This window comes from Bos indicus, chromosome 19 (genome assembly GCF_029378745.1).
Source record: "Bos indicus isolate NIAB-ARS_2022 breed Sahiwal x Tharparkar chromosome 19, NIAB-ARS_B.indTharparkar_mat_pri_1.0, whole genome shotgun sequence".
NCBI lineage: Eukaryota > Metazoa > Chordata > Mammalia > Artiodactyla > Bovidae > Bos > Bos indicus.
In genome coordinates, this window is record NC_091778.1 from 56,035,998 (window position 1) to 56,107,662 (window position 71,665).

General features: G+C 48.0%; 1 long non-coding RNA gene and 1 other non-coding gene across 3 annotated transcripts; both read left to right on the top strand.

Annotated features, from left to right (window-relative positions):
- The first annotated feature begins 38,190 nt into the window (after positions 1-38,190).
- On the top strand, positions 38,191-40,839 carry LOC109574445 (uncharacterized). 2 transcript variants are annotated; one of them, XR_002183090.2, is made up of 4 exons: positions 38,191-38,491; positions 38,627-38,749; positions 40,055-40,312; positions 40,739-40,839. It is a non-coding gene; the product is annotated as an uncharacterized lncRNA (long non-coding RNA). The 2 variants fall into 2 exon arrangements; XR_011562167.1 differs by having other exon boundaries at positions 38,194-38,491; positions 40,055-40,216.
- Positions 38,786-38,973, top strand: LOC139177857 (small Cajal body-specific RNA 16). The gene has a single exon (XR_011562323.1). It is a non-coding gene; the product is annotated as a small Cajal body-specific RNA 16 (non-coding RNA).
- Positions 40,840-71,665: the final 30,826 nt, after the last annotated feature.

Genomic DNA, 71,665 nt, shown 5'->3' on the forward strand with positions numbered 1-71,665 from the left:
CCGTAATTTATTCAGGCACCATATTTAGCACAGGAGTGTGGGAAGATCCTCTCTATAAAAACAGATTTTCCTTCAAGGGGCTCAGCCTACTGCATGGGACTGACAAGTAAACAGTGACAACACAGCCTGTTAAGTAAGCTCTGTTGAGTTCAGTTCAGTCACTCAGTCGTGTCCAACTCTTTGCGACCCTATGGACTGCAGTACACCAGGCTTCCCTGTCCATCACCAACCCCTGGAGCTTATGCAAACTCATGTCCATCGAGTAAGCTCTGTAACCCCTCCCTAAAGCCTTTCCTTTTGCCTCTTCTCCTCTGTGTCTGTGCACCCGGCACTTCCATTATAAGGCACTGATGGAGCTTCCCTGGTGGTCCAGTGGTTAAGACTCTACACCTCCAATGCAGAGGTCTCAGATTTCATCCTTGGTTGGGAAACTAAGATCCCACATGCCCTGCGTGGCAGCGCAGGGGGCAGGAGGTAGGAAAAGGGCACTTGTAAAAGAACTGGGTCTTTCTCTACCCTCCATTTATAAGTTGCTTGGTTCTTGGGATCACATCTACTCATGTTCTTCTGCCTCTGCACTTGGCATTTTCCAGAACCCTGTTAAACACTGGTTGGGTTGAAGTGATGAGTCTTAAATTAAGCCTTTATTCTGAGAGCGTTAAATGTGTCTCTCCAGCCACTACACTGAGCTGATGCGTCCTTGGGAGCGATGCTCTCGACCCCTCCCCCTGTTATGCTGTCCCCTGTGTCACCAAGTGAGGACATGGAGCTCAGAGAAGCAGCCCAGCTTAAGAAAATTGCTTAGCCGTGTGCCCTGGAAAACCTAGCGCTCATCCGATGAGATTTAGGACGAGAAAGGATGACCTGAGGCCTTTTAGCTTCCAGCTCAGAGGAATAAAAATAGGCACCCCAATCAGGCGTCTTTTGGGTTTGTTTCTTTCAAAAAATATTGTCCTTGCTTCTCCTACCCGGGTGCAGCTGTGTGGTGCTTTCATAGGCCAGATGGGAACTTAGATTAGCAAGTCAGCAACTTGCCCCCGGCTACTCCACCTTGGGTCAGCTGGGGTGGAGTGGGGTCACCTTGCAGAAAGGAGCACTAACAAGGGACAGAACAAAGGCCACAGGACAAGGTGGGACCTGGTGAGGATAAGATGCAGAGCACCCCAAATCCGATTAGTAAATCATTTTCCCCAGGGCTAAATAGGGAAGAGAGTATTTCCACCTTCAGTTCTGTGGGTGGAGACTGGACCGCACAGGGAAGAGACAGACAGGGGCTGTCAGGACCCAGAACTCCCCACTTACTCCTTGACGTGGATGATAGACAGGGCCACTTCAGACCCCCAAATCTCCTGTCTCCTGACGGCTTTTTGTCTGTGGTGTGTGCTTGACTGCTAAGTCACTTCAGTCATGTCCAACTCTTTGCAACCCTATGGACTATGGCCCACCAGGCTCCTCTGTCCATGGGATTTTCCAGCAAGAATACTGGAGTGGATTACCATGCCTTCCTCCAGGGAATCTTCCCCGCCCAGGAGTGGAATCCGGGTCTTTTTTGTCTCCTGCATTGGCAGGCAGATTCTTTACCACTAGCGCCACCTATCTGCGGGCGGAGTATTTATTCGGGGGTGTATTCCACAGCCAAGTATCTTAGAGCTCTGCCTCCAGGGTATTCTGTGACCTCCTGCTGAGAATCACCCTTCTGCTCAATTCACACCTGCGGAAAATCCATCTCCAATCACTTCCCACCATGGCAGATCCTGTGTGCCATCTCAGTAGCCCAAAACAACTTTTCTAAAGGGGAAAAAGAAGCACTTTTTTTTTTTTTTTTAATGGGAAGTTGATGCAGTTTGGTGTCAGAAAACTATCTCACAGGGTTGCTAAGCCTGGATAAGAAAATGTTTGTGAAAACATTTTGGAAATGATTAGGCTGTTTGCAAACACTGCCCACAGCCAGGCATCCTTCACAGCTCTGCCTCTGGAATATTCTCTGCTGCTGCTGCAGCTGCTAAGTCGCTTCAGTCGTGTCCGACTCTGTGCGACCCCATAGACAGCAGCCCAACAGGCTCCCCCATCCCTGGGATTCTCCAGGCAAGAACACTGGAGTGGGTCGCCATTTCCTTCTCCAACACATGAAAGTGAAAAGTGAAAGTGAAGTCGCTCAGTCATGTCCGACTCTTAGCCACCCCATGGACTGCAGCCCACCAGGCTCCTCCGTCCATGGGATTTTCCAGGCAAGAACACTGGAGTGGGGTGCCATCGCCTTCACTAGGCACAGATTATTATTCTCCTACCTACCACTGTGATTGCTTACCAGCATCGTCCTCTACTATTTAGAGAAGTCCCTCCCCATCTTTGGGCTTCCCTGGTGGCTTAGACAGTGAAGAATCTGCCTGCAATGCAGGAGACCTGGGTTTGATCCCTGGGTCAGGAAGATCCCTTGGAGAAGGGAATGGTTACCCATTCCAGTATTCCTGCTTGGAAAATTCCATGGAGAGGAGCCTGGTGAGCTACAGTCCATGGGGTCACAAAGAATCGGACTTGACTAAGTGACTAACACTTTTTAACACACTTCCCCATCTTCAGTTTCCCCAAATAGAAAAATAATAAGAGTATTGTTCAAAAGAACAGTCCTCTCTTGAATGGCTGTAAACACAATGCTGAACAACACAGGGGTCTTTCTTGGGAAACCACTTGCTAAAATTACCTCGGACTTGAAGAGATCGGGGGATGCATGCAGAGGTGATCATCTTGCTTGGCTGGATGCAACAGTCCCTGCCACCCTCCAGACTCACAGAGCTCACTGGACCAAATGCCAAAGTGTGAACGCATCACTGATGCTAACAGGGATGTGCCTGCCAGCCCTGCTCCCGCTGTTACCTCTGACAGGCACCGTGCTCCTGCCAAGGCCTGACCCTTGGCTGCCTCCGGGACACCAGCTGGCCTTCTGCTGCTCCCCAGAAAGGTGCAACCACTCCGATGCAGAAACAGGAGCCTGCTTGCCCTCATTCCAAACCCCGGAGGGACACAAGCGACACCTCTGAACTTCACACAGCAGGTTCACCACATGGACTCAGGAAGCACCTGGCACTGGAGTGATGGTTTTCTGGGGCTGTCATAATGAACTGCCACAGAGTGGGGGGCTTAAAACAATAGAAGTGTATTTTCTCCCAGATCTGGAGGCCAGAAGTTCTGGAGGAAAGTCAGGGTCCAGCTAGAGTTGTGTCCCTCCTGGGGCTCCAGGGCAGCTGTGTCCTGCCTCTTCTGGCTTCCCAGGGCCCCGGGCATCCTGTGCCTTAGGGCTGCATCTATGTCTTCCCGTCTCTACATCTGCCTTCTCCCTGCATTTCTCCGAGTGTCAAGCCTGTCTCTCCTTTCTCCCTGAGGACTCTAGTCATTGGATTCAAGTGTTAAAAGTGTTAGCTGCTCAATCATGTCTGACTCTCTGCGACCCCATGGACTGTAGCCCTCCAGGCTCCTCTGTCCATAGAATTCTCCAGGCAAGAATTCTGGAGTGGGTTGCCATACCCTCCTCCAGGGGATCTTCTCAACCCAGGGATAGAACCTGGGTCTCCCACATTGCAGGCAGATTTTTTATCGTCTGAGCTACTAGGGCCCCCCGAAATCCACGATGATTGCCTCTCCCCTCCAGACCCTCAACTGCATCTGCCAAGACCCTATTTCCAAATCAGGGCATCTCCCAGCTACCTGGGGTTGGGACTTGGACACATCTTTTGGGAGCACCCCCATTCCACCCTCTGCAGTTGGCTAGAATGGAAGTCTACTTGGAGGGATGGGGGCACTTACTGCTCGCTCCCCTTCCACCATCATTTCAGCCCAAAGGTGAGAAGAAGGTGTTTGCAACCCACAGAGTCGGGGGCACCAGGACCCCAAGGGCATGTGCTCTTGCCTGATCCCAACAGCTGTGGCTTCTAAGGAAAGTGAGGCCAAAGGAAGGACAAGGCAGAATTACTGTCCAGTTTAGGGCCCAGGCCCTGATGGAGTCAAAGAACAAAGACCCTGCTGTCCTTGGCCCTCAGGGGCAGCCTCTTTGTCAGCCAGGCCTTGCTCTGAGGCTCACCATGTTCATCTGCAAAGGAGCTCGCTTCCTGGGACCTGTTTGGCAACACAAAGGACTTTTCTGCAGATCAGCCTCTCGACAGTTCAGGGGAGCCTCCTAGGAACCCCTGTGATGCTGGCGACCTAGGTTTATTCCACACCCAGGGGAACTGAGGTACTAGAAGTGTTGCTTGCTTAATCTCTACCAAGAATTCTGATCTTTGGAGCCAGGGGGTGGTACCTCTCACCTGCTCTGGTGACTGAATATGGTGCCCTATTTAATTTATCCTGCATTGGGTTTCCTTGAGGGTTCATGCAGCAAGAATCTACTTGCAATGCAGGAGACCAAAGTTTGATCCCTGGATCGGGAAGATTCCCCAGAGAAGGGAATGGTTACCCACTCCAGCATTCTTGCCTGGAGAATTCCATGGAAAGAGGAGCTTGGTGGGCTACAGTCCAGCAACTGAATATGGTGCTCTATTTAATTTAGTTACTGTTTAATAACAGCTTCCTTTGCTGTGCTGGGCACTTTACATGTGACATCACAGGTCCTCATAAGAGCCCATTTTGCAGGTGGGAACACCAAGGCACACACATGGTAAGTAACTTCTAGAGCAGACTGTGACCCTAACACTGACTCCAAAACTCACAGGAGGATTTCCCTTGCATTAACCTCTCTCTGCTTCACCCCCAGTTCTTGTGTTTTTGCTCTTTCTTCCAGCTCACCAGGATCAAAATCTGAATGCCCAGGTGTCTTGGTGAAAAGCCCATCACCCCTAAGCACGTAGGCATGTGGACGCCCAGGTGTAGTCTGGGCCATGCAGGAGCACATGATGGACAGAGGCACCTGTGTATCCCAGGACATTCTACTGCGCCCATGAACCAGGAATGTATCTGGCCTTAAGGTATTTGCATATGGCCTCTGTAGCAGTCAAATAGGCTTGACTCATAAATTCTTTAAATAGCCAGTGGCAATAACCTGTATGACTTTTTAATGTTCCATTTGTTCTTCCATCCGCTCATTGTTCTGAGATTTATAATCATCGAACTCCCGAGTTCCTAAAACATGACGTAATGGAGGCAAAAAAAAAAAAAAAAACCTTGATAAAGTTCAATGCTGAATGAAATTAAAGGTACCCTTAACTTAGTGAAAAAAATGGAAAGTTTTTTCCCTGTGTTTTTCTTCAAATCTACTTATTTTCATGCATCGAGCAGCAAAGACTTTGAGGTCAATTTGGGTCTCAATACAAAGCAAAGCTTATTCTCTGATAGAAGACATTGAGCCCTCTGTCTTAATTTCTGTGTCGCTTGCATTAAACAGTTTAGCTACTGTACAACCGCCTGAAAGGAACCGATGACTTCTCTGCAGCTGGTTCAGACTTGCTGCAAGCAATGCTGAGAAAGTTATGGACGCAGGAAAACCCGAGGTTACCACAAGTGGCTCCTCATATCCCTGCCCTCAGATTTTCGGTGCTGGAATCCAAGTCATCTTCAGGACCATTTCATTCATCTTGGCCACGCCCTTAAATGTTTAAGAAGTCTGACATGAATGGATTAAGAAGATCACATCTTCTTAATCCATTTATTGTGTGTGTATATATATATAATATTACTCAATAAAATAAAATATTACTCAACATATAAAAGAATGAGATAATGCCATTTGCAGCCACGTGGATGGACCTAGAGATTATCATATTAAATGAAGTACGTCAGACAGAGAAAGACAAATATCATATGATATCACTTATATGTAAATTCTAAAATAATGGCACAAATGACCTTATCTACAAAATAGAAGCAGACTCATAGACATAGAGAACAGGCTCGTGGTCACCAAGGGGGTGGGAAAGGGACAGACTGGAAGTTTGGGGTCAGATACAAGCTATTGTGTATAGAAAGGATAAACAATAAAGCCCTCCTATACAGCACAGGGAACTACATTCAGCACCCTGGGATTAAATCGTAATGGAAAATAATATGAAAAAGAATATACATACATACATATATAACTGAATCGCTTTGCTACTTTGCTGTACAGCAGAGATTATACAACATTGTAAATCACCTGTACTTCAATAAAATAAATTTTTAAAATTTTAGATGTTTAAGAAGTCTACTTCAAATACCTTCTGATAAAATCTTAGGTCTTTTCATGGTTAAGGACAAAACTTAATTTTGAGCCATGACACCTTAAGAAAAAAACTTTATTAGCCAAGTAAGGAGCCCCAGTCAGTGGTCTGGCTGGTGTGACCTAAATGATAGACACACCTGAGGAAATCCCGGCCCTATAATGACTGGCTGGGACCTGTTCAGTTCTTGATGTCCCCAGAAAAAAACAATATTCTGAAGCAGAAAGAGAAGAAGGCTTTTGTTCCTGCTTAGGCCATGATTGCTCTCCATGAAGGAGCAGAAAGCTTTCATAAACAGAGGAGACCCATCAACATAGCTCCTGCCAAATTCCTCAACTGTGGTTCTAACCACAAGGAGGGTAATTTATTTCATTTATTTATTTAATACTTGGCTGTGCTGGGTCTTCTTTGCTGCTCGAGGGCTTTCGCTAGTGGCAGAGAGTGGGGTTGTGGTATCGGGCTCCTCACTGCATGGCTCCTCTTGCTGTAGGCACAGGCTCTAGGGCTCAGACTCCGCAGTTGTGGTATATGGGTTTTGTTGCCCTGCAACACATGGGATCCTTCTGGACTAAGAATCGAACCTGTGTCCCCTGATTGTCAGGCAGATTCTTAACCACTGGACCACTAGGGAAGTCCAAGTGTAATTCAAACATTTTAAATATCAATGTGATTTTTAAAAAATTATAAAATAGTATATGCTACAGCAGACTGTCTACACAGCATCCGCTAACCATGTCTTCCTTCCCAAAGCCAGGTTCTGTTCAGGCACCCACTGTCCTCCATGTGCAGGGGGCTTCAGGGGAAGCTGGCTTTTGCCCCAGCTCCAGCAGATAGACCAGGCGAGTCTAAGGCAGTCCTTCTCCCAGGGACTGGGTTAGGAGTGGGCTTGTAACCCAGTTCTGACCCATGAGCCCCCAAGGAAGTCTGTCAGGGGTTTGGGGAAGGGCTTCTGCATTCTAAAAAGGAGACACTGAAACAAAATGGGCCCGTTTCTGTGTCTGGACACTGCTGTGTCCACTCTGATTCTTGGGACTGTGACAGCTGCGCTGTGCCCACAAGGGGAAGCAGCCTTTGATGAGGCGGAGGTGGGTTGGGGGGCAGGCCACAGAGAGGAGAGATGGAGGGGCAGAGCAGGTCATTGGTGAACGTAGCTCTTGCCTGGGGCTCCCTTCCTGCTAGATTTCCCATCACCATGCACTTGTCAATGTCTGCACTGTGCAATCCAGCTTGAGGAAGGGTTTTCTGTTCCTTGCAGCTAAAAGTAACTTGAGCCCATGCTTATTTTAGAGATATGTTTAAATGCAGAAACGCATAAAGAAGAAAATAAAAATCCCCAATCATCCCATCATCCGGTAAGAACCTCAATTTATGTTTTGTTGCTTTCCCATCATCTGTTGGGGGTGCTAATTGTGATGTATAGCTACAAAAGGCACACAACTTGCTTTTTGTAAAAAATTCAGATTGCACAGTTGTTGAATACAGCAATAGCTGCTGTAACCCCAGCCCCTCAGTGATGGACTCGTGGCAGTTTGTCGTCTATTATGGAAATGTCCCCACTATGTCAGTGTTTTCTAATGTAAGTGCTGTTCCAGAAGAATGAATTGCCCACCCAACCTTTTGAGCACAGACGCAGGTAAACTGCAGAGTGACTCAGACTTGCAGAACATCTGGGCTCTGAGAGTGGGAAGCAAAGCGGAGTAAAAGGGAAGGAAAAGAAAAGGACCTCCCTCCTCCTCCTTTCTGCAAGCAGAGCTGGTCTGGGCAAAGGGAAAAAGTGGAGAGATTTTGAGCCTTGAGCACAAAGGATCTGGATTCAAATTCCTGATTCACTGTTGAAGGCTTTGTGACCTTATGCAAGTTGCTTAACCATTCTGAGCCTAGTTCCTCAGCTGTAAAATGGGGATAATAATGCCTATCAGGTGGGCTTCCCTGGTGGCTCAGTGGTAAAGAATCCACCTGCAATGTAGGAGATGTGGGTTTGATCCCCAGGTCAGGAAGATCCCTTGAGAAGGAAATGGCAACCTGCTCCAGGATTCTTGCCTGGGAAATGCCATGGACAGAGAAGCCTGGTGGGCCACAGTCCATGGGGTCACAAAATAGCTGGACATGGCCAAGCGACTAAACAACAAGGCCTGACACAGTTGTAAGGGTTGGAAGTAAGGCACTTGGTACAGACACAGTAAATGGTAGCCACTATTCGAAATATTTGCCAACTTTCCATATCTCTTTCTAGACCCTTCTACTACATGAGAACGTTTCTTCCCACCCCCTACCACTCTGCCCACCCCCATCTCACCATCCCCTCAGCCCCCTACCCTCGCATCCCATCTTAGCTCCATCTGTATTAGCCAGGGAGTTAACTGGGGACAACAGTGTCCACTCGAATTAGTTCAAGCCAGAGAGGGTTTCTGAAGGGCTGGAGTGTGCACGGAATTGTTGGGGGGACCAGAGCTGCAGGTACCAGGCAGGCTTCCAGGAACAACAGACTCCCCGAGTCACCCTGGCTCAGCGAGAGAGCTGCCACCTCTCCAGGATCAGGAAGCTGCCGACTTGGCTGGGTCTCCAGAACCAGGCTCTCTCTGCCACAATCCACGCCAGCAAAATGAGGCACTGCTTCCCGTCTCCGTCTCCACGCGTCAGTTCTGAGTCAATCTCTCCTGCGGGAGCATGTGATTAGTTGAATCTAAATCGTCCATTTGAACCCCAGAAGGTTTTACATTTCTGCGTTGGAAAGGAGATACCTGCAGTCTGGCGATCTGATTACGATCAGAAAGGGGAGAGAAGGCTCAAAACCGGGGCACAGCTGAGATTCTGGGCGGGGAGCAGGCCAAGGACGCATGCTCTGAAGTCCTGTGCTTCTGTCCTTGTCCATCAGAGATAGCACTGGGAGATGCTCCGGTTATTAATACATCCCCCTGCCTGAGCTCAAATGTGAGCGGCAAAGCCGCGTGATTCAACAGTCCCTAGGGGCACAAGTTTAATGGGTACTTCACATTGCCCTTTTAAGAAGATGCTTAGGATGTGGGGTTCAGAACAGGTTCCCCCATAAAACGGCCTCTTGGTATAGTAAATATTTTAATTTGAAGGCATTTGAGAAAATGGCAGAAGCAGGAAGTTCACGCTGATCTTCCCCTACTTCTCCCCAAGACAGGTCATAACACCCTTATGGAAGTGGTACCCTCTCTATATACCCAGAAGAAAGGAGCATCCTTCTCTACAAAGACAAAGGGATACCAGGAAGAACCCAAGCAGGACTTGCCAAGTTTCCACCACTCAGTTTATACTCTGACCTGTCATATTGCTTCATAGGAGCTTCCCAGATGGCTCAGATAGTAAAGAATCCTCCTGCCAATCCAGAAGACATGGGTTCAATCCCTGGGTCAGGAAGATCCCCTACAGAAGGAAAAGGCAACTCACCCCAGTATTCTTCCCTGGGAAATCCCATGGACAGAGGAGCCTGGCAGGATACACATGGGGTTGCAGAGAGTTGGACACAACTTAGTAACTAAACAATAATGACAAATTCTTACACAGATGTCCACCCCATCAAACATAGCAAAAAAATACTCAGGTTTAACTGTTTCTTTTGGGTCTTCATTTCCATAGGAAGTCTCTCATGTTACATAAAACTTGCATTACATATATCTGTATGCTTTTCTTTTCTTTTTTTTTTGTATGCTTTTCTATGTGTTCATCCATCTTTGTCAGTTTAATTTTCAGGGCAAGCAAGGAACTCAAAGAGACTCAAAGAAAACATTTTCTTTCCCTACGTATGTCACCTTTAATCTCCGATTCATGAAATCTCAGACAGTATAACAAATGAGCTGAAATTGTATCCAGTGCAATAAAGGAAAACATTATGAGTAAGGGCAAATGCAGCCTGAGGGTCAGAGCAGTACATAAGAGTCCCCACAATTACAGTCCTGAAATTTTTCCTGCTTTTTTTTGGCTGCATGGCTATGTCATGTCCAACTGTTTTTGACCCCGTGAGTGAACTGTAGCCCACCAGGCTCCTCCACCCATGGAATTTCCAGGCAAGAATACTGGAGTGGGTTGCCATTTCCTACTCCAGGGGATCTTCTTGACCCAGGAATTGAACCCGAGTCTCTGTTGCATCTCCTGCATTGGAGGCGGATTCTTTACTACTGAGCCACCAGGGAAGCTGTGGCATATGGGATCGAGCCCTGACCAACAGGACCAGGAATCAGATCCTTGGCACCTGCACTGGGAGTGCGGAGTCTTAACCACTGGACTGCCATGGAAGTCCTGTTCCTGCTGTTTTGAGCTACTGCCTTCTCTGTGGAAAACCAGATCAAAACATATCTGTATTGGCTCTGATTTTTCTAATAATCCCAGCCTTTGCTCCTGGAGCAAGGGGAGCTGGTGGGTGTGAGCACAGGCTGGCTTACGTAATTCAGGGATTACACACATGATCGGAGTATGAACTGCTGGAAAGTAAGAACCCTTGAAGGGAAGCCAGACCATAGCCCTCATCTTATAAATGAAGACATCATTCATTGTCTGAGACTGTAGATGCTGTTTTGCATTCACTCATCATAAACAATTTCAGCAAATATTGACTCTTTGTCTGACAGGCAGATAAAAGCCATGCTGCCTGTTGTCCTACCAGAGAGCTGTCATCCTCGACGACAACACAGTCTGCTTTTCCAGGGGATTGTTGTTATTTAATTGCTAAGTTGTGTCCAATTCTTTTGTGACCCCATGGACTGTAGCCCATGAGGAGCCTCTCTCCATGGGATTTCCCAGGCAAGAATACTGGAGTGGGTTGCCATTTCCTCCTCCAGGGGATCTTCTGGACCTAGGGATGGAAACTGCGTCTCCTGCATTGGCAGTCAGATTCGCCGAGCTACCAAGGAAGCCCCTCCAAGGGAATACCAGCTCCTTTATGAAGTTTTCCTCCAGCTAATGACATGATTTGAAACTCGTTAGTTTTAGCTCCTGAAAGAAGCAGGTATTTGTTCCAATGTAGGACAGAAGCCTTGAAATCACTTACAACCTCTAAGGAAAGGCAACTTACGATCTTCTGGACTGTTTGTCTTCCCCATCACTACATTCAGAGGTAGTTCTTGGGACTCTGTCTATAAAGCCAGCAAAGCCAGAGCTGCCGTCCTCTTGTTGAAGATGGTGGGATGGTTACTGGAAGGTACTAGTTATTTCTTTCTTGTTCTAACCCCCCCTGGGATTACACTGCCAGTCAAAGCCTGTGCTCCCTGCATAATAAGATAGGAATGCTGTGCAGAGGCGATGCTAATGGCAGCTAAATATAGACGGCAGCTTCTAGGTGCTTGAGTGCCTGCACGCACATTAGAACAATTACGGGAAGGAGGCTTCGGGGCTGCCTAATTATAACCTTGACTTTAGGAAAGCGTGAACTTCTTCTCTGGCTGAGGCCAGGGCTCTCCTGCTGTTCAGTGGCATTCATTCCTGGACCTTGGCTGAAAATGCTCCGTCCTTTGTTATGTTTGGACTTGGTGGTGCCGGGGGTGGTATTACATAACAGGAAAGTGTCCATTGTCACTCGGAATGTGTGAGGCTCAAAGGACAGTCCTATATGGGTGGAGATTAATAGGCCTCATTAATGAGTCACATTCCTTGTCTTCTCCATCCCTTATAATTAGGGCATCAGACATCCATGATGGCCTGAGACAGTCTCAGATGATGCCTAGGGACTCAAGGGAATTATCAGTAACATCCCTTTTCATTCTCAGAAGTGACCTGGTTGGGTGATACATTTTTAGTTTAATTTAATTTTTTAATTGGAGTATAGTTGATGTACAATGCTGTGTTAATTTCAGGTGTACAGTAAAGTGATTCAGTTACATACATACATATATATTCTTTCTCAGATTCTTCTCCATTCTAGGTTATTAGAAGGTATGCTGCTGCTGCTGCTAAGTCGCTTCAGTCGTGTCCGACTCTGTGTGACCCCACAGGCATAACCTGTGCTATACAGTAGGTCCTTGTTCGTCTATGGCTGATAGGTTTTGAGGTCACTGATTTGTAAAATCTCAAGGAGAAGAGAGAGACTACACCTCTTTGTAGGTGTGGATTCCCCCTCACCACTCCCCCCCACCCCCCACCACCGAGAGCCAGCCTGGGTAAGGGGGCTTTATTTTATTTTATTTTTTTAGTGTTTGTTTATTTGGCTGCACCAGGTCCTAGCTGAGGCATGCGGGATCTTCAGTTGTGATGAGCAAGCTCTTCGGTATAGCATGTAGGATCTAGTTCCCTGATCAGGGATCGAACCCAGGTTCCCTTGCACTGGGAGCATGTAGTCTTAGCCACTGTACCACCAGGGAAGTCCCTAAGAAGACTGTAGACTGAAGAATGAATAGGGAAAAGCAGCACTTCCAAACCCTTCTAAAGAACTGTCTACTGTTCCCATCCTCAATGGCCCTAAGCAGCCACACCCCCCTCCCCCGCTTCTGGGGCGATCAAAATAAGCCAGGGGGAACTGTTGACCAAGGCAGTATGGTCACACTGGGGAAATCAAATGGTGTCTGCCATCCAGCTGACCTTGGAACTGATCAAGATGAAACAGTCACCTTGTGTTGGCCTCCGAGCCTTAGGCCTTTAGGTCATAGCTCAAGAGAATGTCAGAACCAGGCTTATGCAGGGGAGTTGGCCGTCTCTGGGGATGGTTTTGTTTGCAGGGTCTTCTTCCCATGCTGGGTCATTTTAAGGCCCATTGTAAAAAGCCAGACCATTCTCTTTAAAAAAATTAATTAATTAATTTGCCCTTGCAAGGTCTTTGTTGCAGCACTTGGGATCTTTGATCTTCATCGTGGCCTGTGGGATCCAGTTCCCTAACTAGGGATTGAACCCAGGCCCTCTGCAATGGGACCATGGAGTCGTGGCCACTGGACCACCAGGGAAGTCCCTCGTTCCCTTTTCTACATAGATTCTCACCCAGAGTGATGAGAAGGAAGGGGGAAGGACTGGATGATAGCCTTAAAGGATTCTCAAAGATCTGACACCCCAAATTAAACCCTTTCCCCCCCAACTCCACGGGTATGAAGGACTTTCTTGCCCTCAGCCCTTCTGCATGTTTCTTCCTGCTGGAGTTGGCCAGGGCCAACAGGGGACTGCATTTTCTTGGGCAATCTGTTGGTGACAGGCCAACTCCATGGGGAAAATTCTCATCCAGGGCTTGATTCTGAAGTTGCTCTCTAATTCATCATCTCTGTCTAAAAGCTGTAGAGCACATCGATCACTATTAGGCTGTCAAAACATTCATTCAGCCGATGAGAATAGCTTATTAGGGCTTTTAAAATTACCAATCTTTTACAAAGATGTTGGTTGGGTTGCTGTATACACCCAAAAAGTGCCTTTGCATACAGATTATTTCAGTAGCATTTACTGCAGAGAATGAAGACTGGAGATATCCAGTAGGTGGTACTCAACAGACCCAGAGATAAACAATTATGGCACATGAAAGGATGCTCAAGATCTAATTTTTTAAAGATGGGGTGTTGGGGGCTTCTCTTGTAGCTCAGCTGGTACAGAATCCACCTGCAATGCAGGAGACCCTGGTTCGAATCCCTGGGTTGGGAAGATCCCCTGGAGGAGGTCATGGCAACGCACTCCAGTATTCTTGCCTGGAGAATCCCCATGGACAAAGGATCTTGGCAGGCTACAGTCCATGGGGTCTCAAAGAGTCAGACATGACTGAGCGAGCCTGGAATCACGGTCCAAAATCTCCTCCTACCTGCCAATCACAATGGTGTGATCACTTACCTACAGCCAGACATCCTGGAATGTGAAGTCAAGTGGGCCTTAGGAAGTATCACTACGAACAAAGCTAGTGGAGGGGATGGAATTCCAGTGGAGCTATTTCAAATCCTGAAAGATGATGCTGTGAAAGTGATGCACTCAATATGCCAGCAAATTTGGAAAACTCAGCAGTGGCCACAGGATTGGAAAAGTCAGTTTTCATTCCAATCCCAGAGAAAGGCAATGCCAAAGAATGCTCAAACTACTGCACAATTGCACTCATTTCACACGCTAGTAAAGTAATGCTCAAAATTCTCCCAGCCAGGCTTCAACAGTACGTGAACCGTGAACTTCCAGATGTTCAAGCTGATTTGAGAAAAGGCAGAAGAACCAGAGATCAAATTGCCAACATCCGCTGGATCATCAAAAAAACAAGAGAGTTCCAGAAAAACATCTATTTCTGCTTTATTGACTATGCCAAAGCCTTTAACTGTGTGGATCACAATAAACTGTGGAAAATTCTTCAAGAGATGGGAATACCAGACTACCTGACCTGCCACTTGAGAAATCTGTATGCAGGTCTGGAAGCAACAGTTAGAACTGGACGTGGAACAACAGACTGGTTCCAAATAGGAAAAGGAGTACATCAAGACTGTATATTGTCACTGTGCTTATTTAACTCATATGCAGAGTGTATCATGAGAAATGCTGGGCTGGATGAAGCACAAGCTGGAATCAAGATTGCTGGGAGAAATATCAATAACCTCAGATATGCAGATGATACCACCCTTCTGACAGAAAGCAAAGAAGAACTTAAGAGCTTCTTGATGAAAGTGAAAGAGGAGAGTGAAAAAGTTGGCTTAAAGCTCAACATTCAGAAAACTAAGATCATGGCATCTAGTCCCATCACTTCATGGGAAATAGATGGGGAAACAGTGGAAACGGTGGCAGACTTTATTTTTGGGGGTCTCCAAAATCACTGCAGATGGTGACTGCAGCCATGAACTTAAAAGACGCTTACTCCTTGGAAGAAAAGTTATGACCAACCTAAACAGTATATTCAAAAGCAGAGACATTACTTTGCCAACAAAGTCCATCTAGTCAAGCCTATGGTTTTTCCAGTAGTCATATATGGATGTGAGTTGGACTATAAAGAAAGCTGAGTGCCGAAGAATTAACACTTTTGAACTGTGGTGTTGAAAACTCTTGAGAGTCCCTTGGACTACAAGGAGATCCAACAAATCCATCCTAAAGGAAATCAGTCCTGACTATTCATTGGAAGGACTGATGCTGAAGCTGAAACTCCAATACTTTGGCCACCTGATGCGAAGAACTGACTCATTTGAAAAGACCCTGATGCTGGGAAAGATTGAAGGCAGGAGGAGAAGGGGACGACAGAGGATGAGATGGCTAGATGGCATCACCAACTCAATGGACATGAGTTTGGGTGAACTCTGGGAGTTAGTGATGGACAGGGCGGCCTGGCATGCTGCAGTCCATGGGGTGGCAAAAAGTCAGACATGACTGAGCCACTGAACTGAACTGAACCTGCCAACCAGCCCCCATCACACCCACAGCGTTCAATGAAATGAACGCTGCATTCAGTGAAATGAGGAATTCTTCAGTCGGCTACTGGGTATCCTGCCAGGCAGCTCCTCAGAGGAATGGAAGGAGTTTGCAGAAAAGTCTGTGAAATTGTTCAAACATGCTGTTACTGATAAAAACGTGCTTTCAAATCCCAAGTCAAACTCCCTGACTTTTAAACAAATTTATGCCTATGTTGGGCTTCCCAGGTAGCACTAGTGTTGAAGAACCCACTTGCCTGTGCAGGAGACATAAGAAACTTGGATTCGATCCCTGGGTCAGGAAGATCCTCAGGAGGAGGGCATGGCAACCCACTCCAGTGTTCTTACCTGGAGAATCTCAAGGACAAAGGATGCTGGGGGGCTACAGTCCATAGGGTCACGAAGAGTCGAACACAACTGAAGTAACTTGGCACGCACAGCATGCCTGCCTTTGCTAGTTCTCAGATTCTTAAAACACAATATGGAATCGATGATAAAAATATGATATTTTAGTTTTGCTGTGTCCCAAGAGCCCAGGGATGAAAACATGGCCCATGGTGCTGCCTGAGGGCTCGTTGTCCCAGGAGCACATGCCTCTCTAGGATTTTGATTCTCTCCCATCTGAAAGGTCTCTCCCCGTCTCTGCTCTCTGAAATCCCAGCTCATCCCTCAGATGCAAAGGTCAGAATTCATTCCTCCTTCCTCTGGGTTCTGATCTGGTTTTGCTCACACTATTATTGATGCTCTCATAAGATTTCGCTTGCACATGGATCCCTCACACAAACTTCCTCCAGCAGCCAGAGCCCAAAACAGCCATGCGAATTTCTGTAGCATTTCAGAATGTGTACAAGTGCAAACTTTTCAGTCCTTTCTTTTCATTTTCTTTGCCGCGCAATGAACTGACTTCAAAACCAGCCTCGACAAAGAGGATTTTCAATATAAGTGTCCTTGCTTGATTGGGCCAAGTACTCTTAAGAGTCTTGGAAAACATCTCCTACAATCACTTCAGGTGCTGATTTTGTTCCTTTCCATTTAGCAGACAGTGGGTTATAAAAGCAAGAGAACATGCAGCTTTGGCTGCAGTAACTCATCAGGGTAAGACTTCCCTGGTGGTCCAGTGGTTCAGAATCAGCCTGCCAATTTAGGGGACACAGGTTCGATCCCTGGTCCGGGGAGATCCCACATGCTGCAGAGCAACTAAGCCTATGTGCCGCAACTACTGAGCCTGTGCTGTAGAGCCTGGGAGCCGCAGCTACTGAAGCCCGAGTGCCTAGAGCCCGTGCTCTGCAACAAGAGAAGCCACTAATGAGAAGCCCATGCACCATAACTAGAAAGTAACCCTTGCTGTCTGCAGCTAGAAAAAGCCTGAGCAGCAATGAAGATCCAGCCCAGCCAAATATAAATAAAGAAATAATTTTTTAAAAGAAAAAACAACTCAGGGTAGTCAGAGCAAAATGTCTCTTTTCTTGGAGGTGGGTAACATCAGGAAAGGGCTTTAGCTGCCCGAAGCAAAGGTCCCAAGATCCTCTTCTCCCCCAGTGCCCACCCCCTGGCCAAGAGCAAGGATCTGTCCGATCCCAAAAGGGCCTGAAACAAGTGGAGTCGTTGGTGAAAACACCTGAACCCAACCAAGCTGCCACCAGCAAACCCAAAGGACAAACAGAAGCTGCAGATGTGCTCAGACTGATTGCTCCCAGCGTAAAAACCCCACATCTGTGTTTACCAGTTGAAACTGGTGGAGGGTCAGAGCCAGACAGGAGCTGCCAGGGGGCAGTTTTCTGGAGTGAATGATTAAAATAAGTGGCTGAAAGTCTGCTCAATATTTTGTAATAAATGGGAAGAGATTTTTTAAAGAATAGATACATATATACATATAATTGAATCTCCTTGCTGTACTCCTGAAACTAACGCAACGTAGTACATCAACCCTACCCCAAAATAAAGTGAAAATCATTTTAATTTAAAATAGCAAAATAAAATAAATGGCTAAAGATAAAACAAGAGCCCAGCTCTGCACCTGGGGACTGAGAGGACCCACATTCCCATGGTTCACAGCCAGAAGATGTTCTGGGTTCATCGTCTCTTGTTTCAAGTTTGTGCCTGACCCCTGAATCATGGGGGGGGGTTGGGAGGAGGGACTCCTAGGATCCCTAGGATACTGTCTTTTATCACAGATATCCAGGTGGTCACACAAATTGTTGTTGCTGTTCATTTGCTAAGTCGTGTCTGACTCTTTGCAACCCCATGGACTGCAGCACACCAGGCTGCTCTTTCATTGTCTTCCAGAGTTTGCTCAAACTCATGTCCATGAAGTCAGTGATGCCATCCAACTACATCATCCTCTGTCGCCCCCTTCTCCTCTTGCCCTCAATCTTTCCCAGCATCAGGGTCTTTTCCAATGAATCAGCTCTTCGCATCAGGTGTCCAAAGTATTGGAGTTTCAGCTTCAGCATCAGTCCTTTCAATGAATATAAATATTCAGGGTTGATTTCCTCTAGGATTGACTGGTTTGATCTCCTTGAAGTCCAAGGGACTCTCACAAGTCTTCTCCAGCACCACAGTTCAAAAGCATCAATTCTTCAGCACTCAGCCTGCTTTATGGTCCAGTTCTCACATCCATACATGACCACTAGAAAGACCATAGTACAAATAATGTTGTAAAAAAAAAAGGTGTCACTTGGGTAGAGGTGGTATGCTGACCTTTGCATCTCCTTTCCACCTGGGGCGACCTTTGCTGATCTTGTTTGCACCTACATTCAGCAACTGGAATCTCTCTCCTAAGACCAGAAGGCATGTGCCTGGGAGGATGTTAGGCCTCTGAGTAGGGTAAGAGGTTTGTTTATTAGACCAGAGTTGGGAGGAACTATGGCAGAAGGTGGGAACACTAAGAACTTGTGTCTCATTTGTTAACTCCTTGGGAAGAACTAGACCTTAAGGATCCTCATTTGTGAATTGTTGTTTGCCCCAAAGGCAGTAATAACCTCAAACTGGCAGTATTTCATGGGTGGGTGAGCAGAGAGACAAACTTATCTGGGTTGGCATGTCTTAACTTGTTCTTTATCGAGTTTGTGACTGCAGGTGCGTTTTGGGGTTCACTCATCCTATAACCTAGAAAGTACACAAGAGAGGAGAGCTGGCAAGGAGGGCAAAGGGGTGACTTGGAAGAAACCTGAGTTGACTTCACACGCTCTGTTGTCCTGTGGGCAGAGGTGGCGCTGCCCCTCACAGACCCCAGAAAGTGACCAGGCACCCCCCCCCCAGGGAAAGGAATGTTAAGGTACCATGGATAAGTTACCAATACTCCATCCCCAAAACATAATTCGCTTGTTTCACATGTTTTCAAAATTCTATAATAAAGCATCCTTTTGCTTCAAATTTTCAACCTTAAAGTTCAATCAAAACTTTAAGCAGAAAAGCTGTTTTTCTGGATACGAAGATTGCTCAGCACGCCTGGAAGCAAGGGCGGTGATCTGCTCAAGGCTTAACTGCTTTTTGCTTTTTCCTTCTAATTTTATAATTTTTTCTTCTGTTTTTAAATTGAAGTGGGCATCCCTGGTGGCTCAGATGGTAAAGAGTCTGCCTGCAATACAGGAGACTAGGGTTTGATCCCTGGGTTGGGAAGTTCCCATGAAGAAGGGAATGGCAACCCACTCTAGTATTCTTGCCCGGAGATCTCCATGGACACAGGAGCTTGACAGGGTTACAGTCCACGGGGTCGCAAAAAGTCAGACACACGATTGAGCAACTAACACTTTAGCTTTATAGTTGATTTACAATGTTTCAGGTGTACAGCAAGGTGATCCAGTTACACACACACACACACACACACACACACACACACACCCCCTCTTGTGCTTTTTGACTCATCCTTTCAAACGTTGAAGGCTCAGGTACACTATTACCAGCCAAGACTGTCCTGGCAGGTAGACTGACCACACCTGGGAAAGACACCATCCATACAGACAACTGAGATTTAATTCTTCCCATCTCAGAATCAGTATTTGTATTCCCAGGAAAACTTATGAAGATAATAGGTAAGGAAACTAACATTCTTAACTTTGTATTGTATGCCTGTGGATGGCAGAAGGAGGGCCCCCAAAGACATCTACCTCTAAAACCAGAACCCGTGAATTTGTTAGGTCATATGGCAAAGGGGAATAAAAGTTGCAGATGAAATTAAGAGTGCGAATCAGATGACCTTAAAAAAAGGAGATTAGCCTGGATTATCCAGATGACCCAGTGTAATCACAAGGGGTCTGCCTTCAGCTCGATTTCAGCTCAGGGATACCCCAGTCACTTTTCTGACCTCCAGGACTGCAAACAATACATTCGTGTTACTTCAGGCAGCTATAAGTTTGTGGTAACTTGTCATAGCAGCCACAGGAAATGAACACAGCGCCCCTCCTCTTAAGTTTTTTCTTTGAGTGTGTATTTTCAACCCCCTCACAATACAGACCCTACTGTACATAACATTTTGAATGAATATTTTCAGATAATCTTTTATTGAACCACAGCATCCAAACGGAGAATCAGATACGCAGCTGACGATCACAAAGAGAAGACACCTGTGTGACCACAGCTCCAGTCAAGAACTCTAACACGACGGCCCCCCAGAAGCCCCCTTGCCCTGTTCCCTCCACAAACGCGGCACTTCTGGACTTCTGCACATGGCCCGGTTTTCCTGTTCATGAACTTTCTAAATGAAACCACACAATATGTACATTATGTTCTCTTTTCTATTGTGGTCAGACTTACACATGGGTGTCCCAGGTGGCTTAGTGATAAAGCATCCACCTGCCAAGCAGCAGACACAGGTTTGATCTCTGGGTCGGAAAGACCTCCTAGAGAAGGAAATGGCAACCCTTTCCAGTTTTTTTTGCCTGGGAAATCCCATGGGCGGAACAGCCTGGCGGGCTACAGTCCATGGGGTCACAGAAGAGTCGGACACGACTTAGTGACTAAGTGAACGACAAACTTACACACAGTGAAAAGCACAAATTTTAGGTCTGTTTTCACATGTGTAGACACTCAACAGCCCTGTGAGTTTGCGTTCCCCAAACTCCCTTTCCTCTGGCCAGGGCGTTTGCTCGTGTGCATGCTCAGTTGCTCAGTTGTGTCCAACTGTTTTTGACTCCATAGACTGTAGCCCAGCAGGCTCCTCTGTCCATGGCATTTCCTAGACAAGAACACTGGAGTGAGGTGCCACTTCCTATTCCAGGGGCCCCGTGCGTGTACCCCCTCCCCCAAAAACCACTTTCCTGACCTCTATCACCATAGAATTATTAATACTTTTGCCTGATTTAGGGCTCTGTGGCTGTAAATGGGGGCTTCCCTGATAGCTCAGTTGGTACAGAATCCGCCTGCCGTGCAGGAGACCTCAGTTCGATTCCTGGGTCGGGAAGATCTACTGGACAAGGGATAGGCTACCCACTCTAGAGCTGTAAATGGCACCATGCAGTATGCTAAAACCTGTTTTCTTCCTCGCTCATCAAAATATCATAAGTAACTTTCTGCCATACAGTTGGACCATAATTAGTTCAGTCCATTTGCCCCTTCTGTCAACAGTTGCTTCCAGTTTGGGGATAATTTTAAGAATTAATTATCAAACATGCATCAGGTTTCTTTTACTCAAGGAAGTAGGCGGACCAAGGATGAAAATTCACACACACACTGCGTTCTAGCTGGATCTTCACAAATTGTGATCACTGGACCCACTTCTCTAACAGATCCTGGCAAGACCCAGGCTTTCTGGAGGACACTGAAGACTGTCCCTGCTGAAACAATTGTTTTCTTTTCTTTTTCTCTTGCTACTCCATGAGACATGCAGGATCCTAGTTCCCTGACCAGGGTTTGAACCTGTGTCCCCTGCAGTGAAAGCACTGGACGCCAGGGACGTCCCTGAAACAATTGGTGTTTTTTTTCAGTTCCCCAATACGGCCACTTCCTCTCCCTGCAACCCAGCAACCAAGAAGGTATTTCCTCTCGGAGTTCAGTCAACTGTCTAATTCCTCCAGCTGACAAGCCACTGTTCAGAACCTCATGTTCTAGACAGGAACACTTCCCTGTATTCCTTGGAAGATAAAGAACGTTCCTCAGCAAAAACTGAGTAAACAAGTCCACACCTTGATTCTGGGTAACATGGCAAAAGCTAAAACCGAAGTAGTTGGCCTGAAGTTGCTTCCAGCTTTTATACTGTTTGCACAGACACCACGGAATCGAGAAACACAGGAGAGCCCAGAGTATTCCAAGGAAAATGTTTGCAGGCTGACAAATTATGACGCCACTTTCCAAAAATGTGCATATTAAGATATTGGCATTTTCTGCACTTAGCTAATGTAGTGGATAAAAGCCTGCTCAACTAGAGTGCAGTTGGGGACTCTGATGCCTGGAAATGAGTACGTACTAAGCACTTGTGGATTATTTCGGTTCTTATTAGAATATATGGAACAGTATAGGCTTCCGATGCCAGGCACGAAAAGCAAATGGTACAGAAGGGAGACAGAACGTAGACTTGCAGGGATTTTCCTGGTAATCCTGCATTTAAGACTCCACACATCCACTGAAGGGAGCACAGGTTCCATCCCTGGTCGAGGAACTAAGATCCCACATGCCATGTGGCGAAATAAATAAGTAAATTAATAGATTTAAAATAAAATACTTTTATTATCTTTACATTTGATTGGCTTAAAACCAAACAAACGAGGCTCTCTTCACATGGTTGTGGGAGTTGCACATGGCCCACGTTCAAGCTCCAAGTTCACCAACTGCGAGGCTTTCCCTGTGTCCCAGGCCCTGTCTCTACAGGGCAGAGCAAAGAACCATCCAGTCTCAGAGACCTGTTCCGAGGAGAAAAATGAAATGCAGGTGCCACAGCGAGCCCAGCACCAGGTGTGGGCTAAATGGTCATTTGTTGTTGTTTAGCCACTAAGTCGTGTCTGACTCTTTGCGACCCCATGGACTGTAGCCCGCCAGGCTCCTCTGTCCATGGGATTTCCCAGGCAGGAATACTGGAGTGGGCTGCCATTTCCTTCTCCAGGGTATCTTCCCAACCCAGGGATCGAACCCCTGTCTCCTGGGTCTCCTTGCATTGCAGGCTGATTCTTTACCGCTGAGCCCGTGGGGAAGCCCTAAGTGGTCCTTAGGTGGAAGCTGTCTTAGGTTTGTGGCTTTTGGTACCTTCCCCTGTGGGTCTACAGTGCAGTTGGTTGAATAAATAAGATTCTTTATTTCTGCTCCAGAATCTGAAGTCATTAAAACCCCACACAGAGCAGCTGTTTCCCCCTACTTGGTAAGCAATCCCCTGATAGTAAATGCACGCCTAGGGGAACAAATGAACCCTGTAGGTGACTCACGAGCCGCTGACCTTTCGCAGAGTGGAACTGTTACCAAGCAAGGACTCACAGGTGAGTCAGCTGCTGGGAGGTGAGGGCATAGCGTGGGGACACTCAGAACAAGGGCCCTGAGACTGACCCCACCTGCCTCTAGAGCGGATCTGAGTCATTTCAGTTTCCTCTTACTTGGGAAGAGGGAAGTAGAGGGTGATTTCCTTGATTTGTACCAAAATTAGAGAAGAAAAAGGTTGGTGAGGGGATCCAGAGTAAGAGTTTTGTCATTGTTTTATTTTCTGAAGTCTCCCTTATATGCCTAAGCAGAACTTCCCCCAAAGAATTCGATAGTCACAAATCCCCTCCCCAGGTTCCAATCACAACTTGGGAAGACTGATTCCTCTTTCTGGAGAAGAGATGTCCACACCCAAATGAGAATTTCCCGAAAGTTAAGTTGCTTCAGTCTCATCCGACTCTGCAACCCCGTGGACTGTAGCCCTCCAGGCTCCTCTCTGTCCATGGGATTCTCCAGGCAAGAATACTGGAGTGGGTTGCCTTTCCCTTCTCCAGGGGATCTTTCTGACCCAGGGATCAAACCCACATCTCAAACCCACATGTCTCCTGCTTTGGCAGGTGGGTTCTTTACCACTAGTATTACTCGGAAAGCCCCAAAACTACCATAGCTCTGGTCTGTTCTCCTAAAGGCCCATTTATCTTTCTGAAAAAGCCCTTTGTTTTCCCATAATTGTCCTTCCCCTCCCCTGCCCCTTCCCTTTAAGATGGTTTGTATTGCTGTTCAGTCTCTAAGCTGTGTCCTTCTCTTTATGACCCCCTGGACTGCAGCACGCCAGGCTTTCCTGTCCTTTGCTATCTCCTGGAGTTTGCTCAAACTCATGTCCTTTGAACTGGTAATCCAACCATCCCATCCTCTGGTTTACAAGCCCCCAATTCTAACTACCTCCTTGAGTCACATTTTTCATGAACTCCTGCATACCTGGGTGAATTTTAAAAATCTGTCTTTTCTCTCAATAAATTGTCTTTAATTTGCAGGACCCTGAGCAATAAACCTAAGAGGGTAGAAGAAACATTTTTCATCTCTGACACTGGAGTTCATGTCTTTACTGTTACCTGTTAAAAACAATTACTCAATAACCCTTGTTAGGCACGGTTAAGAGAACTGATTCCAGACTATCACGGTGGGTATGAGACCACGGCGAGGGGATTTTACAGTGGGGACTAGGCTATAGTCTCAATTAGGCTCAATTAGGAATACAGTGTGGGCAAGTGGGAGTGTATGGAAAATTACTAAGAGCAAAAACTATGTCAGGAACAGGGGGATTCTGGCTGAACTGACCAAACAGGTTTCTTACTGAAGGCAGGCCAATTAAGGGTGGGGTCAGACCTCACCTGGGGGTTGGTGAAGGGTCAAGAATCTCATAACGGAAAAAAAAAAAAAAAAGAATCTCATAACGTATCAAGATGTGGGGCTGTGGTGGTTCTGGTTAAAGTAACTCAGCAAGACTTTTGTTAAAACTAGATTTTACAGGGAGGTGCAGACACCGGCCTAGGGGATGGTCCGGGGCCTGAGGAAAATTTGGTCAAATGAAGAATCTTTGTCAAAACTTACCCTCGGGGGCTTCCCAGGTGGTCCAGTGGTTAAGACTTCATGTTCCTGATGCAGGGGACGTGGGTTTGATCCCTGGTCGGGGAACTGGATCCCACAGACCACAACTGAGAGGCCACATGCTGCAATTAAGACCTGGTGCAAATGAATAATTTTTTTAGAAGTGAAATCCATTGTTTAAAAAAAATAACCCTCATTTAGTCCTTTTGAAAAAAAAAATTATTTATTCATCTAGCCAGGTCAGGTTTCTGTTGCAGCACATGGGCCCTTTCGTTGCAGCCAGCAGGCTTGTCTCTAATTGTGGCGTGTGGGCTTAGTGGCCCTGCAGCCTGTGAGATCTTAGCTTCCAGACCAGGGATAGCACTCATGTTCCCTGAATTGGAAGGCAGATTCTTAACTACTAAACCACCAGGGAAGTCCCCTCATTTAGTCCTTTTGAGGTTTAATTGGAATGTTCTCTAATTAAAAGATATTATATAATAAAAAGAGAAAAGTAGATACTATATCATGAAAAGAGGATGGTAAGCATAATTTATTACAGGCCTAGTAGGTCCCATGGAGAAGGCAATGGCACCCCACTCCAGTACTCTTGCCTGGAAAATCCCATGGACGGAGGAGCCTGGTGGGCTGCAGTCCATGGGGTCGCCAAGAGTCGGATACGACTGAGTGATTTCACTTTCATTTTCACTTTCATGCTTTGGAGAAGGAAATGGCAACCCACTTCAGTGTTCTTGTCTGGAGAATCCCAGGGACAGGGGAGTCTGGTGGGCTGCCCAGCCTCTGGGGTTGCACAGAGTCAGACATGACTGAAGCGACTTAGAGCAGTAGGTCCCAAGTGTTTGCAGATGTCACCTCCTCAAGCCTCTCGTGTTGCAAGGAGGGTATGGATTCAGTGAGGGCCGGCGACTGCCCAGGATCCCGCTAGTGTCCACCTGTCACTCACAAATGTGGGCTGCACACTCAGGCACTGTGCCAGGCACTGGGAATAGAGTGGCGAACAAGACAGTCACCACCGCCCTGGGACAGACTGGCTGGCTGAGAGAAGACCCCTTCTACAAGTAAAACACACAGAAATGATGCCTTCAGGGAGAGTTCACGGGGTCCCCACCTTTGGAGGAGAGGGGAGGGGACACTGGTGGGGCCAGTGCTGAGAGCAGAATCACAAGGAGCATCGGGTGGAGGAAGGTGGAGGGAAAGGTCCACCGGGGGCTGGAACAGCAAGAGCAGAGGCCACACGCAGGATGGAACTATGGTGGTTCTGTGGTCCGAAGGCAGTGCCACCCAGCTCCAAAGTCCACTCGACCTCACTGAGGCCTCTTTGCACCTGTAACCTGATAGAACTGGGCCTTTTGGCTGCCTGGTGTCAAGTTCAGTCGCTCAGTCATATTGGACTCTTTGCAACCCCATGGACTGCAGCATGCCAGGCTTCCCTGTCGTTCACTATCTCCCGGAGTTTGCTCAAACTCCTGTCCATTGAGTCAGTGATGCCATCCTCAGCTAGCCAGCACTGAACTAGGACACTTTCATTTTGCTCCTAGAACAAAAACATAACCAGATGGGCCTTCTTGATCAAGTCAGGTGTTTAACCAAAACAAGTATGATGCCCAGCCAAAAAGACAAAAAGAGGGACAATTTTTTAAAAAATTTTGGTCTGAAGCAGACTTGAGACAGAGGCTTTTAGCCTAATCTAATTCATGCCCTCCTTCTGGGAAGAGATTAGCGTTCCTGATGAAATTCATAAGGCTAGTTATCTAGGAAGCCAGTTATCTACCCACCCACCTGACTGTCTGGACCTTTAGCCAGTGATTCCTATTGTATTTAGCCTGATGATGATATTTTCTTAGAAAATATACCTACCTAAAAATGAGCTTCTTTTTTTAAAAAAATTGAAGCATAGGACTTCCCTGATGGTCCAGTGGTTAAGAATCCTTCTGCCAATGCAGGGGACACGGGTTCCCAGATCCCTGGTCTGGAAATATTTTGCACGCCGTGGGGCAACTACGCCCATGCACCACAACTACTGAGCCTGCTCACCCAAGAACCCATGCTCCACAGCAAGAGAAGCCACCGTGATGAGAAGCCTGCACCCCGAATTAGAGAGTAGCCCCTGCTCGCCACAATTAGAGAAAGCCCTTGCGCAGCAGTGAAGACCCAGTTCAGTTCAGTTCAGTTCAGTTGCTCAGTCGTATCCGACTCTTTGAGACCCCATGGCCTGCAGCACGCCAGGCCTCCCTGTCCATCACCAACTCCCAGAGTTTACCCAAACTCATATCCATTGAGTCGGTGATGCCATCCAACCATCTCATCCTCTGTCGTCCCCTTCTCCTCCTGCCTTTAATCTTTCCCAGCATCGGGGTCTTTTCAAATGAGTCAGCTCTTTGCATCAGGTGGCCAAAGTATTGGAGTTTCAGCTTCAACATCAGTCCTTCCGATGAACACTCAGGGCTGATCTCCTTTAGGAAATGAAGGCCCAGTGCAGCCAAAAAGAAATTAATTGAAAAACTAAAAAGATAGAAAAAAGTAAAATTGGGGTATAGTTGATTTACAAGTGTAAGTTGTATTAATCACTGCTGCACAGCAAAGTGATTTAGTTCAATGTACATTCTTTTTCAAATATTAGTTTTCTGTATGGTTTATCGCAGGATATTGAATACGGTTCTCTGTGCTATGCAGTAGAATCTTATTCACCCGTTCTATATATAAAAGCTTGCATCTGCTAACCTCAGCCTCCCACTCCGTCCCGCCTCAACCTGCTTCCCCTTGGCAGCCACCAGTGTGTTCTCGATGTCCGTGATTCTGTTTCTTTTTTAAAATTAGTGATTGATGCGGGTTTTCCTCGCTGCCCTGCCTGCAGGCCGGCTCTAGCTGTGGTTCATGGGGGCTGCTCTGTGTTGCAGCGCCCGCTTCTCACTGAGGTGGCTTCTCTGTTGCAGAGCATGGGCTCTAGGGCGGGGGCTCCCAGTGGCTGCAGCTCACGGAAGACCCATGGCGTCTTCCCAGACCGGGCATTGAACCCGTGTGCCCTGCATTGGCAGGTGGATTCTTAAGCACTGGGCCACCAGGGAAACCCTGTTTCTTGTTTCATAGATATGTTCATTGGTGTCATATTTTAGATTCCACATTGATATCATATGGTATTTGTCTTTCTCTTTCTGACCTACTTTACTTAGTATGATAATCTCTAGTTGCAACCAAAAAATCAACTTCTGATTTGCCCTACAGGGTCTCTCCCCTTGCCTACAAGATTGTAATAAAACTTTAACAGATACTTACAACTAAATTGTTTTAAGTCTTCTTTCACTCATCTAAGAAAAAAAATTAGGGACTTTCCCGGTGGTCCAGTGGCTAAGACTCTGTGCTTCCAATGCAGGGGGCCCGGATTTGAAGATCCCTGATCAGGGAGCTAGATCTCATGTTCCTCGACTGAAGATCCTGCATGCTGCAACTAAGACCCGGCACAGGCAAACAATAAATAAAATTAATAAGTACTTAAAAATTAGAATGCATAGATTACTTAATGTGATTGACCTGCTTGTGTCAAGTTATGCTAAGAGGCTACTGTAAATGTAGGAAGAATCAGCAAAAGGTCCAAAGAAAGCTCAGCCAAAGAAATAGCGAGACAACTATAGGGGAACACTAGAAACCAAGAGTGGTTTTGCACATGCGCAATCGCGTAACCTCTGAATGGTGAAAAGAGATGATCTAAGATGCTTGTTGGAGAAGGCAATGGCACCCCACTCCAGTACTCTTGCCTGGAAAATCCCATGGACGGAGGAGCCTGGTAGGCTGCAGTCCATGGGGTCGCTAAGAGTCAGACACGACTGAGCGACTTCACTTTCACTTTTCACTTTCATGCACTGGAGAAGGAAATGGCAACCCACTCCAGTGTTCTTGCCTGGAGAATCCCAGGAACGGGGGAGCCTGGTGGGCTGCCGTCTATGGGGTTGCACAGAGTCGGACACGACTGAAGTGACTTACCAGCTTAGCAGCAAGATGCTTGTGCTGGGAGGAAGGGCAGAGGGAAGCAGAGGGGAGATGGTGAGAGCCCAGCCTGAATGCCCCAGGAAGAAAGGCAACAGCCAGGATGAAGAAGGTGAGTCAAAAAGAGCAGCATACCTGTTATGCAGAAATAGGGAGAGAAAGGACTTCCCCAGTGGTCCAGTGGTTAGGACTCGGCACTCCCAATACAGGGGGTCTGGGTTCAAACCCTGGTCAGGGAACTAGATCCATGTGCTGCAACTAAGACCCAGAGCTGCCAAGTAAATAAATACATATTTAAAAAATAATAAGATAAATTTTGCAATATGCCAGGTACTGAATAAATATTTTTTTTAAAATAGGAAGAAACAGGCAGATGAGGGAATTCCCTGGTAGTACAGTGGTTAGGACTCCACTCTTTCACTGCAAAGGGTGTGAGTTCCATCCCTGGTGGGAGAACCAAGAAGCCACAAGCCATGAGATGTGGTGGAAAAAAAAAAAAAGAAACAGGGAGATAAGTGAACTTGGAAGGAAAATCACTGCAGATGGTGATTGCAGCCATGAAATTAAAAGACGCTTACTCCTTGAAAGGAAAGTTATGACCAACCTAGACAGCATATTAAAAAGCAGAGACATTACTTTGCCAACAAAGGTCCGTCTAGGCAAGGCTATGGTTTTTCCAGTGGTCATGTATGGATGTGAGAGTTGGACTATAAAGAAAGCTGAGTGCCAAAGAATTGATGCTTTTGAACCGTGGTGTTGGAGAAGACTCTTGAGAGTCCCTTGGACTGCAAGGAGATCCAACCAGTCCATCCTAAAGGAGATCAGCCCTGGGTGTTCATTGGAAGGACTGATGCTGAGGCTGAAACTCCAATACTTTGGCCACCTCATGCAAAGAGTTGACTCATTGGAAAAGACCCTGATGCTGGGAGGGATTGGGAGCAGGAGAAGGGGACGACAGAGGATGAGATGGCTGGATGGCATCACCGACTCAATGCACATGAGTTTGGGTAGATTCCGGGAGTTGGTGATGGACAGGGAGGCCTGGCGTGCTGCGATTCATAGGGTCACAAAGAGTCGGACACGACTGAGCGACTGAACTGAACTGAACTGAGGCCAAGTGGAGAGGGCTGTGGGAAGCAGACAACTGCTGTTCAGTGTCAGCATTTCCATCCCATGAATTTTTAAACTAGTGCTTTATTGAGCACACACACACACAAAACTAAACTAAAAAAAAACACCCAGCAGGGTTAATATAAATCTAACATGACCAGAGGAAGTGAGGCCTTTATTTCATTTTGACTTCTTAATATCTTCTTTTTCTTTCTCCCCATTAACTTACAAAGAGGTAATCAACTCTCAAGTAATTGGGAACAAAGACAGCACAATAGCGAAGGGGATTTTTGGAAGCGTTGCCCATAGCTCATTACAGTAATTCGTCATGACAGAAAGTGACAGCCTAATAAAGTTTGCAAGTGGCCACAAGTGTTGGAAATTTGACTCAGAGGGGACAGCCCGCACAGGTGGAATTCTAAAGGAATTCTGTCCCATAAGCAGGTGGCTAACGTAGCTGCTGATGGAAGTCGGTTATGAAAAGCCCATATCCTTGGATGAACCTATAGCCTGTTACGCAGAGTGAAGCGAGTCAGAAAGAGAAGAACATTGTACATTAACACATATATAAGGAATCTAGAAAAATGGTATCAAATGGTATTCTATTTTCAGGGAAAGAATGGACTCAGATAAAGAAAACAGACTTATGGACACAATGCGGGGAGAGGTGAGACAAAGGGAGAAAATGGCATCGATACGCGTGCACCACCATGTGTAAAATAGACAGCTGGTGAGAAGCTGCTATGCAACACAGGAAGCCCAGCCTGGCGCTCTGTGACCACCTGGGTCGCGGGGAGGAGGGGAGGCGGGGAGGCTCAAGAGGGAGGTGATACACGTATGGGTGCCTGCGTGCTAAGCCGCTTTAGTAGTGTGTCCGTGTTCAACTTTTTGCGACCCTACGGACTTTAGCCTGCCAGGCTCCCCTGTCCATGCGATTCTCCAGGCAAGAATACCGGAGTGGGTTGCCATGCCCTCCTCCAGGGGATCTTCCCAACCTAGGGATCAAACTTGTCTCTCTCACGTCTCCTGCATCAGCAGGCATGTTCTTTACCACTTTTGCCAACTGGCAATTATGGCTGATTTGTGTTGTAAGGAAGAAATCAACACAACATTATAAGGCAATTTTCCTCTAATTAAAAGATAAATTTTAAAAGACCCCATATCTTGGTTTTGTTAACAAGGAATTTGTTGTTGAAAGAAAACAGGAGTCCTATTTTAACTCCATACAGTAATCTCAATGTCTGACTGCTGGTGGCTGCCGTCCTAAAGCAGCGTTGTGTAACCATCACCCAACTGCACAGCTGACGGGCAGAAGGGACACGTGAGCTTCCAATGACTTACTCAGCTCCACTTGAATTAAATTTGCAATAAAGACCTCCTTTTCTGCTGTAGCTGCAAAAAAAATCGGAAAAAAAATCAGAATGACTAATTGTTTTCAATGCATTCATTATGTGTATCCAAGAACAACCACAGCCAGCCTGTACACTTGTAACTATCATAAAGGGATGTGCTTTTTCTAGTTTTCTGGATGGTCAAGTGAAAGTGTGTGTGGAAGTGTTAGTGCCTCAGTCGTGTCTGCCTCTTTGCGACCTCAAGGACTGTAGCCTGCCAGGCTTCTCTGTCTTTTGAATTCTCCAGGCAAAAATACTGGAGTGGGCAGCCATTCCCTTCTCCAAGGGGAATCTTCCAACCCAGGGATCAAACCCAGGTCTTCGGCATTGCAGGTAAATTCTTTACCATCTGAGCCACTTTAATTGAATGATTTAAATGACACACTTCTACACTTTGTTCAAGAGACAAGTACACGGTTCCTATGAGGTGGAAACAGGCAAGAAAACAATCACAAAGCACTCGAGCTCTGGTGGAAGCATGCACAAGTGACCAGGGACCAGGATCCTTGCTGATGAGATGGGCAGGCATTCAGGTAGCCTCTGACTTCATCTACGAGGTTAAGGGCAAAGGGTGTTCATTTGTGAAGAAGGTCATTTGTCCCAGGAACTTTACTTATCACATCTAAACATTTTTCCATGTCACTCATCTCAGGACACCAAAGTTCAAATTCAACAGAGTCAAGAGTGAAAGACTCCTCTAGCTGCCAAGGCACAGATAACTCTCCCTGATCTGGGATCAGCTTAACAGGCAAATTTGTTAGTAGAAGAACAAGAAATATGTCTAAAATTAACTACTTTATTGGGTGCAGGGGAGCGGGAAAGGTCCCTAAAAGATGAAAAGAGAACATGTGAGCTACTGATACTCATCAGAGTAAAAGCCTAAGTCTCACAATTTCCTGCAAGATCCTGCAAGACCTGGTCCCCAGCTCCCTGCATTCCTGCTCATAAAACCTTCTTGCCCACCATCCATTGTACTGGTGGCTTTGGCTGCTTCCACACTGGCTGTTCCCTCTGCCTGGGATGTTCTTCCAGGGTGTCCCGTGACCCACTCACTTCTTTTCGGATTTTGTTAAAGATCAAAGATTCAGGCCCTTCCTGAATACCCTAATTAGAATTGCAGGGACCTCCCTAGTGGTCCTGTGGTTAAGACTCCTTCCTTCCACTGCAGGGGGCATGCATTCAGTCCCAGGCCGGGAACTAAGATCCAACAGGCTGAGAGCAGTGTGGGCATGGGTGGGGAATAAATAAAAAACAATAAGTGAAATTGTAAACCTCACCCTCCACTCCTTCCTAGCCCAGATTTCTCCCCATCCCCCACACCCCTTTCACAATCATGTGACCCAAGGACTCTAATGATTTCACTGTCTCCCCTGCACTAGAATGTCAGCTCCCCGAAGATGAGTTACCTCTGTCTTGCTTTCTGTCCTGGCCTCACTCAGCCAGCAGTGAGTGTTCCATATTTGTTCAATCCATCAGAAAACTGTCACCAGGTTCATACACCAGAGAACATGTAGTACTCTACTTAAAATTACACTTTCAGAGTTGTAACTTTTTTTTTCCACATCAACAGCATTTTTCCGGCAGACATTAATCAGCCATCTGAACCACACTGGCTCTGTACAAACTTCTTTTGGTCTTGATTTGTACCTCTCAATGTCAAATGTGAGCAATGTTCTGGCCAGAGATACTTCTAAACCCTTAACACCCTATCTGGGACTTCAAATTCTGGTATGTGTTGCACTGGATTCCTCATCAAAGAAAATCTTTCATGCTGAGTAGAACCACCTGTTGTCACCGGGAGTGACTCTGGCCAGAAAGCTTCATTGCAATGTGCTCTGATCCCCAAGCGCCAAGTGTTCAGCTGGCCCGTGACATGATAAATGCTTCCCGGGCCTCTGTGCAGCTGGGACACCCCGGCAGATTTCTAAGAAAGAGCCCACCCATTCAGGTTAAGTCTTCTGCATAACTTTCTGATGAAATAAAATCTTGACTAAATTCCGAAAAAAGAAAAAAACCCCACCAACCCCCAAAATAGAGTAAATAAATAAATGAAACAAAGAAACTCCCACAAAATAAAAAAAAAACTCTATACCAAATTACAAAAGAGAGCACAATCTGGTGTATGATTCCACCCTCTAGTGGACGAAGAAAGAAGCTCAAAATCTTGTCTTGATAGAACTACTCTTTAGCTTCTTTTTTATTGTTTTCTGCTATAGTCCTTTTGGGTCCCAGGGCCATTTTTAACATAAGAAAAATGACTTCTTAGAGACCATATGTTTAATTATGCATTGCTACTATTATTCAATCCCTGAGTCAGGAAGATCCCTTGGAGAAGGAAAAAGGTAATCCACTCCAGTATTCTGGCCTGGGAAATCCCATGGACAGAGGAGCCTGGTGGGCTACAGTCCACGGGGTCGCAAAAGAGACGTGACTTAATGACTAAGCAACAACTATTAAAGTAGCATGTTTTTTGAAAGACTGGAGTCCTGCCTGCTTCAACCCTCTTACATAATCCAGAGGAACAAACATCATAAATGGTAAGGCTCATCCATAGGACGGAGCAGCCTATTATATATACACACATGTATTCTTTGGGGAAAATAAGCATGCTGTCACCACGCCTCGACCAGCGGAGGCCAACCCCACAGAAGGGCTGGAACGGAGTGATCAGGAGACAGCTGGGGGACATTCCAGGAGCCACGTGCGGGCATGCCATCAGCCACACGGAGTGTTCTCAGGAGTCTCCCCCCGTGGGTTCGAAGGTTCCCTCCACCCCCTGCTCAGGTGCCCAGCACACTCGTCGTGTAGGAGAACTAGTGACGACTGATGTCGTGGGAATCCCTTGGCAGTCCAGTGGTTAGGACTCGGCTCTTTTGATCTTGGGTGGCCTCAGTCTGCAGCGGCTTGAAGCAGGGTTTCAATTCCCAGCCAGAGATTGGAGTCAGGCCACAGGAGGGAGAGCACTGAATCCTAGCCCTTAGACCACCAGGAGGCCTTCCGTGGTGGCTCAGATGGTAAAGATTCACTTGCAATGCAGGAGACCGGGGTTCAATTCCTGGGTCAGGAAGATCCCCTGGAGAAGGGAATGGCTACCCACTCCAATGTTCTTCCCTGGAGAATTACATGGAGAGGGCCCTAGCGGGCTACAGTCCATGGTATCACAAAGAGCTGGGCACAATTGAGCGACTAACACACACACAGACACACACACACACACACACACACACCCACACCCACAAGGAACCAGTGGGCCAGTGACAAGGCCCTGGCCTGTACGGCTTTGCAGAAATAAATTCCCACAAAGACAGAAAAAAGTAATGAAACTGTAAAGTATTTATTAGGAGGAAAAAGAGTACATGCGGACAGCCACACTGGCAGGCTCAGAGAGAGAGTTGCGCCCTTGTGGTAGTTTGAATTGCTTTTATGGGGCATTTCTTCCAGGTTTCCTTTGGCCAATCATCGTGCTTTGCCTGGTCTGTATTGGGCATATCTCAGGGTGCTCCCACGTGTGTGCATCTCTCAACCAGGACGGATTCTAGCAAAGAGGCCCAGGGGTGGGTTGGCATCACTTACTGTGGGGAAGCGTCCTTCTCCCTTTTTGACCTCCAAGGAGCTTTTCTGCGCATGTGTAGTCAGAAAGGTCTGCTTGACTTCAAGAATGAGGAATGTGTGGTCTTTTATCTCTTATCTGGGGCAGGGCCCAGCCTGCTCTCTCGCTCCTGCTGTCATGGAGCTTCTGTCCACAGGAAATGAATTCCAGCTGTTCACCCTGGGGCCTATCTCCTGTCTCACTCTCACTGCCAGGATCCAGATGCGATCCCTGGTCAGGGAACTAAGATCCTGCAAGCCACACGACATGGTTAAAAAGGAAAAGAAAAAACTGAGACTGTTCTCTAGAGGTGCAGTCACAGACAAAAGCTGAAGTTTCAGTGTTAAGAACCCACATCCAGGGGCTTCCCTGGTGGCACGTGGTAAAAAATCCACGTGCCAATACAGGAAACATAGGTTCCACGTCTGGTCTGGGAAGAGCCCACATGCGGTGCATCAACTAAGCCCATGCACCACAACTATTGGGCCTGTGCTCTGGAGCCTTGGAATCACAATTACTGAGCCCAAGCACCACAGCTACCGAAGCCCATGTGCCTAGAGCCTGTGCTCTGCAACAAGAGAAGCCACCAGTGAGAAGCCCTTGCGCTGTAACGAAGAGTAGCCCCCACTCGCCACAACTAGAGAAAAGCCTGCGCAGCAACAAAGACCCAGTAAAGAATAAATATAAGTAAACAAAAAGTTATGTATTAAAAAAAGAACCCACATCCAGGTAGCATTTCAGCAGATGGAAATAGGACAGGACACAAAGACGTGTTCGTTTAATGTCCAGTGTTGTAGAGACTGTTCCACTGGAGGACCCTCTGTCCTGTCTCCCTGGGAATAACGCAGAACGATCTGGACACTTACGTGTCATAGTCGCTCCCGGGAACTCTATTCCCCTGTAGCGTTTCTCGCACTGCAGGCTTCATGCAAACCTTTCCCCTAAACCATAACTTCCCCCAAGGCCAGGACGTGTGTGTGACTCTATGGATCCAGGACCTGAGAGCTGGAAGAGTCCTGGGGGTGTCCCGTGGTGGCACCCTCTGCTTTCTGGGCTGTAAACGTGTTAGTTGCTCAGTCCTGTCCAACTCTTTATGACCCCATGGGCTGTAGCCCGCCAGGCTCCTCTGTCCATGCGATTCTCCAGGCAAGAATACTGCAGTGGGTAGCCATTCCCTTCTCCAGGGATCTTCCTGACCCAGGGATTGAACCTAGGTCTCCTGCCTTGCAGGCAGATTCTATACCATCTGAGGTACCTGCTGTCCACAGAACTTATAGGAAACCTCTGGAACCAGGCCAGCTCAAGGCCTCACAGGGCTGTCTCAGTTCCCCCAGAGCGTCTCCTACTTTATCTAGTTTCTTTTTTCCACACATTCATATTCTTTTTTATTATTTATTCTTTAAAAATTTTGTTTTAGATATGTTTAAGTTTTAAAAATTGTTTAAAGTTTTTAATTTCTAGTAGGAAAACTTATCTGATGAACACCCTAATGGCAAACCACTGTAAGAATATTTCAGTTGCATTTGGGGCAGAGAAGTAGGAATTATCTTCAAAGTACCCCAGCTTTCTTCATAAGACGGTCAGAGATATGCTGGTTCATATTATTGTGACATCCATTAGGTGATCTAAGTTGCTTTTCCTTCAGCAGGGGCTTTATTTGTCAGAAGGGTATGATGCCTAGAGAAAACAAACAAACAAAAAGGCCCCAAAAGATAAAATTAAAAGAAGGGCTTTATGCTTGACCTCCAAATTTGGCTGACAATTTACTGATGAGATTCATAACCTTTGGGTTGCTCTGATATTTTGACATCTTTTCTGGGTTCTGGGCCATATCCCGGAAGGTCACAGTAACTTCTGGATCCTGCATGGCTGCAAGAAAATCTCTGGATCACTAAAAATTCCACTGAGCCCAGGCATTCCTGCTATTCTAGGCACACTCCCTCCCATCCCAGGCATTTCTCCAGGAAAATTACCAGGCGTCCCCACTAGGAAAGCCACCAGGGAAAGTGCAACACTGAGCTCCTGATTGTCATCTGGCTTCTCCCTCCCTCTGGGCTCTCTTGTGTTGTTCCCCATCAGTTCTCATTTTCAGATTTTTTGCTTCTAGATATGAATGGCATCTCCTTGTGGTTTTGATGTGTATTCCCCTGATGACTAAAGATGCTGACCATCTTTTTTTTTTAATTATCTATTTACTTATTTTTGGCTGGGCTGGATCTTTGTTGTGTCACACGGCTTTCTCTAGTTGCAGCAAGCAGGGGCTACTCTTCCTTGCAGTGCACGGGCTTCTCACTGGGGCGGCTTCTCTTGTTGTGGAGCACGGGCCCCTGAGCGCCGGGGCTCCCTTAGTTGCGGGCATGAGGGCTCTAGAGCGCAGGCTCAGTAGTTGTGGCACATGGGCTTAGCTGCTCTGAGGCACATGGGATCTTCCTGGACCAGGGGTTGAATCCATGTCCCCGGCATTGGCAGGCGGATTCCCAACCACTGGACCACCAGGCAAGTCCCAACGTTGACCACCTTTTCATGTGACCATCAGCCATTTGGATGTCTTCTTTGGAGATAAGTTTGAATTATTTGTCCATTTTTAAATGGTTGGTGGGTTTGGTTTTTTTTTTTGTTTTTGGTCTCTTTGTTGTTGGGTTTTAAAAAGTTTATCTTTTTAAAGGATGGGGAACACATGTACACCCGTGGCGGATTCAAAAAAAGAAAAAAAATAAATAAAAAGTTTATCTGTATTAACTACTGGATTTCTGAAAAATATTGCATCTAAAAACAAAGATTTACTGATAAATGAAGGCTGGGACCTGCTGCAGCCTTTTTATGTCACATACAGAGAAATAGAGGCCCATGAGTTAAACTATACTGTAAGTAGCAAAACAGAGTCTGTCTGACTGCTTGCCTCACCTCCTCCCACGTCGCTCAGCACCTGGAGTGGGCAGCACGCACTGTCCTTCAAAACAAACCCTGTCCTTCAAGACTTGCAGAATGATGAGGCTGGCGGAGCTGGGAGTTGAGGGGGCATGGTGAGAAGTTCCCTGTAATTGAGGAAGGGAGAGAGTGGTGGCAAACAAGGCTAGATTCTGAAGGATTTGAATGCCAATAAGTTGGGGGTTTTAGCCTGGAGACCCCCAAGTCACAAATTCAAGCACCCTCCTGGGACCGCAGGTGGTATAAATGTGAACAATCGTGTAAAGCCGTAGGGAGTGGAGGGGGCCTGTGGCTAACCAGAGGGCCCGCCCAGCCTAAAGGCAGATTCCAAGATTGCTGGTTACAGCATATTCAGAGTGACGTCGGTTTGGGGGGTTCCAGGTAGGTTTAGTGGGGTGACGCAGTGTCCTGAGGCCGATGGTCTGGGAAGAGGCTCCTGTTTGTTGAACCTGCCCAGTTGTGGGCACAGAGAGGGCCAATGGCTTCCTGGCTGGCCAAACTTCTCTGCAGCATGACTCTTTTCACCTGGAAAACAGGAGTGATCATTCTATCTATCCCCTGCCTCGGGATGCGCCTCCATTCCGGAAATCTAGCTGGCCTCCTGCTTCACTTGCTCTAAGGGCCCTCCCCTCCAAGCTACGGCGCTCCTCTCCAGCATCTCGCGGCTGCGGCCCCTTTAAGGTGGCCATGGAGGACCCAGTTTCAGAGCTAAGGCGATCTTCTAGCTGCCATCTCTGTGGTAAGCCGTCGCTTACGGCCGGAAGTGCGTGTTCGGACCTGCTTTTGACTCTAGATTGGGAAGGCAGGGCCGCCACGTGTTATGTGGTGTCAGAGGGGCTGTGCTCGCTCGCTCCCACCCGCTGGCCGAACCCCAAACCCGCAGAATGACGCTGATCCGCGGCGCCAGTTCCCGCCCTGGGGCGCTGACGAAGCTCCCGGCAACCGGACTTCAGGAATCATTCCCAGCATAGAAATTGGGTGTTGGGCGGAAGAGGCCAAACTCAGGCACCAGGAACGGGGTGAAGGGCTACAGTAGGAGGCCCTGCACCCCTTAGAAAGGTATTGGATCCCGGGCTGGAAGGGCAGCGTGAGGTTTAGGGTGTGTGTAAACATCCATGAAACTTATTCCGGCCGCTGCCCCTGACCTTGGGCGTGGGGTTTATTCTCCTAGAGCACGTGGGTCTCTTTCCCCAGGGTTTTATGAGAAGATGAAAGCTCTCTGGCCCCCGGCGGTTGGATGAAGGCATCGCAATCTTTGCTACTCCTCTGCGGCGAGCCTAGAGCATATTCTGAGTGACGTCAGTTTGGGGGATCCAGGTAAGTCAAGGGTGGAGACGCAGGGTCCTGAAGCCAGTGGTCTGGGGAGAGGCTCCTGTGTTGTTGAACCTGCCCAGTTGTGGGTGCAACCTTGTACCAGGCAGCCCGACCCTGACCTAAAGTAAATTCCTAGGAGAACTGTTTTCCTGGGTTTTGAATTTGCAGTAACAGGTGTGAACATTCTAGCAGCAGTTTGATGATCATGTATGATACTGCAAACAGAACGTTCATTGAAAGGAAAATACCTATAAACAGTGTTCATGTATATTTGTTTTATTCAATACTTTATGATACCTTGTTCTCAGGGAACTACAGCCTAGTTGGGGAAATAACCCTAACGAGAGTATAATTCAAGCTGATATTAATGCTCTGAAGGAAAGCACAGGCTTACAAGAATGCGTGTCTCAAAGAACCTGATGGAGACTGGAAGGTTTTCCTGAGGATGAGACCCTGAGTGGGCTCGGAAGGATGTGTAGGAGTTTGCTGGGAAGGCCAGGGGGCAGCGTGTGCAGAGGTCCAGTGGCCTAGCTAGTATTGGCTAGTGGAGGAACTGAACAAAGCCCACTGTAGCCCAGAATATGAAGTGGAAAATGGCGTGAAAAGCTGAAAAGGTGGGGGAGGGACAGGCCACGCAGGGCCTGCAGCTCATTTGAGGATTTGGAGCTTTGTCCTGAGGATTATAGGAGGTCAGTGTGGGTTTTAAACAAGATGATGTGCTAAAAACTGTTATTTCAAAAGAGCCCTGTGTACAGAGCAGGAGTCAAGCATCTCTGTGATGCTGGAAATGGTCTATATCTGTGCTGTTCAGTAGGGTGGCCACAATCCTGGAGTGCAATTTTGTTTTATTTATTTATTTTTTTGGCTGCACGGGGTCTTTGTTGTGGCGCATGGGCTTAGTTGGTCTGTGGCATGTGGGACTCTTCCTGGACCAAGGATCGAGCCCGTGTCCCCTGGACTGGCAGGTGGATTCTTAACCACTGGACCACCAGGGAAGTCCCTGAAATGTTAATTTAAATGTAAATGGCTACGTGTGCCTAGCAGCTGCTGCGTGGAACAGTGCAGGTCTAGAAGTTACTGGAAGGGCAGTGCCACCCTTACTGGAATCGTGACACCTGAGCCCTTTCACTTCCTGGGCAGAGGCCGAGACGAGTTCCACTTGGAGAGAGTCCTCCTGTTGGCCTTTGCTAGGGATCTCACACAGTAACTGCTAGTGGAACTGGTTCATTTTTATTTCCTTGGTGTGGTTCACCCTACTCCGTGAAGCATCATTCCTCCTCCTCTTGTCTTTGCCCTTCTTTTTGTCAGCACACTGATGGAGAAGCAATCCTTCATCACGTTGAAGTACCTACAGCAGTCAGAGTGTTATGTCTCTGCTTCGGAGGGAACGTCAAGAAAAGTGTGGTCCCTGCCCTTCCGGGGTTTGGGGTGCAGAGAGGTAGACAGCAGGAAGTGCCGGACCCCAGCAAGGCGAGTTTCCAGTGGGACCCGGCAGGATGTAACCCTGTGAGGAAGTGAAGGCCGTTTCCAGCTGATGAAACGTGACAGAAGGCAGGAAGCATGAAAGTGAGAGGATTGGGGAGCTGAACAGTTGGGGCCAAACTGGGGGACTACCCAGTGAGAGAGAACGGGAGGAGAATGGAGGGATAGGCAGGCTGGTCTTGAGTTATGGGGGTTGTCAGAGGGCAGTTTACTGTGCCTGGTGTGGGCAAGTTTCTGAGGGCCCCACGTGGTGGTGGGTGGATGCCCCGGTGTGCTCGGAGTGGTGGTGGGGGTTGTTGTTAGGAAGTCACTGGGTTGGAGCCTATAGGCTTGGAAGGAGGGGGGCCGCTGGGTCGCTGCAGGGTGGGCACCAGCCACGTCGTATTCTGGGTGGAAGGTATATTTTAGGTTTTGAAGGGTATTTTATCGTATAAGACAGTTTTACATTCTCTGAATATTCAGACTTGCTGAAGTTGAACGAAGAACTGATGCACTGTACTCTCTTTGCAGGTGAGTTCACTGGAGGAGGTGTGTGCTTGCCGAGTGAACACCGGCTGAGTTTGTTTCTGCCTGGTTCTCTGTGCCTGAAATATAGTTGTTGTGTTTTAGCATTTTCTGAGTTTGTCTGATTTCGTTCTTAGCTACATAATTTTTGAATGCTGACCTGCTTAAGATCCTGTTTTGTTGGAATATAAATGAAAGGAGTCAGACCCCAAGGAGACTTTTCGTACATGTCATGGCTTCTGCGCTCGGTGACCACCTGCTGAGTGTGTGCCCTTGGCCTCCAGGGGGCACAGTGAGCAGCTCAGTTTCTGACCGAAGAGTGGCTCAAGGTCACACACCCTCCCGGCTGCTAGTGCCCTAGACCTGTGACTTAGTCCCTGAGCACCCGACTCTCACCCAGGCTTCTCAGTGGGCGAGGAGCCCCCATCCCCAGCACACACGCAGGACCTGGGGGCTTTGTGTTAACAGAGGTTGGGGACTCTGCTGGCACGGGGTGGGGCCATACTTCCCAGCAGAGATTCTCCCGAGTCCCAGTGTCTTCGACTATTTCTCCTTCTGTTGATGTGGAGAAGGAAAGCCGGCCTGTATTTTGAGCTGTGATGGTGGTAGTGCCATCATCAGACTGTCAGGCCATCTTTCTGTTGTCATAAGTTTTTTTGCGGTATAGAAAGGTCCCCAGGCCAGGCCAAGCTATAATCTGGGGCTTGCCGTCAGTGGCTGTGCACCTGACTCCAGGCTCAGGCAAACGCTCGTGATACACACGTTGTCACGTGAGTTCTATAGAGTTAACTTGGCAGTCAAGGCCCTCCAGAGCCTGCTGCACCGGCCTTGTCAGGCTTACCCCCTGTGTCACCACCTCTGTCCCCACATGGCTTGCAGAAGTCACGATCCAGAGGAGGAGACAAGCCCAGGAGTGTTTGGCGGGCTGCCTGATGCTTAGCTGGGTGATTTCCACTCATCTCTTCCAGTGTAGTGGTTCAGAGAGGCCCAGGAGAACCTGGCGAAGCCCTGTCACCTCTCTGAGTGGCTCTGTCTGTCCTCACTCAGGTCAGGGGGCTCGAGCAGTCCCAGGGTTCAGCAGACAGAGGCTGCCTTCCAAACCCACCCAGCAGGACCTTTCCCCTTGGGGTCCCAGGGGTCCCAGATTTTGAATGCTGCAGCATCATGGGCAGTGTGCCCTTTGTACCTGACACCTCCAGAACACCTCCTTTGCGGGGAGGAGAGCATCCTGCCCTGGCTTTGACGACTGTACCTTGGGCCGCTGCCGTGTCCCCTCTGCCTCACAGCAGGGGAGTACTTCGGACAGGCCAGGTTTCTTGTGGCTGCTCTCATCTCACCCCACAACAATCATGTGAAGCAGGGACCCTGATTGTCATCTCCATCGTGCAGATGAAAGAACTGAGGCCTTGAGGTTAGGGATACAGAACTGGCAGAGGCAGACCCTGAACCCAGAGTGGACGCTCTTAGCACCACACACCCAAACCCCACTCCAGAGACGTAGTCCAAGCAGGGCTGCCGAGTTTAGCAAATCAAAACAGGCTGCCCAAGTTAAGTTTGAATTTCAGATAAAAAAATTTTTTAATAGTATAGCCTAAATATTGCATGGGATATACTGACTAAAAAATTCTGTTGTTGGTTTGGAATTCAGATCTCATCAGGTATTCTGTATTTTATCTGACAACCCTAACCAAGGCAAAAGCCTCTGCACAGCCCTGTGAGAGGAAGTGGGCGTGGGGACTGGGAAGGTACCACCAGCGTAACAGGTTGTACAGAGCAAGGGCCAGGAAGTTTGAGTCCTCAGGAGTGGAAACCTCTTGGAAAACAGACCTTTCAGTCCCCAGAGCCATTCACAAAGTCTCCTCAAGCAAAGATGGGGCAGAGTGTGACCTGTAGTTCCTGAGGAATTGCTCACACGTGCAGAGAAGGGGGCCTCGGGGATGGTGGGGGGCGAGGCGGGGCAGAGGCGCCCAGGTGTGTTGAGTTAGAGTTTGCCGCGCCTTGTGGTCCACTGTGTAGCGTGGGCCTCAAGGAGTCAGCCTGGGCTCTGCGGCCATGGCAGCTGGCACACCGAGGAGCTGGGGCCAGAACAGAGTCCCGTGGTGGCCCTGAGGACTCCTGACAGTATTGGAGGTAACGCAAGCTGCCGGGGTCCAGCCCGGCTGATCCAGGGTATTCGAAGGGGAGACGGCTTAGGCGACCTATTCAAATGTTAATTAGAGATATAAAGAGTAATAGAATGAGGATAGCTCAGTAGGAAAATTCAGTGGAGAAAACAGGCTGAGTAGCTTGGTTTACGCGGAAAATCAATATAACCCGTGATACCAGGTTAGCTCTGACCACGGAGGCCGCAGGCGCCCTCTCAAATAGCAGAAGGTGCCCCACCTTAGACACCTTCTCGAGTGGGTCTTAGAAGCCCAGGCAAATAAATGGTCGCAGAGGATATCCGCGCTCCAGATGGAGACTCAGCTGGAATTTAAAGGGAAGAATGACATGGGGAGACCAAGCGTTGGTGAGCAAGGTCCGTAGCTTTATTTTCAACAGGGGCTTTTATACCCTAAGTTACACATAGAGGATAATAGGGGATGCAAAGTCAGCAGTTTTTGATCCTTATCAAAAACCAGGGTTTCTTTCCTGCAAATTTATCGTATACAAATGGTTTAGGTGATTTACATCATCTTCTGGCCAGAAGGCCTATTAACATTTTATGGCTCTTGACAAAGACTTATCAACCGTAAGACTTATTTTCTCTAAGAGTAATTATTTTAAGGTTTGGCTCCATCTTCCGAAGATAAAATTGCATTCCTATAGGGCAGATGTGTAATGGGTTTACAACAAAGGAAAGAATTTATTACCTTAAGGGTCTAAAGTTACTAACACCAAGGCCACTACTTATTTTTTCTACATACCAACTATTAATTAATACATATTCAAGGATACAATTCAGGGGATGTGAAAACTTGGCAGCAAGCATTGGCTCATCAATGAAATCTTTTACTAGTTTATTCTGACAGTTTCTAACTCTCTGAAAGGTTCTAAGCTATTTGAATATCTTAAGCTTCCCGTGCCTCTCGAGGCTGGGAGACTGTAAACAATCGTATGCATAGCTGTAGGAGTCTGGGTAAACTTGTCAGGCAAGTTAGAGAGCTATGTGAGGGGTTTGGATTTAAACACTCCTAATTGCCCAGGAACTTTATTAATTGGAGCTGTAAGTTAGCTCTTTGACAGAGAGAGTGAGATGGTGGTAGGGGACAGCCCCCAGTAAAGTCAGAGGTGAGAGCACAAAGCAATAAAGTAGGCAGACTCTGGTTTTTTGGGGGTAGATGCTCGAGAATATCCGGGGGGACTCCTGAGGCTCAATCCCGCCTTTGCATATGCCGAGCCTCCTTCCTCATGACCTTTGTCACGAGTGGAGTGTCTCTCGCCGGCTCCTGGCAGCAAGCCACACAAAAAATTTTAGATTGGTGACAGCCATGTTGAAAAAGTGAAACGTGAAATTACTTGTAATAATTTATTTAACTCAGTATGCCAACAATGGGCTTCCCAGTTGGCACTCGTGGTAAAGAACCCGCCTGCCAGTACAAGAAACATAAGAGACTTGGGTTCAACCCCTGTGTCAGAAAGATCCCCTGGAGGAGGGCATGGCACCCACTCCAGTATCCTTGCCTGGAGAATGCTGTGGACAGAGGAATCTGGTGTCTCCTTTGTCCATGGGGTTGCAAAGAGTTGGACACAACTTAAGCTACTTAGCACGCACGCACACGCACGTGCCACAGATGGTTTCAATGTGCAGTCGGACAAAAATTATTAGTGAGACATTTTACTTTTTTAAAAAACTGGATCTTCAGAACGCAGTGTGTATTTTACACTCGCGGCTCGTCTGGGTTTGCCCCAGCCCCACTCTGAGTCCCATTGGTCACGTGTGGCTGCCACCACGGAAGGGGCACATCTGAGACCTGCAGGTGAGTCAAGCCTTTGCCCTGATTCTCAGGTGTCCAGGGAGGGAGGGAGTGAGCTCACACTGTGGAGGCTGGCTTTCCTGTCTTTGGGGTCATCTGATCTTCAGCGCCACCTCAGGGCCTAGGTATTACTATGCTGCTCTTTTGCCTGAGATCACTGGACAAATGCTAGTGGGTGTCTTCAACTGCCTGATTGCCATCACGGTCTGCAGGGATCTGGGATGTCTTCAGGGTCATTCCAGGGGCAGGACTCCCAACCAGCCATTGCTCCCGTCTTCCATCCTCTGTCTGGTCAGCTTGCTCAGGGTTCTGGCTGCCAGAAAAGCTGGCCAGTTCCAGTCAAGGCCAGCCCTGCCCTCCCAGTCAGCCCCTCCAGGTTGCTCCCAGGATGGGATGTGAGCCTGGCTGAAAACGTATCTGGAGTCTGAAAGGAGATCAGCTCCATCCTGCTTTTTGTGAAAGGAGCCACTGGGGACCAAGGCTCCCAAGTGCCCGATCTTGCCAGAGAGGTAGGGGCACCCCCAAAGCCCGCCCACCTAGTGCTTACAAGTGTCCTGGGGACAGCTGGTGCATCACTATTAAACCTATTCATTTCGCCGGGCACTTGAAGGGCCCCTCTGACTGCTGTGACTCTGCAGGGCAGCCGGAACCAATTTCCTGAGGATGATAGATTTCTTCTCATTTGCTGCTCTCAAGCTGTGGTTGCTTCTGTGTACAGGAGCAAAACACTTTCAAGAGGCCGTCTCCTGGGACTAACCTCTGGGGGAGGGGCCTTTGGAAGGGGAGATGTCCTCGGCCCCGTCTGCGTGGCGGTAGGGGTGAGTGGCTCCCGATGCACAGGGATGCCAGGCCCAGGGAGAGGAGAGGAGGGATGGGCAGGCTAGGGCAGAGGATGAGGCTGGGAGGGGGTGAGGAGGGGGGTGGGAGGGGAGGGTGGGCTGCTAGCCTGTAGCTCCTGCTTGGATGTCCTCTGAGCGGTGCTTCTCAACTTTGGTTGCACTTCCGAATCACCTGGCACTTTAAACATCCCGATGCAGACTTCCCTGGTGGTCCAGTGGTTAAGACTCCAGGGGAGGGGACCCAGGTTTGATCCCTGGCCAGGGAACTAAGATTCCCATGTGCCACACAAGGGGCCCGATGTAAATAAATAAAATATTAAAAAAGAGACTTCTCTGGACTTCCCTGGTGGTCCAGTGGTTAAGACTCCATGCTCCCAAAGCCGGGGCCCTGGTTTCTACCCCTGGTCAAGGAATTAGATTCTGCATGCTGCAACCAAGACCTGGTGCAGTCAAATAAGTAAACAATAAATAAATATTCTGCCACCAGGCACCGCTGACAAGAGAGACAGATTTTGAAGGGTCCAGGGTGTGGCCTGGGATCCGGATCTTTCAGCATTGCATGGGTCATTCTAACATCCTGGATCCAGGCGCTCTCTGTCCTGCAGGTGTAAACAGACCAAGATAATCTTCTGTCTAGAGAAACTGTCGGACTTGCAAATGGGCCAGGAGACACTGGGCGGGCCAGGTGTGGCCCATCCCCAGGGGTTGCCCAGACCTTTGTCTTTCTTTTGAAGAGGCTGTTCTACAGCTCAGATCGGGGAGAAATTGGGCTGTAGAAAATGGAAACAGTTCCTGTCCACAACGATGCAAATGGATCTCGTCCCACACAGATAGGATTGGCTTCTGTCATCTGGAAAAGACGACCTCAAACATTACCTTTTATTGCCCCATCGACCAGTTCTGCATCTGTTAGCAAGTTCGGTCTAGCGTTCCAGATTGCCTGTCTACATGGCTGATTTTCAGATTTTCCTTTCAGCTGGTCTTAACATCTTATCAGCTCCCTCATTAATTAATGAGCTGGAAACAGTGACTTACATATGTCCATTTTATGTGTGAAAGTGCTGTGTTCAACTTTTGAAAATTATAATTCAGCCCCTCTCGGGGGGAGTGGGGTGCGCCTTCCTGCCCCCTCGGCCTCTCCGGGCCTCCTGCTGTGTCTACCGCCTGGTGCCGGCTGCACCTCCCTGTCTCCCCAGCGAGGCTCAGATGTAGTCACAGGAAGCTGCTTATAGGTGTTGTTTAGTCACCAAGTCGCGTTCAGCTCTTTTGCCACCCCATGGTCTGTAGTCCGCAAGGCTCCTCTGTCCATGGGATTTCCTAGGCAAGAATACTGGAGTGGGTTGCCATCTCCTTTTCCAGGGAATCTTCCCAACCCAGGAATTGAACCTGCATCTCCTGCATCAGCAAGCAGATTCTTTACCACTTTTGGTCACAACCTGCAAAAATGTGGGATCCTTGTTCCCCAACCAGGGCTTGAACCCGCGCTCCCTACATTGGAAGAGTGGAGTTGTCACCTCTGGGCCACCAGGGAAGTCCCCATAGTAGTTATAAATAATTTTTAAATGTCTGCCACATGGGGTTAGATCCCCTTTTCCATTCTTGATACGGTTTTTTACCTTTTTTCTTGGTTAAAGTTTTTCATAAGTTTTTCAAAGAAAAAACTTGTTTTATTGATGCTCTCTGTTTTCTATTTCATGAGTTTTTGCATTTGCCTTTGTTATTTCTTTTATCTCACTTTCTTAAGCTTTACTCTGCTGTCTTTTTTTCCTGGCTCCTTGAATTGCCTGCTTGACTCATATTTTCCACCTTTCTTATTTTTCAGAGATTTTGGGCGCCCTTTAAGTACCATGTTAGCTGCATCTCCCGTGTCTTGATGCCCTACTGGACACCTACACGCTGCTTCAGACTTTCATGGCCCTTCTCCAGCTGCTGCCAGCACTTCTGCCAGCACCACCTCCCAGAGCAGGCGTCCAGGCTTGAGAACGCCGGGGCTGCACACTCCGTAAATCACAGCCGTGGGGTCACAGCACTTCTGCAGCATTCTGTCGTCAGTACAAGTCACGGGGTCAGCCAGATTCAAGAGAAAGGGGAATAGACCCGACCTCTTGTCAGAGAGCGACAAAGAATTTTCTACTCTTTTCCATCCACCATCACAATGACTATATGGCCCATTTAGTCTACCTATATAAAGTTCAAAACAGACAAGACGAATCTACAGCAATAGATATGTGAATAGTGGTTGCTTCTGGGGGCTGGGGCTGGGGCTGGACTGAAAAAGAGTACAAGGGGATTTTCTCAGGTGCAGACAAGACTACAGTGATTGGGGGAGGTGTCAGTTACATGGATGTATATGTATTTGTCAAAACTCACCAAACTGGACACTTAAGAGCTGTGGGTTTTAGTGTATAAAATTATACCTTAATAAATAAACAGGCAACAACAAATACTACAGAGTTGTCTTAGTCTTCGTTCTACTCCCCACTCAACACAACACACACACACGCACTCACACCAGAGCTAGAGACAGAGGCTTGAGAAGTAATCTTCCCAAGCTTATTTGGGAAGTAATCTTATTTGGGAAGTAATCCCAGTGGGCAAGAGTGAGGGATGTGGAGAACAGGAGAGGAGGGAAAACCAGTTCAGGACGCATCATCAGTTTTACCACTGCTGGTGGTGACTGGTGTCTGGTTTGACCAGGACCTTCTCAGGAGCCTTATGAAATGCGTCTCAGGACTGTCTGCCCGGAAGGACAAACGGGAAGCACTGTTTCACTGGCTCGTGTGCCCCGTGGGTCCAAGCTGACTTCTTGACGTTAACTCCCTGGTACTTCTGGGCTGTTATGAAGTACCAAGGAGTTACTTGTTGCACTCAGGTGTGACCGCCAGTGCCAAGATGGCACCGATGACTCTTGCTCGTGTGTTCACAGCTCTGGGTGTGCCAGTGTGTTCTAGCACTTGTGGACACAGTGCCACACATCTGCCAGCAGTCTGGCGCACCTACCAAATCCTGGCAGACAGACAGCTGCGCTGCGGGAGGTTACTCCTTACCAGGTAGCTTCCGTGAACCTCTGATGAGCCAGCCTCCTGCTCTCTCGAGTTCAGATGCTTCCAGATGATGGAGTATCTGCTGAGACCAGTGGATCTGATACTATCCATCATCTGCACATTATCGCATCTCCTTCGCCTCCAGGAGTTGGGAGTGGAAATTTATTGAGACAGAAGGGAACTTTCTGGTGGGGAGGTAATACCACTATAAGGATGTAATCACTCCATATAGTGATGGAGGTTTGGTTAAACAGTGTACAAATTTGTCAAGACACAGTGAGTGTGCACTTCAGATCTGGGCATTTCACTGTGTGTAAATTTTATCTCAAAAGTAAAAACATATAAAGAAATAGCTCTAGCTAATGATATGTATGCTGAGTTCTTCAGGAGAAGTGTACAGATGACAGCAATTAACTTTGCAATGCATCAAAAATTACGATGCATGGGCTGCCTCAGGCAAGTCACTGAACCCTTCTGTTTCAGGCTCAGTCTCTCCATGTGTGCTAAGGGTCGAGTTAGGCCCACCTTGAAGGTAGGGTCAAATGGAATCCGGTTTATAAAACAGTTTGTGCCTGCTACAAATGCATTCTTGATACATAGTTTTTATTCCTCTACATAGGTAGGTAAAGACACTTGCCCAGAAATACTTGGTTTTGGTCTGGAGCACCACTCAGGACAATGACTGTAGGGATTTGAACTGAGAAGACGTCTCATCAAGTACCGTATTTCTGATGTAGTTATTCAGAGATCCTCTACGTGCACCGTTTCTCGGCTTCTTTGATTCTCAGTGGAGCCTGAAAAGAAGACCTAGCCCATCTCACCATGTGTCACAGCATGTCGGTGTCACTGAATTCTTCACCACGTTTGGTCTCCCGTCTTTCTTTCAGAACAGCAGCCACAGGACGAGTAGCGTGCGCGTGTTTTATAAACTCTTTCTCCCTCCTGTCGATTTCTTGGCAAGAGTCTGATTCCATTATGATATGGAGAATCAACTTCGGGCCGCGGGAGGCTCATTGAGGTTGCTGCGATGCCGGGGCATCTATTCATCATCCGCTCCCATGCTGCTTCCAGCCTTGTCACTCAGCACAACAAATGCTTAATGGGTCCTGGCTCCCACGAGGCCTCAGATTTCACCACCAGGAGGCTCTGGAGTGGGTCTGCTGCTTCCTGCTTTGGTGAAAAAAAAAACCAAAAACCTGGCAGAGGGGTAATTGTAAAGTTTTATTCTCCCATCTCCTCCTTCTCATTTGTAAGGGCTTGCACACACACACGACTTATTTATATTCTGACTCTGAAAGAAGCTTGCCGCGCGAATGCCTGCTGGGTAATTGAAATGACGGTCTTCAGAATTTTTCTACTTCCTGTCAGCCTGCGATCAGTTATCGACAGTGGTAGTCCTGAAGGATATACTGCTCTTGCGTGTGCTTGCGGAGGCTTCCCGAGGGTCTTTAGCAGCCAGTTTGACTTTATTTACAGCGGCTGTCTCTTCCGGTGACTTCACGGTGAAGTGCTGGGTGGTACCCGGTGGTCCGGAAGAGCCCTTCTGGATAGAGAATGATGGAAACATTGTAATAGGAAAGAATCTTTGTATTCTGAGTTCATCACTAAAGGGATGTTGCCATTATGCCTTAAATTACACATAATGGCCCATCTTCGGGAACCCTGCCTCCTAGGTAATGAGCTCTGAAGTAAAATACCTTTGTTTAGGAACTTCCAAGGTGGTGCTGATGGTAAAGAACCCTCCTGCCATTGCAGGAGACATAAGAGATGCAGGTTTGATTCCTGGGTTGGGAAGATCCCCTGGAGGAGGGCATGGCAACCCACTCCAGTATTCTTGCCTAGAGAATGCCATGGACAGAGGAGCCTGGTGGGCTACAATGCATGGGGTCGCAAAGAGGCAGACACGATTGAAGCAGCTTAGCACACATGCACGCCCCTTTGTTTGGCTCATAGGCAACATTCTAACCAGGCCCACCTGTCAGTGACTGCAGGGAGGAAGACATGCACACCTCCCCTCCAGAGGCTGACTGGAAATGTTTGACTTTACTCTCTCCTCTTTCAGTATAGAAGAAGCCTGAATTCTGACTCAAGATGGTTCTTTGTGATGTAAGTACACTATCTTCTTGGTCTGCCAGCTTTCTGAATAAAGTCACTATTCTTTGCCCCAACAACTCGTCTCTCTATTTATTGGTCTGTCATGTGGCAAGCAGTACGAGCTTGGACTCGGTAATAACATCTTTCAGCATACTTTTTCCTCATGGTTTTCCCATTCTTTTTTCTTTATGGTACCTCTAATAATTTGCCCAGGACAGAAATCAGTATAGCAGAGAGCTGAGCACACAGAGTCAGACAACCCTGCCTGCAAATCCTGGGTCTGCAATTGTAGTCGGTGAAATCTTTGCTTCTAATTCTTTACTCCCTCTCATTATCAGAATGAGAAATTGTTGCCCTTTGGGCACGTGGCTCTTTAGTTCTTCACTTTCTGCCATAAGGGTGGTGTCATCTGCATATCTGAGGTTATTGATATTTCTCCTGGCAATCTTGATTCCAGCTTGTGCTTCATCCAGCCCCACATTTCACATGAGGTACTCTGCATAGAAGTTAAATAAACAGGGTGACAATATACAGCCTTGAGGTACTCCTTTTCCTATTTGGAACCAGTCTGATGTTCCACATCCAGTTCTAACTGTTGCTTCCTGACCTGAGTACAGATTTCTCAAGAGGCAGGTCAGGTGGTCTGGTATTCCCATCTCTTTCAGAATTTTCCACAGTTTATTGTGATCCACACAGTCAAAGGCTTTGGCATAGTCAATAAAGCAGAAATAGATGTTTTTCCGGAACTCTCTTGCTTTTTCCATGATCCAGCGGATGTTGGCAATTTGATCTCTGGTTCCTCTGCCTTTTCTAAATCCAGCTTGAACATCAGGAAGTTCACATTTCATGTATTGCTGAAGCCTGGCTGGGAGAATTTTGAGCATTACTTTACTAGCGTGTGAGATGAGTGCAATTGTGCAGTAGTTTGAGCATTCTTTGGCATTGCCTTTCTCTGGGATTGGAATGAAAACTGACCTTCTCCAGTCCTGTGGCCACTGCTGAGTTTTCCACATTTGCTGACATATTGAGTGCAGCACTTTCACAGCATCATCATTTAGGATTTGAAATAGCTCAACTGGAATTCCGTCACCTCCACTATGGAAGGACTGATGTTGAAGCTGAAACTCCAATACTTTGGCCACCTGGTGCGAAGGAGCTGACTCATTTAAAAAGACTCTGATGCTGGGAAAGATTGAGGGCAGGAGGAAAAGGGGACAACAGAGGATGAGATGGTTGGATGGCATCACCAACTCAGTGGACATGGGTTTGGGTGAACTCCAGGAGTTGGTGATGGACAGGGAGGCCTGGTATGCTGTGGTTCATGGGGTCGCAAAGAGTCAGACACGACTGACTGACTGAACTGAACTGGGCATGTGGCTTTGCAGCCCATCCTGCTAGAGTGAGCAGGGTACATGCGATGTGGGAGCCTGGTCCAGCTGAGGGCTTTAGGGTGCCGTGTGTTTGGTTTACATGTCCTCCATCTCCCTGAGAAGAAGACTCAGGGAATCTGGTCCCAGAAGGATGCAGGAGGAGCTGAGCCAAAGCCATCCTGCAGCCTGGAGATGATCCCAGCCGACCCAAAGAGCTGTTAGAAAAATAAACATTGGCGGATGTGACTCACTTTCCTTTACAGGACCAGAGAGTAAACAGTCTGGACTTTGTAGGCCATCGGTCTCTGATGCAAGTCCTCTACCCCACCATTGTGATATGGGAGCAGCTGCAGACAGTACATAAACAAATAAGTGATGCTGGATCTAATAGAATTTATTTATTTATTTGGTTGCACTGGGTCTTAGTCGTGACTCGAAGAATCTTCGATCTTAGTTGTGGCATGTGGGATCTAGTTCCTTGACCAGGGATCGAATCCGGGCCCCCTGCACTGGGAGCTCAGAGTCTTAGCCACTGGACCACCAGGGAAGTCCCAGGACATTGAAATTTAAATTTCACGTGATTCATGTCACAATGCATTCCACTTTTGAGGTGTGTGTGTTTTTTTTTAAACCATTAAAAAATGTAAAGACCATACCTAGCCACGGGCCATGGAAAGACAGGTGGTGGGCTAGATCTGGCCCACTGGCCATGGTTTGATTTCCCCCTAAACCTCAACTTTTTCATCATAAGATGGAGGGAACAATAAAGTATTTCCCTCTGGGGAAATGAAATGATGTATAGGGGTGGCTTTGATGGTATTTAATCTATGATGGTTAATCATTATTAATTACGAGCAGTAGTTACGACTTTACAGCCTGCCATTCTAGTAGAGGGCAAGAGAAGTGCTCTTTGCTTCAAGCCAAACCAAGAGAGGGAATGATTCCCTTGCAAGCAAATCTTCAACAAGTGGGGCTCTGAGGGGACAGCTCTGAAGTGGGGGTCCCTACAAGGAGAGGCTGCAGGCAGCTCACTCCCAGCCAGGCTCCTGTGGATCTGCAAATCTTCTAGACTCCTTTCTCAAGACAGACTGGGGCACAGAGGAGGTGTGCCCAGGAGAGCTTGTTCTGCATCCTCTAGAGTTTTGGGTGTAAAACATAGAAACAGATGTCTGCTTCCACCTGGAGCACTTGAAGGGAGAAATGTGGCTGGAGCAGCTGGTGAAGGCTGGGCAGTTGGGGACTGTGATGAGATGGCCCAGGAAGAAAGGATAGAGGATCCCCCAACCTGTGTCTTCACTGGTCTTAAAAGGCACTGCAGAGGTTCTCATTGACTCCTGCGGTTCCGTGTCAATGACAGTGACCTGAGAAGAGGCGGGAGTCAGGGATTGTCCAGGCTGCCCTCAAGTGGACCACTGGGGAAGGAAGGGCGTGAGGAGACATGTGGACAATCCTTTCAGAGGGGTGGAGACGATGTCCAGAGTGAGTCTGAACAGTACCCTAGGAAACTCGAGGGGGCGGGGGAATGGTGGTCTCCGTGGAGACCACCTTGAGAGCAGAAGCTGCCTGGGGCAGATGGACCAAAGACGGAGTCGAAGGGCAGTGGGTCCCTTCCACTCCTGTCTCAGAGACTTGGCTGGGCTGGGCGGGAGCCTGGGACCCTTGAGAACTTTGAGCTCGATGTGAGGCAGTGATTTAAAGCCAGAAGGATTTGTAATAACTGAAAGTGATGGGGAAACAGCGGGATCTGCCTGGGCCCTCGGTAGGAGACAGAAAGCAGAATTTGATAAAGTGCAGCTGACGGCATTGATTAGAGAAAATATAAAACCATTTTATGTTTATACCCCCGAGTCTGAGATGCTCAATAAACCAGCTACGCAATTGATTCCAATCCTCATATTTTCTCTCCACCCCAGCTCCTCTACCCTGGGGGAAATGTTACAAGCCAGTTTCACCTTTTTGACAAAGGAAGAAGAAAGGAGAGCTCTGCTGGATGGCTACTTGCAAGGACTCACTGAGGCCTAGTGTGCACCTGTTATCACTGGGACCCCCCGAATTAGGTGTGACCTCAGTTCCCTTTCACTCTGAAGATTTGACCTCAGGTTATGCGTGATCCACGTGGCTTATAAAACCACGTGTGCATGCGTGTTAAGTTGATTCAGTCATGTCTGACTCTTTGCAACCCTGTGGACTATAGCCCGCCAGGCTCCTCTGTCCGTGGGATTCTCCAGGCAAGAATACTGGAGTGAGTTGCCATGCCCTCCTCCAGGGGATCTTCCTGACTCAGGGATCAAACCTGAGTCTCTTGCATCTCTTGCATTGGCAGGCGGGTTCTTTACCACTAACACCTCCTGGGAAGCCCATAAAACCATGGAAATACAGCTAAAAGAGAGAATTTATGCTTCTGAGCTCAAAGAAACCAAATGTTTGCTTCCTTTCTGGGTCTTTTCCCCTACTTTTTCTCTTAAAATTTCCCAGTTTGAACTTTATCTTCTCTACCAGTATGATTTAAAGACCTAGAACTTGAGGTACAAGCCTTAACTAATGGAGCTCTGAGGTTCCCCTAGCCTGCTTAAAATGCAAATTAAGTCACAAAAAATAAAGCCATATTCTTTGTATGTCTTAATATAGAGACATATTCTTTATGTATTAATATATATCTTAAGATCTTAACATATGTCTTTATATTATTTAAATGTCTTTAGAATTTGTTGTGGAGAAGGCAATGGCACCCCACTCCAGTACTTTTGCCTGGAAAATCCCATGGACGGAGGAGACTGGTAGGCTGCAGTCCACGAGGTCGCTAAGAGTCGGACACAACTGAGTGACTTCACTTTCACTCTTCACTTTCATGCATTGGAGAAGGAAATGGCAACCCACTCCAGTGGTCTTGCCTGGAGAATCCCAGGGACGGGAGAGCCTGGTGGGCTGCCATCTATGGGGTCGCACAGAGTCGGACACGACTGAAGCGACTTAGCAGCAGCAGCAGCAGAATTTGTTGACTTGAATTTATAGCCATCACACCTAGAAAGCTTTCTCAACTTTGAGAATCTATAAGTGTACACCCAGGGGCTTGGGGAAGAATGGATTTGTGTATGCGCATGGCTGAATCCCTACCTGGAACTACCAAAACATTGTTAATCAGCTATACTCCAATACAAAATAAAAAAGTTTATCAAGAAAACAAAAATATCCACCCAGGATTTTCTTCTAGTGTTTCAATGCTTTCATTTTTTACATTGATATCTCTGATCCAAATTGGATTAATTTGTCTGTTAGGAGGGAGATGAGAGGCATGGTTTTAAAACAAATATGTGGGGGCTTCCCTGACAGTCCAGTGGTTAGGGCTCCATACTCTCATTGCTGAGGGCCTGGGGTTCAATCCCAGGTCAGGGAGCTCAGATCCCACTAGCTGCATGGTACAACCAAGAAAATAAAAATAATAAAGCATTTCTTTTTAAAAAAAATTTTAAAATAAAATAAATGTGTGCTCCCCTGAATCATGTAATGCCTCAGTTACCAACTTCCCACCTCTGTCTCACACCTGACAGGCGATGTTCATGTGGGTGATGCCCCCCTCTGAGCCTGCGCAGGACTGAGCAGGTGGCTGGAGGCTCAGGAGCGCAGGTGGGACCCAGACACAGAGGAAAGGTTGTTCTCACAAAGTCAGTGGAGGAGGCTGGAGGGAGGCATTTTCCAAGGAAAGCAGCAGAAAGAGCAGAGCAGGTGTTAAGAACTGAACTCGGTGGCCTTGCTTGAGCTAGAAAGTGGGAACAGGAAGCAGGACCCTATGGATAACAGAGTGGTTTGGAAGGTGAAGGAGAGAATGGAGAAACTTAGCGTGGTAGCAGTTTGGCTAATTATCACACAAGAGGACAGTCCCAACAGCTGGAATTTCCTCTGCTGCAGCCGGGATCTCATCAGCTTTAGGGGATACCTGGTTGCAGAAGCAAGAGGACCAGCTTTGGGGTGTCAGTGCTAGCCTAGCCTAGGGGACCTTGACCAGGTTAATTACTCTCCCTCAAAAGCCTCTACTTCCTCCTTTATACACCAGAAACAATTTCTGTCTCGGGGGCTGTTCTGAGGATTAGGCGAGAACATCTGTAAAGCTCGCAGCACAGTGCCTTGTTCCCTGGGAGAGGTTATGTGTTTATTAATTTTTCTTTTCCCCCACCCCACTTTCTTTTGATTCCACAAGAGGGATGCAGTGGCTGAGGATGCAAAGATATACACATTTCCCCAGGTGAAAAGGGTGTAAAGGCCTTCCAGATCGCTTCTCGGCCCTTTGGGTAAAATCGAGTATACAGGCCTTTCAGATGGTTGTGTTTAGGTTTGGAGGTGGTGGTGAGAATGGCAGGGGTGGGTGCTGTGGGCTGTGAAGCAGAACTTCTTTATAATGCCCAGCCTGGAGGGGAGCAGAAGCTAACCACACACTGTACCTCCTCTCCTAGGTTCCACATGTCCGTAGCTGGTATTTATTGTCTGCAGATTCCAATTGGCCTGGGACTAGAGGAAAGAAACATGGGGGTCTGAAACTGCCGCCAGTACTGTGGGGGCTTCAGGAACCAACTCAGCACCAGTTGGTTGGAGAAATATAATTCCCACATGAGACCCATCTCCTGACTCTAAAATAGAAACACACCAGCAAGGCCGACCTGTAAAGGAGGGAGGAGGCTTACTGGAGCATCTTCTTAGCTCTCGAGTGGTACCCAGTTGGTGACGTGTGGATCTGAGTCATCACCAGCAGCAGATGTCAATTTCCACAGGGGTCAATTTCCATGAATCTTGAAGTCATCTTGTAGCTATGAGAACACAAGTCACCTCTTCTTCCATGTTATTTTGTGATTACTGCTTGAAAGAGACAGAGACAAAGAGAGAAACTGACAGATGGGTGTGTGGGGACAAGAGGGGGGAGGGGGAAAGAGACAGAGACAAACAGAGAAACTGACAGATGGGTGTGCAGGGACGAGAGAGATAGAGAGAGATCGACAGACAGTATGCATGAAGGAAGGAATCTCAATAAAAGAATCCCAAGTCCAGTTTTTGTCTCTCTAGGAGTTCTCATTTTTCAATCTGTCACGGGGATGTCAGTGCTCATGTGCAAACTCAGTTCTCCATAATCCTGCAGCTCTATGGCCCAGTGACAGCCTGAGTGTGGGGACATGTCACCCATTTGTTGTTCTGACCCTGCCACACACCCACCATCCATCAGTCATGGCTGCAGGGAGCAGAGAGTTTCCATGCTCCCCAGTTGTGCGATCTCTCTCCATCTGCTGGAAATGGCCTCTGCAGACTGGAGGCAGTGGGACTGGCCCCAGGTGGGCCCCTTTGCCTCCTCCATCCCTTTGCCTTGGGCAGTTCTCCAAGGTCCCTGCGGCTCAGACCATCCTGAGGCTGACTGCCTTAGAATGACCTCCCAGCGACACCCATCAAGTTGTTCTGGAAATCTCCTTTATTCTGTGCTTCAAGGGTTCCAAAGAAGAGGAGCTTTCTAAGCAGAGGGGTACGTCTGGCCTTGCGGTTATGTTGGTGATGGGGGTGAAACATGGATGTGGCCTTGGCGATGAGGGGGCCCGAGGTGCCTGAAGAGGAAGTGGGCTCGTGGGAGTGTCAGTGGGCAAAGGACACTTGGGGCCCTCAGCTCCTTGCCCACCCCCCTTGCTCGCCTCCCCCCTGCTTCCTGCCAAACCTCGCTGGTCCCCCACCAGGTCCGCACGCTGGCCTCGTGACAACTTGTGCTGGGGTCACGTGGTGGGATGGGAGGGGGGGTTATCAGTCCAAAACACGCCAGCCGCCGGCATGTTTTATGGGATTCTGAAAGCGTGGCGAGTGGAAGAAAAATCTTCCCCTAAGCTTCCCTCAGAAGATAGAGCGGGGAAAAAAATGAGGAATGGGAGAGATGAAAAGACTTTTTTCTTGCCCAAATAGGAGCCACACTTCAGATGAAAATAACGCATCTTGAAGGTGGTGATAAGATAGGAGAGAAAATTGCTCTCGAAGCATTTAAGGCGGTCCCTCCCTCTTATCTTCCATGCCCCTGCCCGCGGGAAGACGGTGTTTTCAGCTGATTGAAAAGAACCCAGTAGGTGGAACAAAAGCTGGTTTCTGAGAACATTAGCCCATTGTTTAAAGTGTTTAATTTCAAGCCTTCAACACTTTCTTTTTTTTTTTTTTTTAAACAAATCCATGAGGCAACTGTAGGGAGAAAACAAGAGGAGCCTACCAATTAGTGCTGTCTTGCTTGCTTGTCCAACTGCTCCATCTTTTGTTAAAGCCGTAAATGCATTTTTCCAAGCCACTTGGCTTCTCGGATGCTGTATATTTAATCTGCCTGGAACATTCCACAGATCGGGCGCTTTTCAAAGCATTTCATTAGTGCCTGTGTGACTGCCCCATGAGGGTGCACACCCATCCCCTCCCAGACAGTGCAGTGCTCAGCTGAACAGGCAGCCTTCTTGGCTGGCTTTGGTCACAGAAAATGCGTCACTTGTGGTTATGGGTTGACTTGCGTCCCTTCCAGATTCACATGCTGAAGTTCTAACCCCCGTGGCCTCAGCACATAATTTGGAAGTAGGGTCATTGCAGATATAATTAGTTAAAGTGAAGTGAAAGTCTCTCAGTCGTGTCCAACTCTTTGCGACCCCACGGACTATACAGTCCGTGGAATTCTCCAGGCCAGAACACTGGAGTTGGTAGCCTTTCCCTTCTCCAGGGGATCTTCGCAACCCAGGGATCAAACCCAGGTCTCCCGCATTGCAGGCGAATTCTTTACCAGCTGAGCCACCAGGGAAGACCAAGAATACTGGAGTGGGTAGGCTATCCCTTCTGCAGGGGATCTTCCCGACCCAGGAATCGAACCAGGGTCTCCTGCATTGCAGGCAGATAACTAGTTAAGATGAGGTCATTAGGATGGGCCCTAATTCAATATGACCGGCGTCCTTATAAAAGGGGAAATTTGGTCACAGAGACACACATGGGGGAAAGATGGCATTCCAAAAGCCGAGGAGCAGACTTCCCTGGTGGTGCAGTGGATAAGAATCTACCTGCCAACGCAGGGAACGCGGGTGCAATCCCTGGTCCGGGAAGATTCCACGTGCGATGGAGCAAGGAAGCTCGTGCACCTCGACCACTGAGTCAGCGCTCCAGAGCCTGTGCTCCAAGCACAGCAACAAACAGTAGCCCCTGCTCGCTGGAACTAGAGAAAGTCTAGAGAGCAGCAACGAAGACCCAGGGCAGCCATAAATAAATAAACAAGAGCAAATACGAAAAAGAAAAATGTCAAGGGCATGCCTTAAAACAAAACAAAGAGTCAAGGAGAGGAGCCTGAAACACATTCTCCCATCAGCCTCAGAAGGAACCAATGCTGCTGCTGCCTTGATTTCAGACTTCTGACCTCCAGAACTGGGCAAGAATAAACCCCCACTGTTTAAGCCACCAGTCTGTGGCGCTTTGTTACAGCAGACACTAGGAGCTCAGACATCGTAGGAAAAGCCCCTTCATGGTCCAGAGGGTGCGGGAGGCTGCCTCAGTTTCACCATGTGGCCGAGCACGGACCTGGTTTAGGGAGTGGCGTCAGCTTTATTCAGTCCTGTTTCTCAGGCCTCGTTCGCCCTCACCCGCCTGACTCATGCCCGGGACCACCAGTCCAGGAGGACACTGAGGCCGGGTCCTGCTCCTTCAGCAGCCCCTCCCGTGGACCATCAGGTCCTGCTGTGACCACCCTAGAGCGGCCGCAGGTCTCAGGCGTCCTTGCCTGGATGGCACATCCCTGACCTTCAGCTGTCATCTTCCCAAGGCTCTTGAGCCCACATGGGTAAAACACTTCCTTAACATTCTAAGAGGCGGACCACCCGACCCAGGAAGCCTGGCTTTCTAGGATGTGTTTTTTTCACTGAGGACAATTTTCTGGACATTTGTCTTTTAGAGGCCTGCGAGGACCAGTTGGGTACTGAGAACATCTTCTGAGCCCGTTCCAATCACGAGAAACAGGCTAAGGGACTGGATTCTAGAACATGCTCAATGCGGCTGGTGCCTGATCAGCTGCGCCTGCCAGGGCCTGCCAGGAGCAGGGACGAGGCAGGAGGTGTGACTGAACTGGGGACCCTTCATGGGGCAGGGACCACTCTGTAGCCTTTTTTATTTTTTTTTCTGGCCTTACTGTGTGGCATGTGGGATGTTAGTTCCCCAACCAGGGATTGAACTCATGACCCCTGCCGCGGAACTGTGGAGTCTTAACCATTGGAAGTCCCTCTGTAGTCTTTTAAAGATGGGAAATGATGGAGCTGCTTGTGGGAAGTGATTTCCAGAGTGAACAAGGCTAGACGTGATCACTGTTTTGAGGTGGGAGCCAGAAAACTAAGTGGAGAGGCCGAAGTGAAAAGGAGTCCCCCTAAAACCAGGTTCTTCTTCTGTTTATGATTCCAACACTCGTTCCCCTAAAGATTGGGGAGTATCAAAGAAAAGGGGGCCCCTTGCGGGGTCCTCCTGGGTACAAAAACCTTTCTGCTTCCCCAGTTTCTTGTTTGTATGAAAAAGGCTTCAGCCTCCTCAACCTTCCCTGAGTTCAAAGGACACTAATCGGGGAAGGGAGTGGATGCAGAAATAAAGGAGGAGCAGCCAAGAAAAAATAATGCAGCGGTAAAGCGGGTCCTTCACAATATACTCCAAGTTCTTTGACAGAAGCTGAGCCCCCCTCGAAGGTGGAGGGTGGTAACTTCAGGCTGAGCATAAACATGTGGACCCCAGACTGATCGGAACTGGAAGGCTGATGATGGCGATTCCTGGATTTCCTCTTCACCAACCAATCAGAGGAGGGTCACAGACCTGCGACCCACCTCCCAGATTTTGCCTATAAAACCTCTTCCCTGAAAGCCAGTGGGGAGTTAGGGCTTTCTGAGCACTAGCTGAGCCAGCCCCCACAGTAAACATTTCTCTGCTCCAAGTGCTGACATTTCAGTTTGCTTGGCCTCACTGTGTATCAGGCACAGCGGACAGCGTGGGGCTTAGGTGAGGGCTTAGGTGGGGCTTAGGTGAGGGCTTAGGTGAGGGAGTGGAGGACATGAGTGGAGACCTGTTCTCCACTCCAAGGTAAAAAGGGAACCTGGATAACAAGTGCTACATCTCCGAGGGTTACTGGGAGCTCAAATGTGTCTCCCCCCGCCCCCATTCATGTCCTAACTCTTGGTACCTGTGAATGTGACCTTACTAGGAAATAGTCATTGCAGATGTAATCAAGTTAAAATGAAGATAAACTTTAAAATTTTGTTTTTATTTTGGCTGTGCGGTACAGCTTGCAGGATGTCAGTTCCCTAACCAGGGATCGAACCCGGGTCACGGCACTGAAAACATGGAGTCCTAACCACTGTTCAGTTCAGTTCAGTCGCTCAGTCGTGACCGACTCTTTGCGACCCCATGAATTGCAGCACGCCAGGCCTCCCTGTCCATCACCAACTCCTGGAGTTGACTCAAACTCATGTCCATTGAGTCGGTGATGCCATCCAGCCATCTCATCCTCTGTCGTCCCCTTCTCCTCCTGCCCCCAATCCCTCCCAGCATCAGAGTCTTTTCCAATGAGTCAACTCGTCGCATGAGGTGGCCAAAGTACTGGAGTTTCAGCTTTGGCATCATTCCTTCCAAAGAACACCCAGGGCTGATCTCCTTTAGAATGGACTGGTTGGATCTCCTTGCAGTCCAAGGGACTCTCAAGAGTCTTCTCCAACACCACAGTTCAAAAGCATCAATTCTTCAGCGCTCAGCTTTCTTCACAGTCCAACTCTCACATCCATACATGACTACTGGAAAAACCATAGCCTTGACTAGACGGACCTTTGTTGGCAAAGTAATGTCTCTGCTTTTGAATATGCTATCTAGGTTGGTCATAACTTTCCTTCCAAGGAGTAAGCATCTTATAATTTCATGGCTGCAGTCACCATCTGCAGTGATTTTGGAGCCCAGAAAAATAAAGTCTGACACTGTTTCCACTGTTTCCCCATCTATTTCCCATGAAGTGATGGGACCAGATGCCATGATCTTTGTTTTCTGAATGTTGAGCTTTAAGTCAGCTTTTTCACTCTCCTTTTTCACTTTCATCAAGAGGCTTTTTAGTTCCTCTTCACTTTCTGCCATAAGGGTGGTGTCATCTGCATATCTGAGGTTATTGATATTTCTCCCGGCAATCTTGATTCCAGCTTGTGCTTCATCCAGCCCAGCATTTCTCATGATGTATTCTGCATATAAGTTAAATAAGCAGGGTGACAATATACAGCCTTGATGTACTCCTTTTCCTATTTGGAACCAGTCTGTCGTTCTATGTCCAGTTCTAACTATTGCTTCCTGACCTGCATATAGGTTTCTCAAGAGGCAGGTCAGGTGGTCTGGTATTCCCATCTCTTTCAGAATTTTCCACAGTTTATTGTGATCCACACAGTCAAAGGCTTTGGCCTAACCATTGTACCACCAGGGAACTCCCAAGACGAAGATACACTTGATTAAGGTAGATTGTTGTTGTCGTTCAGGCATGTCCAACTCTTTGTGACCCCATGGACTGCAGCATGCCAGGCTTCCCTATCCTTCACTATCTCCCAGAATTTGCTCAGACTCAAAGTCTATTGAATCAGTGATGCCATCCAACCATCTCTTCCTCTGTGGCCTCCTTCTCCTGTTGCCTTCAATTTTTCCCAGCACCAGGGTCTTTTCCAATGAGAAGGGTCTTCGTATCAGGTAGCCAAAGTATTGGAGCTTCAGCATCAGTTCTTCCAATGAGTATTCAGGGTTGGTTTCCTTTAGTACTAACTGGTTTGATCTCCTTGCAGTACAAGAGAGTTGGACCATAAAGAAGACTGAGCACTGAAGAATTGATGCTTTCAAACTGTGGTGGGGGAGAAGACTCTTGAGAGTTCCTTGGACAGCAAAGAGATTAAATCAGTCAACCCTAAAGGAAATCAATCCTGAATAGTCATTGGAAAGACTGATGCTGAAGCTCAAGCTCCAATACTTTGGCCACTTGATGCAAAGAGCCGACCCATCAGAAAAGACCCTGATGCTGGGAAAGATTGAGGGCAAGAAGAAAAGGGGACAATAGAGGATGAGATTGTTGGATGGTATCACCCACTCAATGGACATGAGTTTGAGCAAACATCAGGATATAGTGAAGGACAGGGAAACCTGGCATGCTACAGTCCATAGGGTTGCAAAAGTTAGACACAACTGAGCAACTGAACAACCGTTCTAGAACACTCCTGACTACTGGGTGTGGCTCAGCTGGTAAAGAATCAGCCCGCAATGCGGGAGACCTGGGTTTGATCCCTGGGTTGGGAAGATCCCCTGGAGAAGGGAAAAGCTACCCACCCACTCCAGTATTCTGGCCTGGAGAATTCAGGACTATACAGTCCATGGGGTCACAAAGAGTCAGACACGACTGAGTGACTTTCTCTTCACCAGGTCTGGGAAGCCACTGCTGCTGCTAAGTAGCTTCTGTCGTGTCCGACTCTGTGTGACCCCATAGACGGCAGCCCACCAGGCTCCTCCGTCCCTGGGATTTTCCAGGTGAGAGTACTGGAGTGGGGTGCCATTGCCTTCTAGAAGCCACTAGATGGCAGTAAAGACCGAGTTTGGACCCAGTCTAACCGAGAGGGGGTGGAAGGGAGGAGGGAACCCAGAGGAGCCCAGAAAGGGGGGGAGCTTGAGTCACCTGTGTTGGTGAGGGACCCAGGAAGGGGGACCAAAGGCCCAAGGTGTGGGGAGTGTGGGCTGGGAGCCCCATGGTTGGACCCACAGAAGCCTCTTTCTTGGAAGGACGTCCCTTGGGGAGTCCGTCTGGCCTCTCAGTTTTGAAGCAGGCTGCTTTCCAGGGCCCCAGACCTTCCTCACAGGGCTTCCAGGGCCAGAGGTTGATGGTCAGATGGGGCCCACCTGCGTGTCAGGCCAGGGAGACCCAGGAAGTTGGGAGGGGGCACATCTGAGCAGAGCAGAGGCTGGGAGAAAGCTGGTGCTACCACCTGTCAGCTGGTGACCCAGCCAGCTTACTAAACCTCTCCTCCCTTGTGAACTGGGGTCTGGATGGTATCTACCTGGTCTGCTTTCATGAGACAGTGCCAGGCATTCAGTCCAGCCCAGAGCACTCGCCATTGTCAGCAATGCCAACTCAGTCATCCTTGTTGTTCTTAATGGTATAGGGTGACCTCAGAAAGGTGGGATGGGGAATAAAAGACAAAACCAAACCAAACTTGACTCTTCTGCCTGCATGGGCAGTCTGGACATGGAAACCCAGCTTTGAATGGCATCGTGGTCCACCCAGCCTTGTCTTAGACATCTTCCCAGGGTGACCCCTTTCTATGGGTCTCTCGGGATATCTGCACAGATATACCTAAGCTCCTTGCCAACTCAGGAGTCACACCATGTGCCAGGTTCCTATTGGGCGGGGCCTCTATCTGCCATTATCTGTGATGGTCAGGGGCGATACAGGAGTTGTGCCCTGGAGGAGGGGCTGGCAAGGGAAAACCAAGGGAGGAAGCCCCAAACTGGACATCAGTCTCAGGGCTAGGCTCACAGTGGGAGCCTCGCCTGGAGTCTATTGAGAAAGGATTGAGGTGGGGTGGAAGATCTAAGAGGCCACGTGTGTGAAGGTTCAAGGGGCCACTGGCAGGGGAGAAACTCCAGAGAGTGGTGCATGCCAGCCTTCAGGTCCTTCTGCAGCTGGTTTGGTGAATGAGGCTGAGCAATGAGTGCTCAGAGAGGAGAGTGCAGACTGGAGCACCTTCACCAGGCTCATAGGAGCATTTGTCTGGTTCTCTGGAGGGAAGTGGGGGATGCTTATGGGTTGGGCAGGGGCCTGTGTGTCCTTCCCATGAGGCCTTCTATGCAGAGTGTTCGCTGTCTGTAAACAGAGAGAAAAAGTATCAGTAAGTGAAGGTCTCCTGCTCACTTCAGGCACTGTATTCTTTATTCACGTCACGTACATCACACAGGATCCTTCCGGATCCGTTAGTTCCTCCAGATCTTTGGGAATCTCTGGAGGATCATCTTTCGTCAGCGAGTCTGGCCACATTCTGTCTCCCTGAAATCACAGCCATCCTGCAAGATGCTTCGTGGGCTCTTTGGACCTGGTGTTGACAGTGGTGACAAGGCATCAGGGAAGTTTAATTAGGATGTTTTTAGTTTTTTAAAAATAAATACAACAGTGACAGCTAGCATCTGGGGGGTGTGAGTGATGAACTAAGCATTCTGTGTGCATTGCTGTTGCTGTTGTTTAGTTGCTGAGTCGTGTACGACTCTTTTGAGACCTCATGGACTGTTGCTCCCCAGCCTCCTCTGTCCATGGAATTCTCTAGGCAAGAATACTGGAGTGGGTAGCCATGTCCTTCTCCAGGGGAATCTTCCCTGTCCAGGGATTGAACCTGGGTCTCCTGCATTGCAGGCAATTCTTTCCCAACTGAGCCCTAGGGAAGCAATGGTCCCCAAAGATGTCCTCCATCTCCTGGAATCTGTGAATATGTTAGTTTCATGGTGTGCAGTCAGGGCTTAATCTTGCCCAGAGAGAGGCTCCAGGGAGGTCAGCTCTGAGCCCTTGAAATATCCTACCTGATCAGTGTTTCGTTTACCTGGGCTCCTTGGCGAGCCAGGTAGTCCTTGCTAATGATGTGATTTGGTGGGGGGGGGGCAGGGCTTGAAGAGCTTGGGCCATGTGGTATCCGCTTGAGTTTTGGAGGGGTTTCAGACTAAAGCCAACCATGTGTCTACATGACTGAAACCCATTGAAGACTCTGGGCACCAAGGCTCTGGGGAGCATTCCTGGTTGGCAATATTTCATCTGTATTTTTGCACACTGTTGCCAGGAGAATCGAGAGCTGGCCACACGACTCACCCGGTAGAGAACACCTGGAAACTTATACCTGGTCTTCATGGGTGCTGCCCAGGGTACCTCTTTCCACTGCTGATTTTAACCTGTGTCCTTTCACTGCAATAAACCATAAGTATGAGAATAATAGATCCCCCTGCTCCCCTGCATTCTATGAGTCTTTCTAGTGAATTATCAAAACTGAAGAAGCTCTTGGGGGTTTCCAAAGCTTGGAGATGGCAAAAGGGACTTTGCAGGTATGATTAAAGTGAGAGATCTGAAAATAGGGAGATTCTTTGGGATGCTTGGCAAGGGGTGGGGAGGCCTAATCTCATGAGCCTTTAAAAGTGGAGATGTTTTTCCAGCTGAAGTCAGAAGAGGAAGCAGAAACACTTGAAGGGGTGGCCCCTCCACCTGCCGTTGGTAGCGGGAGCCCATGGAAGGCATGAGACAGAATGTCAACATCATTTGGGAGCAAAGACTGGCCCCAGGTGACAGCCAGCAAGGAAGGGGGAGCCTGGGTCCTGCAGCTCCACAGAACTGAACTTGGCAATTACCCGAATGACCTTGGAGACAGACTCTTGTCAGCATTTGCTGATTACAGCCCAGCCTGGCCGACACCTTGATTTTGCCCTTGTAAAACCTGGAGCCGAGAAACCAGCAGACCAACTGGACTTCTACCCTATGAGCTAATTAATTTGTGTTGTTGTAAGCGGCTAAATTTGTGGCAATTGGTTACAGCTGCACCAGGAAATTGATGCATTCACCCTTCCTGAGTTCCTTCCATTTCTGTTTTCCAGACCAAATTGCCTGATCTCTGGCCCCTTTGCAGCAGTGTGTCCCATCCTGGCTGTCTCCAGGGTTCGTTGCTCTCAGCCCTGGCTCCGAGGTGGAGGCCTGAGTACCAGAGTTCAAAAGTATTTCTGAGATTTTCAGTATGAAACAGGGTCTTGGAAGCCTGGAGGATGAGGCAGGGAAGATGTGTTTGGCTCAACAAAAGCTATTTTGAATTTCAACACAAAGATTCCAAATCTAGAAACCTTCTCCAGCACACAGACTGCATGGAAAATTAAAGTTGCTTAAATATAATTATCTGGCTTTATGCTGAGTTAAAGAAACGAGGCACAAAAGAGTCCATTTTCTGTGATTCCACTTCGGTAACGTTCTAGAATAGGCAAAACTAATCTATGTGACAGAAATCAGAAGAGTGTTAGTCTTGGGGTGTGAGTGGCGGGTAGGGGTTGACTGGGGAAGGACAGGAGGGAACTCTCTGGGGTGACAGAAGTGTTCTAAATTTTGATAGGAGTGTGGGATGCACTGGGATACATATTTGTCGAAAATCTTCCAATTGTGTACTTCAGATATGTTCATTTCAACATATGTAAATTATACTTTGATTGGAAATTAGAAATAAAATTAGAATAATTGCTTAGAAAAATAATTGAGTAATGCAAATAAGTCTTTATCATTTAGAGGAAAGGAGCTATAGCTTTGCAGATAAAACAGACTTCTCTCTAGAACTTTGTGTGTGTGACCCCTACTCCATTTTTAATTTTATTTTAAAAGGCATTAAAAATTGTGTTAGTCTTCTTTGCTACATGGATTTCAAACTACATGTGTGTGTTAGTAGCTCAGTCACGTCCAACTCTTTGCAACCACATGGACTGTAGCCCACTAGGCTCCTCTGTGCCTGGGATTCTCCAGGCAAGAATACTGGAGTGGATTGCCATTTCCTCCTCCACGGGATCTTCCCGACCTAGGGATCGAACCCAGGTCTCCTGCATTTCAGGGATATTCTTCACTGTCTGAGCCACTGGGGAAGGCACATGGAACGCAGTAAATCTCATTTTATTTTACTTATTTTAAAATATCTGTTTATTTTTGGTGGTGCTGGGTCTTCACTGCTGTGCACGTGCTTTCTCTCATTGCGGTGCGAGGGCTTCTCGTTGAGGCAGCTTCTCTCGTTGCTGAGCATGGACTTGAGGTGCCATTGCGGCGTTTGGGCTCAGTCGCCCAGCAACACGTGGAATCTTCCCAGACCAGGAATAGAACTGGTGTCCCTTGCATTGCTAGGCAGATTCTTAACCACTGAGCCACCAGTGGAGCCCTAAATCTCATTTTAGCTTTTACCAGTCTAAAACACCCTTTAACAGGCAATCTGGGCTCTGAAGTTCAGTGGTAGTGGACAGACACTGGTCTATTTCTGCTATTCTCCACCCATGTGGGTTCTAATTGTATAGGAAGGTCACCAGTGTGTGATAGGCTGGGAGAAGACGGGGATTCTGCTGTTGGGTTTAGTCTGCCTGAAGTAGGGGCCGAGCACAGGACCTGGAGGTGCCCGTCAGATGGGCTCCAGGCCCATCCCACAGCCCCACCTGCATTTGTATCCAGGAGAGGCTGTGTCTTAACCGAGTGTGTTGAGAAAACATTCCCTCAGGCACTGAGGTGTGACTATTCTTTTCTACATCCCCTAGACTTGGTCTGGCCTTGAGATTTGCTTTGACCAACAGAATGTGGCGGAGGTGGCACGTGACGGGTGCTGTGTGCTCAGTCACGTCTGACTCTTTGTGACCCCACGGACGGCAGCCTGCCAGGCTTCTCTATCTATGGAATTTCCCAGGCAAGAATACTGGAGCAGGTTGCAATTTCCTACTCCAGGGGAATCTTCCTGCCCCAGGGATTGAACTCATGTCTCCTGCATTGGCAGGTAGATTCTTTACCACTGTACTTCCTGGGAAGCCCCACTGCACTTGATGAGTTTTGGCAAACCATGCGCTTTGAGGGGACCATGCTCCAAAAGACTGCCCTCAGTTCAGATACCAGCCCCAAATTCTGGGTCGCCAGATCACACTCACTTCAGCTGGTTGTGAATTCGAGGTTCCCCACAACCATCTTCAGTTTGGATAATTCACTTAGAAAGACTCACGGCGCTCAAGAAGGTGCTGTATTGACTATTACAGTAGTATTATGGCGGGTGGATGCAAATTTGAACCAACCAAAGGGCAAGGTGAAGGGCAGGTCAGGGTTCAAACGTGAAGCTTCCCGTCATCCTCCCCATGGCATCCTCCCCCTGGACAGTGTTATCTCCCAGTCACAATATGTGACAGTCCTCGAATCTTGCCAACCAGGGAAGCTCACGCCACCACAGCGTCCCGAGGCTTTACTGGGGTTCAATCACATACTGCTACACGGCTGATCTTCAGTTTTGTATCTTTAGAAGTTGCACCTGATGTGGCATGTCCCAAAACCCCTTCATAAATCACATTGTTTTAAAATCTAGGGTCTAAGGCCCATCAGGCAGAACATGGCAGCAGCCTAGACTTCACTTCCAGTAGCTGAGGGCAGAGGCCACACCTCCCTTTGGTTAATATTAATCCTTCACTCAGACATCATATAATTTCCAAGCCTAGACCTTAAGAGACCTTGCAGCTTCCACTGGTACCCTCTTGGAAAACCCCTTGTTTGTTGTTCAGTTGCCAACTTTGTCACCCCATGGACTGCAGCACACCAGGCTTCCGTGTCCTTCACTATCTGCTGGTGTTTGCTCAAACAAGTCCATTGAGTCAGTGGACATGAAAGTCCCTGAACCTTGTAAGAAAGCCCAGACTAGTCTCCTTAAGGATGGGATGCCCCACGGAGGGAGATGTCACCCGACAGCCAGCGCCAATCTCTCGGCAGAGTGCATAAAGGCGAGCAGGCTGTCCAGCCTCAGAGTCTCCAGATGACTGCAGCCATGTAAGTAGAGCTAGGCTAGGTTGCCAGATAAAATACAGGATTCCCAGTGAAATTTGAATTTTACATCAACAGTGAATGCTTTGTGTAGCATAAATGATTGCTTGGGACATATTCTGAAAAAATATTTGTGGTTTCTTTGAAATTAACATTTAACGGTGCATCATGTATTCTTACTTGCCAGATCTGACCATCCTACCATGAGGGAGACTGTGAAAGACCTTCCCAGTGGTGCCCAGCCTGAATTGTTGACTCAGGGAGTTAGGAGCAAATAAAACAGTCTTGTTTTAAGCCCCTAAGTTTTGGGGTGCTTTGTTTCACAGCAGTAGATAATAGATGTGACATCTCCAGCAGTGAGTCTGAAACAGGACTCTCAAACTTCTCCAGGCATTAGAATCACCCAGAGAGGCTGTCAGCAAGCAGTTTGGGGGGGGGGAAAAAAACTAATAGCATTTCAGGTTTAACCTGACTGTTTTTAGTGTAAAATCAATTTGTAAAATTGTAGACATCTTTACTTGGAAAATCTTTGTTTCCTTAGGAAATTACCTTCTGTTGAGCAGTGATTAAACCATAGCAATTATACAAGCTAATAATAAATAGTTTTTTAAATGCACTTTGCTGAGGCCCACCCCCAGAGTTTCTGATTCAGTGGTTCTGGGTTAGGGTCCAGGAATCTTCATTTCTGATAAGTTCTCTGGTGAAACTGGTGCCCTGGTCTAGGGTCCATACTTTGAGAAGCAGGGGTCAATTTGACTCAAGGCTCAGTGGTAAAGAATCCACCTGCCAATGCAGGAGATGCAGGTTCGATCCCTGGGAAAAGGAAGATGCCCTGGAAAAGGAAATGGCAAGCACTCCAGTATTTTTGCCTGGGAAATTCCATGGACAGAGGAACCTGGCGGGCTACAGTCCATGGGACTGCAAAAGAGTCAGGCATTACTCAGCGACTAAACAATAAAAATAATAGTTTCACGGCCAGTGATTGGTTCAGGAATGACCATGTGACTCCATTCTGACCAACGAGTGCTGAGAGAAAGTCTGCTGAAGACTTCTAGGAAAGACCTTCATAGCTCTTTTCTTCCTTTGGATGATATTCTCTGAATTCAGTGCCTGGAGCTGGCTCAGCCATCTGGCAGCCCTGAGGGGAGCCAGCCTGGGGCCCTGGCCAACACCCTGGGGAAGGCAGAGCAGGGAGAGGGAGAAGCTGGGTCCTTGTGTCCCTGTTGATCAGCTGACAGCAGCCTGCTCCCTGCCCCTCCCCAACAGCTCCTGCTCCGGAGACAGCAAACTTCTTACCTGTAAAACCAAATTGATTCCGGGTCTCTATCACCTCAGCTAAAAGTGTTTGTGTTAGCCGCTCAGTCATGTCCGACTCTTTGAACCCCATGGAGCCCGCCAGGCTCCTCTGTCCATGGGATTTTAGGCAAGAATACTGGAGTGGGTTGCCATTCCCCTCTCCAGGGGATCTTCCCAACCGAGGAGTTGAACTCAGGTGTCCAGCATTGCAGGCAGATTCTTTACTCTCTGAGCCACCAGGGAAGCCACTAGATAAAAGTACCTAAACCGATTTACCAATAAGCGATTGCCAAATGCCACGACAGATGCTAGAACGGAAAAAGACTCAGAACCTACCTAACACAGCTCCCTTAGGGGATTTTTGAAGCTTTTCATGGACCGAGCCAGTGGTGATGTTGGGGTGCAGATGCTGGGATGTGAGGTTGGGAGAGGACGCGAACCTTTCTCCTTGTGCCCAAGTTTCAAGGTTAGAGCATCAGGGTAAAGGAACCACTTGACAGCTGATGTCCGGAGTGTCACGTGCATCGTCGATACTCAACTCTATTTGGGGGGAGGAGAGCTGGTGAGGGGGACCCTGCAAGCTCTTTTCAGCTTCCCCGGAGTGGGGTGGAGGAAGTGGGGCTGCTTCCTAAAAAATTTCATGTGGGGAGACTACAGTCGTCGAGGAGAATTAAAAGGGATTTACGCTCCTGGGTTTGGCTAAAGGAGACAAATAAACCCTCGGTTATTGGATTAGCATCGCAGAGGCCGCGACTGATTCAACTTTCCTTTCGG